The sequence below is a fragment of the Dicentrarchus labrax genome, unplaced genomic scaffold (assembly GCF_905237075.1).
Source record: "Dicentrarchus labrax unplaced genomic scaffold, dlabrax2021, whole genome shotgun sequence".
Lineage (NCBI taxonomy): Eukaryota > Metazoa > Chordata > Actinopteri > Moronidae > Dicentrarchus > Dicentrarchus labrax.
This window is the reverse complement of record NW_026136708.1, coordinates 9,291,938-9,354,020: the sequence shown is the minus strand read 5'-3', so window position 1 is coordinate 9,354,020 and position 62,083 is coordinate 9,291,938. Positions and strand designations below refer to the sequence as shown.

The window sequence follows — 62,083 nt, the reverse complement described above, 5'->3', positions numbered from 1 at the left end:
GGCCCGTGAGAATTGTATTACGGTATTACGTCATTGGATTATTAATATTACTGACATATTAATAAATAAGTAGTGAGTTGGTGCAGGTTGAGAAAAGGCTAGTTTTGAAAAGGATCTGAAAAGCAACTGGCCAATGTTTCCCTCTGAAATGTACTGCAGTGGAATAAAGTAGCATATAAAGTACAAGTATACTATTTTAATGAATGCACTGTTTCTTTCCACAGCTAAAAGCTACTAGACTATACAACTACATACGGTTGCATAGCTGAAACAACTGCTGTAAGTCATTTGTTTCTTGTGCAATAGATCATTTGAGAATGATCTATTTGAATACTTAAATGCTTTGATTGATTTTATGCTATTTTAAAATATTTTGTTGAAAGTTGAAAAGGGAGCATTGTTAAAGTTGTTGGTATGTCTTTTGCTGTAGTTTGTGCAATAAAATTTCTTCACATTCTGAGGCCTAATCAGTCATTGTGTGGGTGAATTATGGGTAAGTGGGGGCTATTAGGTGACTCCTGATTTTTGGAAATTGTATGGGAAGGCCACATCATAGGTCCTGGTACACCCTCAGATAACTCAGGTTTGGTCAGGCTTTGTTTTTTTTATCAGGGGTGGAGAAATGTTTACCACGGGCGTGGATGTGGCACTTCTGAATCATTGCCAATGTCCTTGTTAAAAAAGATTTATGTGTGATGGGGAAGGACTCTGAATGTTGTCAGAGGGTTGACACACCTCTTCAATATTGTGTACTGCAGATTTGCAAGATAGCAAATAGTAAAGTGCCTTTTTTCTAAGGATGACAAGTACGATCGTAATCACGCTGCAGCCACCCAGGGAACTGTACAGTGGATATTAAAACCCCAGAATCAAGATTGAATCCTGGTTGTGGAGGATGAGATTCTTTCCAGCATTTCCACTTGAGACAGCAAACACTCAGGTTTGTCTGGACAACAGGTGGTTTCTGGAAAGATCTGGAAAACTCTTCCTCAGCCTTTAAAATGATTTGCTTAATCATTTGCTTTGTCTTTGTTTGCAGAATATAAACAAAGCAATTACAGTGAAACTGAAATCAAACTGAAAATGAAGGTAACAAAATGAAATTGAAAGGAGAGAGAAATTGTTTTTGTTTTTTTAATTGCAACTAGTGTCATCAAAAGTCAAAAGGAATTTCAAAGTTCTAAAATCAGTTTAGGTACAATTGCCAGATTATGCACTGACATCAGCTAATTACAAAACTGTCAAATGCTATGTAATAAAGTCTGCAGCATACTGATGTAAGCTGGTGGTGTTATTACATTACAAGTCAAAGAAGTGTCAGACCTTGATGATGTAATAATCAGTAATGATCATGAATGGCTGTAATGTTATGTCATTTTTACATAACGCTTTTAGGATTTAATTTCATCACATTTTAAGTCTGTAACTCGAGCATTTTATTGCATTTGTTTGGATGTCCTATAAGCACAATCAGCTACAATATTTAATCTGGGGTGAGACGGATTCGTCTCAGCTCTCTTGGTATGAAACACACAAAATTCCTCACATTTTTCTGGGAAGGCTCCAGTATGACTGTGTGACTTTGTGTAGAGTGCAAAAAAATGAAAAAACCCAAACAAGACCACATCCAGTGGTCTACCACTTGAGAGAAACAGAGCTCTTCTCACAGACAAATGAATTTGAATATTTATTCCTGAATAAAGACACACTGCTTTCTTCCTGACATACATCACTATGTTTTCAACATTATACTCATCACACTTGGGCCCAAATGCAGTGAAACTTATTTTCTTTGGCCCTTTTCTATCATGGAGTCAGATGAGACTCCAGTGATGGAAAGAGGATCTGCTGTCCTCTAGTGGTCTCTCTAGTATCATGCATCATAGGCTGTCAGTGAAGGTATCACGCCCCTTCTACAACACTGGACAGGGCAGTTTATTTGAAAAGTACTATGAGGAAGTAGAAGGAAACTCATTCAAGTTTTACAGTTAAAAGCCAATATTATAAAAAATTAGCACACCATATATAGCAGTATGAGTCGGTGTGATAAATATTCAACATCAAACAACACATTTTATGAATATGAACACATTGAGGAGACAGCTTCTTTATAATAGAGATAATCTTCTTGTCACAGACAACTACTATTCTTTAAGTGAAGACAACATCTTTCCAGCTCATTTGCTTAAAGGCAGCTTTCAGTGAAGCTTATCAACCACTGAATGCAAACCTGTCTGTTGTGGTGCATTCAGGTAGTAGGATAGGCTCACAAAGTCACTAGATAGACTGCACCCTCCAGCTTTCGGTAGGTGTTTTAGGTTTTATAGCATTTTAGTAAGTGTTTAATGTATTTGTAAGTGTATTATGACTGAGTTAATATGCTCACAACACAGAGCCAGTTCATAGTTTGTGGGTACAGACATTCGGCACACTCACACACTCACATAATCTTTTGTGTATTTTACTGTTAAAACTCTTCTCTATTTCTATGATTATTTCCCTGGAGACTTACTCCTGATCTTGACCAAACCCTGACCCCTGTGTGATTAATAGCACCACACACACACACACACACACACACACACACACACAGACACACACGCACATCCAAAACATTCAATAAACAGATAGGGGCGTAGTGACGACAGAAGAACGAGTTTCAGAGTAAACTAACATTTTATTAGTCCTTCCCTTGTACTGTCAGTGGTAAGGTAGAGGCGCCACCCTTTCTAGCAGCGTGTCTTTGAATCTGTCTGCCTTCAGGTTGTTTCTCTTTAATAGTCTTTCTCTCTCTTCCTCTCCTCCTTAGCTGACACCTGATCCCCGCGTTTAGAGTTGCAACACACACAAAGAAGTGTAAGAGGAAGAGAGAGGGAGAGATAGAGAGGGAGGGAGCTGGTGGTTGATATTACATTAAACAAATAGGTGTGAAGTATTTGTTCAATGTCTTGGCATTTGTTCGACACGTGAAGATAGAGAGAGTGAGAGAAGTGGTGTCATACGAGGAAATACTCCTTCCAGTCAAGCTGTCCCAGCTGATTATCGACTGGCTGTCAGGTAAAATGCAGTTCGATGTTTGTGTGTTATCGGGTTTTTGGAGCATAGGTTAAAAGCTTGTGCATGTCTTCAGGCTGTGCTTGTGTTTGTGTATCTATGCATACTAGAGGCAGTAAGATATTTTCATGATTTATTTCTACAAAATATGTTCAGTTACAATAACAGGCACTGGCTTTTTTCCCCACAAGATTCTATTAAATTACACTTAGTTTGCTATTTGTGTTGTAATATGTTTATTATCAGTAAAATGAGCAATGAATATCTCCTGCATTGCAGACCACAAACAGTGGTTTACATTATGAACACTGTGGTATATGGTAAGAGTGTCAGTGTATTTCTGTTGTAGGTTACACGATTACCCAGATAGGTGTTTCCTGTCTGAAGTAATATAAACAATTAATATATATCTAGTATATGTACTGCTTCTGTATATTTAGACTTTACCACACTTTCAATATAAAGCTGAAGAAGAAGAAGAAGAATATACAACCTTCCTCCATGCACATACTTTACGCAAAATTATTTTGTTTATTCTAAATTAAAAAATAGGCTTCACTTAAGTGAACTGGTTACTGGCCATTGAGGGTGTGCTAATGTTTATGTACAGTAGAGTTTTCTAGGGCACTTTAATGAGTCAGCTGACTACTTATGGAGCACACGGGATGTTTTGGTTTTCACTTCAATAAGGAAGTTTGTAAATTTGTTAAATGATGAACTCCTCAACTGATGGCTGAAATTCATGGCACTGCACCTCCACAAACACATTATGAACACACTGTAAAAGCTTGAAGCCTTAAAATAGGAATATTACACCAAAGTCTCTAGGAGGTTGTATCATTATCGTCAGACTGATAATGAATTACTGTTTATACTCTAAGCGTGAATTACAGGTTTTAAACCCTTTTAACTTAACTTTGTCACAATCTCTGAAAGAGTGACACATGTTGACATTTTTAATTCAGCTCAGTTTGATTCAACTTTATTGTCATTATACTAGCACTAATAGGATAACCAAAAGGTGATACGCTGGTCTCTCAGGTGGGGCACAACCTACATGACAAACAACATATGCAGTAATGCAACATACCAGTGCAGGACAACAATAGACAATTGTATAGTTTTATTGTAGTGAGTTAGTATGTTAGTGTGTACAAGGTGGCTTTAAGTATAAATAGGAGCCAGTAAGGTGCAGTAAACCCAAAGTAAGTTTCAACGTGTGTGCAGTGCAGTAGTAGTCAGTGTACCAATCTAGAGTTATATAATATATTTATAAAAACTAACTTTTTGGCAACAATCAACATAAAACATTAAAAAATATATCACAAATCACACATGAAAAGCAGCTTTAAGTCACTTAATTAAAGCATGTACCTACTGAACGGACAGCTTTTAACATCAGGGTACAGGGTTGGCTGGGCCATAGCCTACTGTTTTCTCAAACCAGGGTACAGGGTTGAATGATTTTGCTGTTTCTTAAGTCAGGGTAGAAGGATGACTGGGCGATAGCTTCTTCAGATGAGGGCACAGAGTTGGCTGGACTGTGGATGGTCTAGTGGGCAATGTTATGCTGTCCAGATGGCTGTGTCAGGGTAATTCCCCTCAGAAGGGATCGCCACTAATCCTCCAGAGAATCTGTACCGGCTTGATCTCATGCCTGCATGGGAAACCGAACAGCTAGCTAGCTACTGTAGCTCCCTGGCTGTAGGACACTGTGTTTCTGCCAAGCCTGTTTAGATTATGGACACTAACACAATCTGTTGGTATACAGCGAGGACACTGCGAGCATATTCGATAACTCTGCTCTGTGAGCCTAGGCATTCAGCATAGGGCAGAGAGACAACTGCTGTGTGCACTGAGAGCTTTCTGTAGGCCAGAACAGGAGGCGAGGAGGTGCGGAGACATAGTAGAGAAGAGAAAAACAGACCTTACATCAGGCTGATTAGGTTTAGAGTCAAGACTTACGATTGTCTTAATCTCAGTGTGGGAACTATTTCTGCAATATGGGACCTTTGACAATCAGGTACACCTTTCTGACTTTCTTATCTTTTTTTTTGTGTCATTAGAGAACTAGAAAAGCATGGAGGAGCAGGTAATTGTCTTCAGTGTGCCGTATCAGTGTCTAAATGTTATATATATATTGGGAATGGATGTTAAATTAAGCTGCAGAACTACACTTACCGACTCACAGATGGCATCAGTGTTCTAGAGTTACCTAAACAAACACCACAGGTACAAAATAGTCAGTCTGTTAGCACTTGTTTAGCAGATTATACATTTATATGTATATTGGGTTGTCATAGGGCTTGCCAGCATGCTGTATTGTATTTTCATTATAATCCAAACTGACTGATAAAGGTCAGGTTGTTCTCCTCAGCAGGTTGCAAGCAGGTAGCGATTCAATTTAAGGGCTGGTGAGCCGAAAGAGTGGAAGGGACAGAGGGAGGTGACTTTAATGCAATTATCTCTTTATTATTTTTGTGATTAAATGTTTCCAGAGGGGGCGTGTTTCCTTTCACCATCCTACAATGTGGATATTATGTCAATAAAATTACTGTTTGCTAGGTACCAGACTGTTTGCTGTCATGCCAGAGAGGAGAGCTGCTGTGTGTTTTTCTCATGACTGGTCTGGATGCTGAGAGTGAATTAGCTGTGTCACTTATTGCCTCACTCTCATTCTCATCACACCGCAGGGATCACGCAAATGTAACTAACCAAACAAACAGCCAGTAATGTTATCAGTACTATCTATGTAATGTAACTGCATGAAGTGGTTTGATAATGCCTCATTACTCGATCTTGATTTTCAACTAAATGCAACTGTAGCAGATGCAGCTCATTAAATAAACATGTTGAAATGATGTGCAGTGTCTGATGTCCTGTTCCTCTGCTCTGCATTCGTCTGTGTTTGTGTGTGCTTGCTCTACCGGCCCGTCGTCCTCCCCTGCTGCATCCCTGCTGCTCTACTAATGGTGAGTCCACTGAAACACACCCTACCTGCCTCCTAGCTGCTAAACTGGGATTCAAATCAAGCTGCAATGTGTTGACTGACTGTCTTACAATGAAATGGTCCTTTCCTGTCGCCAGTTTTTGTCACAAAATGTTTTAATTAGTTAATATTATTAGTACTTCACTCATTCAACTTTATTTTATGGTTGTATTATTCTACTATACATTAATGTTGTTTTTATGTGGTTGTTTACTCCTCCACTTAGATGTAGATGTCAAATCTCCACACTGCCTTGCACTATTAGCCAATTACTTGAGCTTCCCTAATCTGGGTGTGGGTGTCGTTATATATGTAAGAGTCGTGTGTGTGTGCAGTGGCACTAGCCATGCCTTATGTTATGCATTGACTGGTTTTAATTTTGAATGAATCCTGGCCAAAAAATGTCCAATTTAAGCACACTGCTTTTTTTTTTAAAATATTGTAAAAACCACCAACGTGTAACTTTAAGAAAATCTCTCTTCGTGTCCGCTACTTTCTATACAAATGGTAACAATTCTGGACTTCATAAAAGACCCAATAAAAAAAAAACATTGAATTGCATCATCAACATATTGCAGTGACGCCAATCGTCCTCTAGAGGGAGCTACCACGTCACACTAACACTGCCACATCTGCATTGAACGACCCTCCGACGCGAACGGACAGCGCGGGCGACCAATCACATCTCGAGTTCTAATACAGTAACCTCTCTGAGCCAATGGGAGGCGGCGAAAAGATGTTTTTCACTGTATGGGGCGGGTCTTAAGGATGATGGACACGTCTACCTTGAGCCCCGGCCAGATTCTCGGTGTGGACCGTAGTGGAGATTTTTTTGGGAGACTGAGATAGTGGGACGTACGTTATTTTTTGGAGGAGAACAGAGTGAGCGGCCACGTTTGGAAAAGTTCCCCACACGCATCGTTGGAAATTACAAGAGGTAACGTTTAATTTTACCTCCTTTTAAATCACGTGATTTACACATTAGCGACCGCGGTTGGTTCAATGCTTTTCGGACATTTAGCGTATTTCTATTGCAGATTTAGTTGCGGTAAATAGCTATAGGTGCCCAACCTGCACCGCACACAGTCACTAGCAGCAGCTTTGTTGAAATAGTCAAGCAAAAACATCACGCTTCTTACTCAAAAACCCGTTATCTTGAATATGAAGTCATACCTTCGATGGCGCCTATCCTCTCCCACATTATCCCTGTTATCATCCACCTAAACTACTTTCATGCCCCCGGCTGTGTCGCGCGCGGACGGGTTTGATGTGGTTAGCATCAAAATAGGTTTCAAACGGTAAGAAATTAGCGTAGGGTGAAACCAACGTTAACTTCCACGCTTAAATAAAAGGATAAATAGAAGTAATTTTCTAAATGAATAGAGCCTGGCTACGTTACTGGTGGTTGGTAGTATTTCCTGGTGTGTAGGTGAACCGTGCCGCTCCGTTAACGGGGAGTTAACCGTTGGCGGTTGGCCCCTGTAATCATGCTAACGTTAGTCGTTTAAACACTGTTCAAACATCCGTCTCGGTTTCTGTGGGTAGGTTTCTTGTAGCTGCTTCCTCCCGCTAAGGTGGTTGTTTAAAAAGCATCAGTACGTTTTTATAAGTTGGATGTGTCTGTTCCCCGGTGTGTGGGGCAAGGTCTTCTTCCAGCAGTAGCAACACTACAACACGTTGTTTTACTGTTTCCAAAGGATTTGTTTCATATGGTTTCATGCCGGGAAAATGCAGTCCCGTTTGTTTGACTGTGGCTATGATATAAGTTAGTGGTGAAAGATGGGGCTGTGGCAACCGAGATGTGTGGAGCATCCACCCTAATCTAGGTGTTTGTGGGATAGCAATGTTATGTATCTTATTTAATTTGGTGATTATCAACTTATCAGAGCCAAAAACTGATCAAATAGCTTTTAGTCTGACTAACATCCAGATGAGATTCAATTAATAAACATATGTAATGGAGAAAGGGAAGCAATTCTTTACATTTTCAAGTTGTAATTAGCAAATGTTTTACTTGATAAGTGGTTCAAAAGATCAACTGAGCTGTTGTTTAATGTGATTGTGTAACTAGATGATGTTTGCCATACCATGCATGGCACATTTCTGCACTAAAGGATCAGTTTTAATGGCTTAAAAGTGGATTTTAAACTTAACCAAAACTAAAATTCAGATTTTTGTTTCAGTTTTGATGGGTCCAGCTTTGATGCATCATAGTTTCTGTTTAAATGTGTCTTACTTTCTCATCATACCCTGACTACTATTTGTCTGTGGACAGAACATACAGTACTTTACATATGTGTTTACATGCGTGTGTGTCATACATGGCTTGGCAGATGGCAAGGGTTCAGCTAGTTCACACACAGATAGGCAGGCAGGCAGGCAAACTGACAGACAGACTGGACTGAGTTTAGACTGTGCTGACGTGTAAAAAGTCAGTGGCAATTGGCCATCATATGCATTACACCAGGCTAATTCAATTTTGATGAATTAAATCAATGTCTGTATGGTGCCACAGTCAGACCTAATCCAGCTGACCACTTCTCAAGCTATTTCTGTTTTATCCTTTTGAATAAACATAGCTGGCTTTATCAATAACTATCTGATATATTCCTTTTTTGCAATTCATTGTTTGACGTGTGCTGCAACATTACCATGGCTGAGAATAACATTTCTCAGCCATGGTAATGTTAGTGAGTGAGGTTTAACGTGTGATTGTTAGTAGCCCTAATATTAGTCTACCTATACGTGTCTTTGTCTGTGTGTGTGGCCATATACTCATCACTTTCATCAGCACAACTCAGCTGTGGTTCCTACCACCTTCTTGTCTTTTGTCCTCTGAGAGAAGGGGAAGTAGGTTAGGTAGAAATGGAGGACATCAGGTCACGGACAATGTCACAGACAGTGGCGGTGTACAGTCCTTTTAGATTGAGGCAATATGTCTAATCATGGTTTATTCTGTGTCATTACAACAATTGGATTGTTTTCCATGAATGACGATACACAATAAAATACCTGAAAATGCCTGCTGAAGACCCCGGACCCTGTCTGATTTATTCTAATGTGACGATCTTAAAACTATATTACAGGGGATTTTTACCTGCAGTGCCACGTTAAATCCTCTATATCGTGGTCTTTGTTTTCCATGTTAACCCATTTCTATGTTTGTATGAATATGGAGGATAAGACTAAATGTTTTCTGCATAAAACCTAAACCTCTCCATGAACCGAGTGGAAACCCCATGGGATTGAACAAATTACATAACCATAACCACCAGAGCCATCATCCACCAGTCATAAAGCCCGCAAACTACATTAGCGAGAGAATGAGATTTACAGCTTTTGTTTCATTGTCTTTAAAAGGTTTTTTCTTTTTTTTTTAATGATTTGCTGGCATATATTAAACAAACACTTTTTAAGGTTTCTTTCCATATTTCCTTAGGTCTTTCCTTGGCATTTCAAATGTGTTCCCACTGATCAGTTTAAAGCGGAGAAAAATAATCCAATCCAGTACAACAACAGCACAGAACTCAGGAGCAAAAGATGGCCATAGTGTTAATTTAACACCTCTCTCTACATTGTCTTAGCAGCTATTGAATATCACATGCTTCACAAAGGTATTTGTTCATGCAGTGCTATTGTGTGTTATTGTATTGGGTTACAGGTGTTGAGGTTATGTAGTACAGCAGCACATGTAGGTGCACTTGCAGTAAAGCACTAGAAAACCCGTTTAAATTGAGGTTAAAGCTTTAACGATACATTACCATATAGAATAAAGAATATGCATAACGTAATACAACATAAACTTAGTGTAAGTAGAAAGGATTCTTGGTTTGGTAAGCTATAAGGGAAATCCAGCAATGAGCAAGCCTGTCACTCTGGTGTGCTTTTCCTGTCAGGCCCCTCTGTGTGTGTATAGTTTATCTATAATCATCGGGGCCATGTTCATTCTCAGACTCCCAGGATGTGTAGAACAGTGGCGGCTCTGTCAAACCCACTAATGAGAGAAGCCTTAATTGGTTGTTCTGGTGGGAGAATCTGCTCATTAAAGATAGCTGGAACTAACACAGGGTTAGCCAAAACGAGTGCATGATTTTTTTCCCCCTCTCAATATCGCTGTTGTCAGGCAAAAATATTTCATTCTCAGTCATATTTTAAAGTTTTTAGTGTTGTCACTGCTGCATTAGTTTAAAGGAAACACTATACACTCTACTCCATGTGTAGGTTTTCTCTCCTTCACCTTGTGAGGGGTAGAAAGGTAAGTAGGGGAGCCAAATATAGGTAACCCGGAAACTAGAGATGGAATGACAAAAGGAGAAAGTAAGGAATACAGAAACAAGCAGAGAGGAAGAGAGACTGAGTGAGAGCGACAGAGAGTGAGAGATATTGCTTAACCATTCGGAAAGGCTATGGGAACATCCCTGTGTGTGTGTGTGTGTGTGTGTGTGTGTGTGTGTGTGTTTTCATCCTGACCCCGTCGGTTCAACAGGAGCAGAACACGTCACATCAACTCAGGCGCTCGCATAGATAGCCCTACTGTCCCACATCAGAGTGGATGACTAGTACCGACTGTGTTTGTAAGAAAAGAAGCAGAGAAAACGTCATTCTCCCTCAAAGTGTCACAAATGTTTCTTTTACAATGATAACGGCTGAAAATCTAAATGCCAAGGTTTCTAGGTGGTTTCAGTGTAGATTAGCACCTTATATTGTCCTGCACCAGTCTGTCAGAGTGGTTTAATACCACAAGTCCAAATCACAATTAAACGCTTTTACCTCCTCTTTGATTGTAGTGACATAGGGACAGTCACAACAATTACTAAGGTGGACATATTCTACAGTACAGCAGTCAGCCGTGACCGGTGAGTATTAGCCTCTAGCTTTCAGAGCTGCTGGGCCAGCGGGCACCGCGGGACTCGCATTCACGCAGAGAAGATCAGAGAGGCATGGATGAATAGAAACTGTAATGCAATGTTCAGCTTATTACCGCAGAGACAGTGAGGGAAGGAGGGCGGGTGAGAGGGCGAGGTGGAGAGAGTGAAAATGGATAGAGATGTAGAGGACGTGTGTGATGGAGGGAACAAAAAGGGGGGGAGTTAAGGGTGAGTTAAATGCTTTAAACAATGTAAATAAAAAGAGTGTAGATAGAGTGTAGAATAATAAAGAACTGTCAGTGCAATAGTCTTTAAGTTAAGTGTTTGTGTTAGCTTAATTGCACTGGACCAACAAGCTTAATAGAGTTAAGTATAATAGAATTAGTAGATTTTTAGAGTCATATTTTGTTAAATGAGAGGGTCTATTAGAGGAGAATAGAAAATCCTTGTGTTGAAGGAGAACATTTTACACAAGAGAGGGCAAACTGCCCTCCCCAGCAAGTGTCCAGCTCTGAAAGAAGCGATAGAATAAAAACAGAGAGAGAGCGTGGGCCTGTGGCTTTGGCAGGGGGCCCAACATAGTTAAAAACAGATTAATCAGCATAGGGTCACATTCTCACAGAGAGGCTGAACAGAGCATGGCAGGATGGGGCAGAGCCTTCATCTTTAAAAAGGCAACATCTTAGGGAGCAACACGAGGAATTGTTGGCACGGAGGTTTATATCGACAGAAAATGGATGATGTGCTTTTAATACTGATATAGGATCTAAACATAGTTTCAAAGGTTCTCTATAAAATGACAGAGAATTGTGAAAAATGCCCATTATATGTTCCTTTAGCCCAACCTTAAAAATTTTATATATCTATTTGACAGACAGTCCAAAGCCCACGGATATTCAGATATAACAAGAACTGATTGATTGATTGATTGATTGATGGATGAGTTCATTCATCATTTAATTCATTTAACCATTCATTAATTTACTTGATTCATCATGTGTTGACCATTCATTCATTCGGGCTGTCAAAAAAAGAGTCCGGGAATGGCTTCAAGACAAGGGGGTTAGCACAGAGGAGGTGGGATACCAGGGCAGACTGATAAAGAGGAAGAGATGAGGGGAGGAGGAGGAAGTGAGAGGAGTGTCTGGGGCAAGAGCGAGGGCAGACCAGCTAAGTTGTTCTCAGTAGTAGCCATTGAGAAGCTCTGGAGTTTGTAAAACATTTTGGAGAGAGTGTAAAGAACCCAGTTTTGTGTGTGTGTGTGTGTGTGTGTGTGAGAAAGAGAAAGAGAGGGAGGGCGAGAAAGCAGCGTCAATAGACAGACTTTCCCACAGGTCAAAAATATACCAGGGCTAGGGGTGAGACGATGGATCGAAGGTCCAGTATCTAATAAAAAAACAAGTTGATATTGGGGCAGAAAATACTTTTTTCAGTTCCCTGCACTTTGATCCTAATAAAAAAATGTATCGCTTAAGGTTTTCAGTTTTCTTTATTCATTAAGTCACTGGCTGATTTACTTTTTGTTGTTTATTTCTAACTGATCAATAAATGCATAACTGCAAACCTGTTACCGATTGGTTTATTGCAATGGAAATTTACATACACACACGATGAACAAAATAATAACAAACTCAGGGACATTGTATATTTGAAGTAAAAAAGTAAAAAAACAATCTACAAAAGGAGGAATAAGATCAAAGGAACTATTCAAATATTTACAAGCTCAAATGAACTATTTACATATAAGCTATGGGAGCATCCTAATCCAGAGTGAGAGAGAAGGTCAAACAAACTATATACATATTTACAAACGTTAGGAACACCCTAATCCAGAGAGAAGGTCAAACATGCCCCACATCTACTGACTGCCTGCACATGGCGCAAGAGGAGAGGTAGAGACCCAGGCTCTGCAGCAGGAGAGAGGTGTACTGAGATTACTCCGAGCGGCATGCATTGGAATGTATTACAGAATAATAATATATTTGAATATGTTTCTCACCCTTTCCCTGATGGGCTGAATAAGGTGCTTTTTAAAAAAAAAAAAGCTAGTTGCTTTTTAGAAATAATATAGGGAATGGTAGTGAATGATAGGATCTGAAGTTGGCAACACTGGTGAATTTCAACACCTAAAAATGTAATATATATTGCATGTCGTATATAACCTAATAATTTAATTTGTAACGACAAAATGTCTTTACTGGGACAACGGGACATCTTTGCTCTTGAGTTCTGATTGATAGTCCTCAATTCTAGCTATACAATACAGGATTATTTCCCCGTTTAGCTTGGGCTATGGACAGCAAATCAGTCACTTAGAAAGAAACCCACCATGAGAATACCTATTAAGTTACAGAAGTTAGCTGAACAGCAGCTGGTGGGACCAGTGTTTGAAATTAAGTCAGTTTCTTAATTTTATGCGTTCAAACAGTTACAAATAAACAAGAAACAGTAACTCAACCAATGACTAAACAAATTATAAAAACTGATTTTGGCCAAACACTTGATTTAAGTTTTTTATTTAGATATACAACTAGCTGAACCTCCATGTCGGACCAGAGTGAGTCATTATTAAACTATATTTATATATAGTTTTTATATATATAGTTTAAAATAGAATTTGGTACAGTTGTTGAGGAAAACCGAGTCCTGAGTAGGACTTTGGCTGTCTATGTGCTTGTTCAGCAGGCCATGGTGTAGCCAATGTGTGGAGGGGAAAACTCAAAAAGACGTGTGTTTTTGTTCTGATCAGTGAGAGAACACAAATGTTCAGGGAGAGATACAAAAACATGATTGTACGGATGTTTTGCACTCTTGTCATATCCTGTTTTTATGTTGACAGGTTCCTAATGAGAGAGAGGCAGATACTGAGATGGTGTGCGGTTAAAAATGAGAATTGAAGATAAACATGGAGGGATGGGAGATTAACAGAGTGAAACAGGAGAAGGGTTTGAAGTTGCCCCCTTCCCTAAACTTCCTGTTTCCTGGTTATGGGTCAGAGGTCACTTGTCTGGGATTAACTGATACCAGGCACCTAAATAATCTGTCTGGTAATGCCATTGTCCTGATGCCTGAGAAGAGCCGGTTGCCACAATGTATTTTACATACTGACGTGTGAGTGTCTCTGGACCTCGGAGGCACCATGTCCTCACAGTAATTGAGAAAACAGGATGATGTTCTGAAAATGAGGACATCTCATGGTGTTCACAAGGGGAATGTCTAATTTTAGAGTTAGGGGTTAAGGTTAGTAGTTGAATGAATAGCAGGCCACTGTGAGTTTATGTGTGTGTCAGAGTGCTTTATAATACTTTCATTTATTGCATCATTGCAGAGCAAGTGCTACTGAGCCAGCTTGGTACATTATGCATTATATTTACTGATGCAGCTATAGGTTGTATAGATGCATGCTCACATATTCAAGCATATGAATATATATGCACAGCCTAAAGGTTGTTTCTACTTTAATCAGTTAGTAAAAAATGTGTGTCCTATTGGTGGTATTAGGCTGGATAATTGGTGATTATTGCGTTTTAAAAAGCGGGGCTGTCATTCAGTTTTTTAACAGTGTGCTAACAGATTTCGAAGCACTCGATCTCTTCTAATCGTCACTTGTTGGTCCAGACTTATCTTGCTCTGCGCTAGAGGCGTAGAAAGTCGTAGGCAGTTGTAATAATGAGCCTCAATGCCCATGAAGTCATCTGTTTTGCCAAAGCACCTGTTGTTACCACCCTCTATGGGATGAACGTCGCCATAGAAACGCCACACCCACTGCTGCTCTGGAGAGACTATGTCGAAGTGTGCTTTCACCACAGGTTTCACTGTCTCCCCTCCCAGCTAATGCTGCTTTCTTCCTCTCTTCTTTCCTGTCTTTTTCACTCCCTCTCTCTCACTCACACACACACACGCACACACGCCACACACACACACACACACACACACACACACACACACACACACACTGAATCTCCTCATGTGCACTCGTGTGACCCGCCCATACTTTCGCTCTTTGTGACACTCACACATTCACACAGACAGGACACTTGCGCCTGACTGCTTTAATCGCTGAATAGGGGAGTTTAGCAGCTAACAATAGTAGTTATGAGCTGACCCATTATTCTCACACACACACGGAAAGAGGGACTTAACGCTGGAAGATAGGGTTCATAAAATATATTTTGAGTTTATTCAGTGTTGGTTTTCTTACATCAACAGCAATCTTTAGTTCGTTTAATCAATAATGCAAAATGAAAATGAAGGAATATTGTCTCTACTTTGCAATAAAAGCATTAGCAAAAGCCAAAAGAACGAAGAAAAATGGCAGTAAGACATAGCCCTCCATACATGATCATTATATCAGTGCTTAGTGGTGAAGGACATGCTATTACAGTTGAACGAGGCAGAACCTTGAGTATCATCACTCTTTGTAAAGTGATGAATATTACTTATAGTGGCATAGAGCTAAATAGAGCATCCTGGTGTTGTCGAGGAGTAAAACCCACTGGTTTTACTGTTATATAAATGTGCAGTTGACAGTAGCAATTATGAGCTGACAGTAATGATACGGTAACAAAAGTAATGACATAGTATTGGTCATTTAAACATACCTTATGAGTTGACCATTCATTTGCTAAGCTGAAACCGAAGCCAGCAAAGATATGCCAGGGTGAAAACTGTCAGAGTGCATGTGTTCTTTGAGGGGCAGCGAGGTGTTGATATCAGGTGTAGCTGGGAGTAGAAAAGGCAGACAGAGAAGAAGATGAGGGGATGAATGGATAGACAGGCAGGCAGGCAGGCAGACAGACAGACAGACACACAAACATACACAGGGATTATCCTTTGTGTAATCCTCAGTTTGAGGGTCATAGTGCAGGGGACAGGCATGTTCTGAATTTTCACACCAGCAAGTCCGATGTGTGTGAATGTGTGCATGCATGTGTGTATCTATGTGTGATTAACAACACAAACTAGTGTGCTTATCAGTGATCCTGTGAGTGTGTTTTTTTCATATATTTTAGAATCCGTTTATGTGGTTGTGCATCTGTGTGTGCGTATCTGTGGCTTCGCTGTATCTGTGTGTGTATGCATGTGTCATAGAGTGACAGATGGGGCAGATCGTACAAGAGAACAGCACAGATTAGGATCCTACACTCTGTGCGGTGTATGTGTGTGGTTATTTCAAAACCAAAACTGGGGCTCAGTAACTGTCAGCTGTTGGGCTGTGGTGGGATAGAAAAGCTGTTGCATCAGTGTTCAGCAGTTTGGGATGTCCCATTGTAATCTGCTGGATTGGATTTTTAATTCATTAGTGTCTGCTGAATGATGGCCAATCGATTTCCAATGCTCAGTGTATTTGAACCCATTATACTCGGTGTGCACCAGCTGTCAGAAACAACATTGATAGCTCAATTGAAACAGTGTCCTAACAGACAACAATTGATCAAGTGACACAAACAAACAGCCTTTAATTATATTTACACTGATAGCAAGCAGTGTGGCTTACGGGATAAAATTGAGTCTGTGGCGAGCACAACTCAGAATATTTTCCTGTTTTAAGCCGTAGTGCCGTGGCTTTAGGTATGGCAGAGTTGGTCAGTCTGTTGGCATTAAATGTTATAAACATTCTGGCATGTTCAACCCTACTGACTTTGGTAATCTCCAACTTTTCATCTAGCACCTCTAGCAGACCAACAGTTATTCATGAATTTTCTCAATCTACTGGATGGACTGGCATAAACTTGTGTACAAACATTCATGGTTTCTTGGAACCGTTTGTGTGTTTTTAGTGAAATGTCACAACAACTATTGGATAGCTTGTCATCACGTTTGGTACACAGATTCATGTCCCACTCATGATGAACTTTAATAACGTTGGTGTTAAGTGGTAGTTAGCAAATGTCAGCATGCCAACACGCTTAACTAAGATGGTAACAAGTGACGATGCCTAAGTATTATTTGTCACAGAGTTGGCATGGTTGTAGACTCTATAGAAACACCTTATACTTAATAAAACGCCATAGGTAACAAAGAATGTGTGTTGTATATTGTTGCATAATAAAGTGTGTAATTGTCTAAAATTGTTTAGCTTCTAGAAGAAATAAGAATCTGATCACATTTAGCTGCCAGATATTGTGATTTATTATTGGGACTGTGGGCATGTAATTTGAGCAGTACAGCCATATTCATTCAAATTAAAGCTGTGTGTGTGTGTGTGTGTGTGTGTGTGTGTGTGTGTGTGTGTGTGTGTGTGTGTGGGGTGGGGGGGTGTATGGGTGTATGAGGGTAGAAACCAGCTGGTTCTGACAGCTAATACACCGGTCCGCACTGCACGGCAACCATGTGCACACACACATGTGTGGATAAGATTTATAATGTTGTGATATAAAAACACCTGTTACTACTTCCACACACGGGCTGGTTAGCCTGGTTCCAGACCTCTGATTCACTGCCCATAACTCACATCTTATCGAGTGATTCAGAAGTTTGTGTTGCTCTAATCAATGGCTGTTTCCTCATTTGGAAACACAAGCTAATCAGGGAAACACAGAAATTACATCTACTGTAACTGCGCCAGAGCCAGAATCTAAACATGTTAGATGTCTTTGCTGTTCTCTGCCCATTGGCTTTGTGAATGTTTTTTATTGCCTTGATGGAAGATGAAGTGACAGAGGCACGGCTTGGTTTGATGGCTGTGTATTTTGAAATTCACAGAGACAATGAAATAGCTCGACACAACATGGAGCAAGTTAACTGCTTCTAGCTGCAGCTAGCAGAGTGTCTGGGTTAACAGAAAATGACACAGAGCGGATGGATACAAGCGTCATAAGTATCATTTATAGGGCTGCTGTAAGCCAAGCACCTTTCTTCAGTGGGTGTGGTGCATCAGTAAGGATGAGAAGGAGGGAGGGAAAGTAGCTCTTGCAGGTCCTGTAGGTCTGGCATGTAATATCTGCAGTAAATCTGGTGTGGTTTGAAATGGGTTTATGCACAGTAATAATCTCTATTGTCACTTCTACGCTCGTCCACTAATCTGTATTTTTTGCTGTGGTAATCTCTTGTCTCCATGGGGATTTATGTTTGTAGTCCATGAATGTCGTTGCCATAGAAACAAGTTCCTCCCCTCTCTGCCCCCATTCTGCCCCTCAGAGTAGGGGTGGGTGGGAATGTATGTTTTTTTTTTTGTGAGAGTTGTCACATCTGCTTTATCAGATAGTAAAAAAAAGTGAAAACCAATAAAGCCAGAAAGGTAACTCTGTCTTCTCTCTCTATTTCTGGACTTTAACACTCAATCCTCTGTCTGTCTCTCATAAACTTCTATCTCTCGGGCCACAGGCCAGGTCAGGAAGTTGTTGTTGCTATGACGACAACGCCTAAATCCCAGACGGACAGCAATGGAGTTTAAGTTGGGGACCTGTAGTGTTTGTATTTGAGTGACGTTTGCAGCTGCAATATGGTGTTTGTGACTGTGTGAAGGGTAAAAACAGCAACCCTTTAAATGAGGAAATGAGGATATGGTCTCATTTGGGGAATCTGGTCAGTAAGTGTTTCTAAAAGTTAGCAATACCCCCAGGGATTTTTAGCCAGAGTAGAAAAATCTGGTGGGCGGAGCACCTTCCCTGATGTTATTGTCTGAGAGGTTTCTGTTTATGTATTCAGTAATGCTGTTTTTCCCTATAATGTAATGTATACATGCAAAATATTGCAGGCAAAAAATGTGAAGTAATGGCTCTATGTTGTTGACATTCCCTGAGGTATTGTGAATTGTCCATGCTACTTTCCATTAGTAATCTGGCACAGTAGGCATACACAGTTGTGGTCTCTCTCTTCATTTCTCCTTCATCTATCATCTTTCACCTCTCTGCATCTCTCTCTTGCTCTCTTTTTATACACTCTTCTTTACCACCACCCCACCCCCCACCCACCCTGTTCTCTCTCTTTTTCTGCCCTTGTTTCTCCCAGCGATAGTCTCAAGGGAAGCAGGCGCGGAGCTCTGAGGAAGAGGAGAGGATGGAGGAGAGAAAATGGCAATGACAGTTTTGTAGGGCAGGCTTTTGCTAAGAGGTGGGGAACGCAAGTGAAGGAAAGAGACAAACGGAAAGTTATAGGCAAAAAGAAAGTGAGAATAAAGAGAAGGGTAACGGTGAGAAGAAGTAAAGAGAAGAGACATAAGGAAAGGAGTTACAGGGAAAAAGAGAGCAACAGAAGCAACACTAGGTAAGGCCATTAGTTGTGTCCATCAGTTCATTTAACAGTTCATTCATTTAAAAAGCAGAAAATGACACGAGGTGTTGGAAGGATGGATTTAGTGTCTTGTGTAGTACAGCAGTAAATCCTGAAGGAGCTATTTAATGAGGTAAAGTTTAAAGGGTCTGTTCAGTGTCAGTCCTTGTATAAGTACATTTTTCATCTTTGCTGTGACAGTCATGTGCAAACAACTGTTCATTGAATGCTGGAAATTGTGTCAAGAAAACATCAACATCATATTCTAATCTGACTGAGTAAAGCAAATAATAGGATGAAAAATACTAAAACTAAAATAAATACTGATAAGCTGCTTGACAGCATGTAACCTGCTAATATTTAAGCTCTTAGATATCAATAAGATAAAGAACTAAGTTGAGATATGCTAGTGAGTGTTTCAGAAAACAACATCCCTCTCAAGTACATACACAAACAAAGAAATGCCTCGTCTAATTCAACTGGAAATAGTAGCTGTGTGTCTGAGTTTATGTTTATCTTGACTCTGCAGGCTTTTCTCTTGCCTATTTGGACAACTGGGTTACTTGAACGCTGCTAATTGGCTGTGAAATAGCGAGATAAAACGTCCCAACAGCATGCACAGCACTCGCCTCTAGACAAATTCTGCAGATACTTTCTTGATGAAACAAAAAAAACAAAAACACATAACAACTGACAATAGACAATAGTTAAACCCATGTCATTCAGGAGATAGATGTAGCCCTGTTGTATACAAGAATACTGCACTGTGATGACGACCAGCTTCCCGACACTGACTTACTTTAGATGATGTACCGATGCTTTTACTGCCATAAACCATTTACTGTATGTATATGCTTATATATATGTATGGTGTGTGTGTGTGTGTGTGTGTGTGTGTGTGTGTATACACACATATGAAGAGAGGGTGTAATAATGCCACTGCTATTGTTTATATGGACTGTGGGAAGAGGAGAGAAAGAGGAGGGGTTTGGAGAAAGATAATGTGAGTGGGCGATTGGAGGGGATTGAAAGGGGGCCCAGAAGAAAGGATTGAGAGAGGAGAGAGATGAGTGCAGAGATTTAGTGAAAAAGAGAAAGAGGCACCCTGGGCTGAAGAGCAGAAGGGAAAGATAGAAAGTGGTAGAGAGCGAGGAGAGGACGAGTTAGAAAGTTGTGAGAGAGGTAGAACAAGGTTCTCGGTGTTAAGCAGTTGTAGAGAGAGAGGCTGGTTTAAAGCAGGCCTAAGTGGCCGTGACGAACATCTTGCAAAAAAGCTGCACTCTGATGCCAACTCACACAAACACACACATAAATACACTCCTAGCTAGTCCATTGAGGAACACCGTGTCTTAGAGGGAACAGCAGTAAGGTAGCAACAGACCTGTTTTGATCACTCTAGGGTTGGAAGAATGAAGGAGCAAATTGGGCAAATCCATTGCGTCATACACAGGGCAAAAATATTTCAGAAATCCCCCTTTTTGGACATTTAAAACCCTACGTAATAGTCTCGTCATGCTTGCATGGTACACAGCTATGCTTTGGTCAGTGCCAGGGTGTTTCAGCATGGATTAATTCAGCAGAGACTTGCTGTGCATGCTGTTGCTTTACAGTGTACACTGATCATACCCTGCTTCAGCTGTCACAGGTCCGTTTACTATTGGTGGCCATGCCTGTTTTTTTCAATGAGGAACTAAAATAGCTTTCCCCTTTTTTTTCTTTGAAAACGTTTTGATTTGTTGACTTAAACTGAAAGATATGTGAATAATGAAAATGACATTAATATGCTGATATTTAGCAGGTACGTTTACCATGTTCATCTTCTTAGATGTAGTTCCAGCATGTCAACATTTGTGCAAAACACAAAGTGCAGCTGATCATTAGATTTTAGGGCCGTCACTTCTTCCCAAAATCATGTTTTTTTTCAAACGACACGCGAATCGTTTGAATGCCTTCGATCAAGCGATCTCTAAACACATTGTACAAATGTATGACACCACTCAGGCAAACATAACAGAACAACTATACTATAGGATAAGCTTTTGCTCTTACTACACCAATGGGCCACATATCCGCATATCCTTGCATATAAATCTTGCTCTCTTAGGTGATGGCATTTTCATGAGATTATGGTGAGGGTCCATCCAATAGTTGTCGAGACATTTCCCTCATAAACTATAAGTATTACCAAAGTCATTCATCCACTAGCTAACATGAATGTCTGTACGACATGTAATGGCAATCAATCCAGTAGTTGTTGATATGTGTCAGTTTGAACTGAAGGGGCGGACTGAATCAACATCTGGCCAACAGACCGACGCTGCCACACCTACAGCCACACTGACAGCATGGCTAAACATGACGTCACTATAGTACTTGATTTAAAAGATTTGCACCTTTAATAGGCTTCAGTGGGCTGGAGGCAGAGTGCTGTTTGTTGTGTAATGTCACTGGGATTCCCTCTTTATGAGATATCAGTTGTATTTGACTTGTTTCTCCTTATCTGCAGAAGCACGGTGTTATTTGGCCTCTCTGACATTTGCACACACCTACACACACACACACACACACACCTCTCTCCATCATCTCCCCTCCTCCCCTCTCTACCTCATTAGCCAATCATGCGTAAGGAGACCTGTTCTATTTTTACTCCCGCCCCCTCCCTACACACCACTGCTGCACTGTTAACAACTGTGTGTGTGTGTGTGTGTGTCCTCTCCTCTCCTCTCCTCTCCTCTCCTCTCCTCTCCTATTGAAGGTGGCAGGGCAGAAAAGAGAAAGTCAGAGAACTGGTAAGATGGTCAGAAAGTAAAATGGAGGCGACGTAATGAATAATAGAATCAGCGAGAGACCCAGAGAGACACAATGTGAGGGAAAACAGGCTGAAAAAGATTCAGAACAATTGAAAGGACAGAGAATGACAATGACTTCATAGTGTGTGAATCATGTTTAACCTTCAGCCTGAAGCTGCTAGTGTACAAAATGCTCAAACACACAACCACCAGACCAAAACAGACTGTGCGGGCAGGTAGACACCCTCAGTGGGTTGGTTTGGACATTTTGACCTCAACTTCCCCTCAAGACCAATGTCATGGTCATCTAGTGTTATCAACAAATTAGTGTCATGCTGAATAACTATGTCTGTTGCTGTGATGGGTTGTGTGCGGACAGTGCTGCCAAAGATATTTGGGTTGAAGAGTGTGTTGACCGCAGCTGCAGGGTAAAACCAATGAGTCAGATATTAGGACTTGAGTAATTCCCCCTGTTTCACTCTCTCTGTGTGTGTGTGTGTGTCTGTGTGTGTGTGTGTCTGTGTGTGTGTCTGTGTGCATGCATCAATGTGTGCAACTTCTTGTAACCAGCTGTTGACTGTTGAGCTGTTTACCCAGATGAAACTCATTGTGTGGCATAATGACATCCTAAAATCTTGTTTAAAACGTGTTTTTGTGTACTTGTGTAAAAGAGGTGTGGAGCACTCCAATCCAACAGCTAATGTTTTGAACAGCTCTGAGCTAAGGGCCATATTCAGCTGACTTATATAAGCCTAATATATTTAATTTTGGTATTGTATTCCCTACATGATGTTACTAAAGTACCTAATAGCTTTATATTTCCAGAGATATTTTGTCTACCATTCTGTCTTCTCTGGCATTGTAAAGGGAAACATAGATCCCTCTCAAAGAGCATACCATGGGACCATGTGGCTCATTTATTAAAGATACTCCAGAATCCAAGTTGCGTACGATGAAAAATTTATATTTGTGCCAAATTCAGTGGAGCAGTCTGATTTTACTCCAGCTCTCTGTGATATAACAGCAGCCAAAACAAAATGAATTCCATCATTTTTGTAGTGGTTTTGGCATATTCTTTCAAGATAATGATCCAGTGAAACAAACCCTAAATAAAATCTGTGTATCATATTCATAATAAAAATACTTATTTGGAATAATTTTGTCACCATGTGATACTTCGAAATCGAAATCAAATCTAATGCTCTTCCATTGCTCTCCCTTCTCGTTCTGCAGGTTGACGGGTCATCATGACGACAGAGGTGGGCTCTGAGACAGAGGTGAAGGAGAAAGCCGAGGAGTCAGCCGCTCAGCCGGACCAATCAGAGAAGGCCAGGGAAGAAACCCAGGAAGTAGCGAACGCTGAGGGAGAGGAGAAGGAGAAAGAGAAGGAGAAAGAGGGGAAAGAGGGAAAAGGAATATCTCGATACCTGCCAACATGGCTTAAGAAGCAGAAGTCTCTCCAGGTAAAATTCGTATTATAATTATATTGTAATGGCTGATTAAAAAACACTGGTTAAATTATTAAGCAGCAATTATTTAATGTACCAATCATAACGTTTTTAATGTCTGTTTTTTTTCCCCCTGACCCATGAAGACCTCCCCAACCAAGGAGGTCTCATCCACAGAGGAAGCCGTTAACAAGGTGACACAGGAAGAAGAGGGGCCTGCCCCAGAAGTGAACGGTCACGCAGAGGAAGTGGAAGAGAAAGAGGCAGTGAAGTCTGAGCAAGTGAAGGAAAAAGAAGCAGAATCTCATTCCAACGCCAGCGCAGACACTGAGGTATCAGTCACACCTGGCCCAATTTCTCCCCACACCCCATCAGTGCACATGCTGGAAGATAAAGTAGACAGGGGTTCTCCCGTTAGTCTGAATGCAACTTAACATTTTCGGAATTTACCTTTTTAATGCGCCGTCTTGCTGAGTCGTTTGATTGATTGATAGATAGATAGATAGATAGATAGATAGATAGATAGATAGATAGATAGATAGATAGATAGATAGATAGATAGGTGAACCAACAACCAGCTAGCCGGCTAGCTTAGCTTAGCATAAAGATTGGAAGCAGGGGTAAATGACTAACCAACAAAAAGTTATTGTTTTTTTGTTTTTTTAAGGAGGTTTAGTGCACAGTCACTTCCTGGATTGTTATTGTCACAGTGAGGTTGTCAAGCAGTCAGCAAGAGAGTCAAGGAAGTTACTGCTCCCAGCCAAGAAATAGTCCGGTACACGTGGATATACTATCAACCTTCTCATCTAATTATCTGCAAGAAAGGAAAACTTCCTAAAATCTTGAACTATTCCTTTAAAGGCCAGTGAATGTATACTGCAGTAGACTGGATCATCTATAAGTACTGCTCTTCAGAGGACATGCCTTTGTTGTTTCCTCAGATTAAACAACAGCAGTTGCATGCTGTACATAAGTATACACGGAATGGTTGGACCGTTTTAGATTATTGTCAATGCAGTGTAACATTATTGCTTGATGTCACAAGCAGATTAACTCGGTAACCACATAGGTGAAAGCAGCACCAAGCCTATTTCCTTACAGTAAACTGGTATTTTGCCTAAACAAATGTCCCTCTTTTGCCTCAGCCAAGAGAGAAAGAAACACATTTGCGCATGCACACACGCACGCACGCACGCACGCACGCACACACACACACACACGCACGCACGCACACACACACACACACACACACACAAAGCCATTCTTCCTCATACACATGCACACACATAAACTGTTCCATCCAGTGATCACATTAAGGCACCGAGGCCCACCCAGTGACATCAACATTTCAGTAATCAGGCCAAAAGAAACGCCTGCAGTTTCTAAGAGCAGATTCAGACTAGAGGGGGAATTACGAAAGGAGAGTGATAGAGAGAAGCCAGTGTTCCCTCTTACTTAGTTTGGGCAAACAGTCGGATTTTAGGTGATTTCCTTCATACTGACCACTTCTGACTTTTTTAAGAAGATTGTAAGTTTTTGCATGACGACCACAGTGTGTGTGTGCGCGTGTAGCTGAAGTTTGACACAAGTTTTCTCCTTTTTTTTTTTCTTTGCAAACTCCATCAGCCTGCCAAGGAAGAGAAGGTGGAAGAGAGTGCTGAGAAAAGTCCTGAGGTGACAACAGAGGGAGAAGGAGCAGAGGAGCAGAAGAAGGAGCAGGAAGGAGAGGTGGAAGGTGTAGAGGAGGGAGGAGGAGGAGAAGGCCAGACCTCAATTTTCCAGTCTCCTCTTCGCTTGGTTAGGAAGACCAAGATGAAGCTGGTGGTGTGTCACGTGAACCTCCTGGACGGGACTGACTTCAGCTGTGAGGTGGAGGTAAGACAAAAAAACAACAACTCAGTGATCAGACGCACACGCAATGTAGAGTGTGAGCATGGGTGTGGGGGAGAAAAGAAGTTGGGGAGGGTAAATATCTGTGAATATCTGCAGTTTTTAAATTAGATCATTAAAATGTACTCCCTCAAAGGTCTTGGGTGCAGCTCATGGGTGCATTTCCACAACATTTATTTTATAAATGAATTTTGTTGACACCTTAATCTTCCAGCGTTCTGTCATGCAGCTGCAAATAGTTAAAGCAGCCTTCCCACTTTCCTTTACATCTGTTCAGACAAAAAAAAGAAGGGAATTGAGGTTAGGTCTGTTCTGATCTCATGTGATCAAACCAATGTGCCATGGCTGAAGCATACTAAATTGCAGAATGCGAAAGAACATCGAGAATGTTTGTAGCGATAATGTTTTCATCGGTGGAAGATAAAATAGTCCCTTTAACTAGCTACCGACAGACAGAACCGACACAGCGTCCGTCAAACGTTCCTTTGCTGGTCAAGAAGGCCACACGTGAGTGCCAGTGTGTCAATGATGTAATCACTAATAGGATCAGATCTAGTGTGTGTGTGTGTGTGTGTGTGTGTGTGTGTGTGTGTGTGTGTGTGTGTGTGTGTGTGTGTGTGTGTGTGTGTGTGTGTGTGTGTGTGTCTCTGTGTCTCTGTGTCTGTGTCTCTGTACGTATGAGCGTGAGGGTGTTTTAACTTTTTGACTCAAAGTGCAGTTATGGCAGAAGCACCCGCTCACAGTGTCTGGGCGTGGTTTAGGGGATAAATGCAGAGCAAAGCAGAGCGCACTACAGGGGCTTGTCTGGTGACCAGAACACACACACACACACACACACACACACACACACACACACACACAGAAACCTGGCAGATTATGGGGGTCTCACCAGATTAGTTTTCTGCATCTGTTACTCCCTAACAAGCACGTGCAGACCCCTCTACACCACACACTCAAACATACTTGTACACACACTCACAACATCTCGTGTTCTTCGTGCTGGGGTAACAATTTATCAGCAATAGTGATTTAATCTATAGTAGCACGTAAGTGAGTTTTTATTTGGTACTTAATTCAGTGTGAGAGAAGAATAAATAATTTTACCAGAAATGTTACTGTTGCTTATCATCCAATGCTCCTTTTAACATGTGTGTTTTTCTCATTATTACCACAGCTCATGGTAAAAAACACATGTTTCCCAAGCAGTGTGCACTTTTTTAGCAGTACCCCTCCTCACATTCCCACACTCACTCACATTCACTGGGAAGCTGCCTAGAATAGCCACCGTGCAGGTCCACTGGAGCTGTTTACAGTTAAGTGCCAGGTTCAAAGGCCCCTCAACAGAGCAGTGAGCCTTTCTCATGTCTAGATTTTTCCCATTTGGCGTTGGGATTTCAACTGGCAACTTTACCACAGTGAGCCCTTCTCCCTTATCTACAGTATGCCAACGCCCAACAGCGTGCCTGTGAGTGTCTACGGTCGTTTGAACAGTAGCTGCTTTGTCGCAAACAGAAAACGCTGATACTGCAACTAACTGCTATTGTCCTGAAGTACACACACACACACACTCTCTCTCACACACACACACACACTCTTACACACATATCCATCCATCTCTCCCTCCACACACTAGCATGGTTAGATCGCGAGAGGGAGAGATGCACAATGCATTCCAGAGATTAAATTTTCTGTTTTGCCCAGCAGGCCTCCAACACACACAATACCACACACACACACACACACACACACACACACACACACACACACACACACCAGTTTCTACTCTAACTCTGTGTTCATTCTTCTATCATCCTTCTGTCCTATTTATTAACTGATTGCATCACAATTATTCCAGTGTAATAACTTAATTCATATTTTATTAGTTGTAGTTTGTTGAAATGATTCTTGGTCCAGACCTTTCTTGACTCCCTTTAAATGCTGTGTTTCAAAGGGGAGTCTTAGTGTCACATGTTGACTTAATGCTGTTTCTAAGAATTTCATTAGTATTGGTTTCAGCAGGATTTTAGTGTCACACGGTTTAAGTACCGTTTCATAGAATTTCATTAGGTTTCAGACATGAGTCAAGTAGCATTTGCAGATATTAGGCACAGTTGCTTTGGGTTTGATGCATAGAGCGGTGCATTTACTGCCACTTGTTGAAAAAACAAGATACAGACTAGTGCTTACATGATCATTATATGGTTTCATTCTTCCCCATGATTATGTTTATATGTAATTATAGCAGGTACTTGGTGATGTAGGGATTCAAGGTAATTCAACGTTACAGTTGTTTATGTTGCTATTACAAGCTGTAAAATGGGAACGTATTTTCCATGATCAACTGATAACTTGGCAATATGTAAATTGGCCTCTCACATCATCATTGTCTGTCTCATAACGAGTGTGTGACAGACGTCCAGACATTTGTTGATAAAATTAAGGAATCTGTAACTTCCTGCAGCCATCAGACTTTTTTTCTTAGGTAGTGCCTTGCTTGGAGGCACAGACACAGAACCCCCGTTAAGGTCACATTCTCACATTCTTTGGGGCGTTCAGAATGCAACTACACTGTGAGTTTCTGTATGCGGCCCATGTGCTTGACCAAGTATAGGAAAATACCGCAGATGTTTTCAGCTGTCCCAGGACAAGAAGAAAAATGCACTCTTTCATCCTCTTTCCTTCCACTTTCACCACGCTCCCTGCCCTGTCTGTGAGTCTGTCTGCAAAATGCCACTGTCATTTGGTATGTTAGGCTAGACTGTGCTGCCTAACTGAGAAGAAATGAATATTATTTATGTCATTCTTTCTCATCTTTTTCTCTTTTCCACCCTCTCTCTGTCTGACCTTCTGTCTGTCTAAAGGGCACCGTTGTGTGTTTGTGTGCATGGATGTGTGCTAAATGTCATTGTCATAGTTGAGTGTGGAGGTTTTTATGGATAAGCCTCCCATCGGGCCTATGAAGGAATGTGTTGCCCAGAGACAGATGGAGAAATTGAGAAAGGAAGCAAGCGAATAATGGAACAGATGTAGATTAAACAGAGACGCATTGATAGAGGTTTGAACAGGGACTTTATTAGTGTCTCACTAGACCATACAAAATTACTTAATAAATTATTTTCACAGGGTACACTTATTCTTGTGATCATATTTCTCAAGCTTTAAAATTACATTTGAAACTTGACAACTAGAAACATTATTTAGTAACTTTAAGTATTGGTTTTCCATCACAATGTGCAAACTTTAATCTTTGTGTTTGAATCTCTCTCTCTCTCTCTCTCTCTCTCTCTCTCTCTCTCTCTCTCTCTCTCTCTCTCTCTCTCTCTGCAGAAACGTGCTAAGGGTCAGTACTTATTCTTCAAGGTGTGTGAGCACCTCAATCTACTGGAGAAAGACTACTTTGGTCTGACGTACACAGACAGCCATGAACAAACGGTATGTATCCATGCACACGCATACACAGGATGTATTGTATGCCAAATAAGTCAGCAATGTTCACATATAGAAACTCCAGACATGGATGTCTGTACAGTTTCTTGTGACACTGTTTCCTGATAGAGGTTAACTTTCTTCCTGCTCTGTTTCTCGGTGCCTCTCTCTTGCTCACTCCAGTGTTGGTTGGATCCCACGAAGGAAATCAAGAGACAGATACGCAGTAAGTTTTATTTTTTCAAATCACACTCCTGCTGCCTTCCATCCATCTCTAGCTCTCTAGCCCTCAGCCTCCAGGATGTTTCACATAATACAGGGGCCCCAACTTCTCAGTCACAAGGCACTGAATTAAATATAAATATTAAATTAATAAAAGAGTTCAAGTATCCCCAAGGGAAAAGCATCACAGTTAAGTCAACAAAGCCAGAGACACTTGAAACCAAACGACAGCCGTCTTGCCAGAGCTGGCAGTGTGGAAGAGGTTACCAAAGTGTGATCGTTCTGCTTCATTATTCATCGATCTCTTTATTACCTGTTGTTAATTTATAAATGCGGTGCGAGGCGTGTCATCTCATCTTTTGTTGATAGACAGCTATCAAGCGTGTGGTGCAACCAAGCATAGTTGAGGCTTATTTTTGAATGCACACATGTAACAATTAAAAAGGTATCCTCCTGACATCATTACAGATTACAATGGCAGACAGGATCATGTTAGAATTTAGATCAGTCAGGTTGCTGCTTTTCCAGTTTGTCATGCCAATTGTTGAATATTTGATTTGAGGATTTTTTTTTTTAATGATTAGTTTGTGTGTTTTTGAAGAATATGCCAATAATTCTAGCTTTTTTTCCCCCCTGCTTATTTCTTGCTTCTCCTTTCTTACAATACAATCCGAACAGGCTTTAACACTAAAAACTTAAAGTCACACTTTTAAGAGGATGCCCTAGTAAAAACATATCATTTTGACTCATAAAATGTTATTTTAAAATTAGTACATGAGGTAGTTTCGTCTGGGTGTATTCAGACTGTGTGTGGTTTCGTGTGTATGTGTAAGCAGCCCAGAGTGTGTGGTGAACATGCATGCCTGTGTTTTTGTGGCAGTGAGTGTGCCTGTGGTTCGTGGATGAGTGGTATGCAACTGGCCGCATGTGTTCATTTGTGTACATTTTTCTGTGTGTGCGAATGTTTGCAGTGAGAGAAAGATCATGTGTGTTGCCTATTTCTGCCAGACACACAAATGACAGGTTTGACACTATTCTGCTCTAAACTACCATCAGTGTACGCTCGGCCGTCACAAGCCTGCGTCACTACATACTGGGCTGGGACCTAAACATTTGTCATTGAATGTTTTTTATGGGTCCTTCAATTATTTTGGAAAGATCAAAGCTGCTGCATGTGCTGTGCTTTTAAAGCCTTGCTAGACCACCCTGTGATCTAAAATAGAGCTGTTGCAATCATCATCTGTAAGAAGACGACTGCAGCGGTGTGGGTATTGAGGTTCTGTCTATGCTTTTAGGGACTCCTGTCGGGGCTTGAAATTCAGTTATTTCCTCAGTGTCCCACAACTGTCCCCAAATGGACGCGCTTTTTTCTTTCTATGTGGTAAATGTAGTTTAATAACTTTGGTTCAGTAACACACTTAATTGACTCAGTCTGGTCCGCCATGGAAGTTTTTTCCTGTCCTTATAGCTGAATAAAAAAATTAAATCACCCTAGGTGTTTGGCCACAATCAGTCTTCATTAGTCACTGGTTGAGTTACTTGTTTATTTCTAACTGTTTGATTAATAAATGCATTACTGCAAACTGCAATGTAAATGTAAAAGGCAATGGAAATTTACATACAGGCTTTTTATTTATACATAATTATTATTTAGCCAAATAATCACATACTCACCACAGGTACATCGCATATTTGAAGTAAAAAACATCTAAAAAGAATCTACAAAGGGAGGGAGAAGATCAAACGGACTATTTAAATATTTACAAGCTCAAACAATCTATTTACATATAAGCTACAGGAACACCCTAATCCAGAGATCTCGGCAGGAAGAGTGAGACAGAAGGTCAAATGTGCGCCACACGCCACACCTACTGACTGCCTTAACACGGCGCAAGAGGACACATAGAGACCCCGGTGAACTCACATTTTTCAAATTTAAACACCTAATAATTAAAAATATATATATATTCAATGACACATAAACATAGTAATTTCATTTGTAAGGTTGCATTTCTTAACTGTCCCAGAATTGTCCCAGACTATCTTTGTGTCCCAGGTGCTATATTTATTGTCCCTGGGACATCGGGACATCCTTCATTTCGTGCGCTGATTCCTACTTGGAGTACAGCTTACTATGGTCTCATCATGGTTTGCAGATGGGGTCAGATCATGTAAAAATAAGATTAATCTGATTAAAATAAAATAAATGATCAGCCACATAAAAGGATGGTGAAGAAAAACATGTAGGTTAGTTGATGGAAAGTTGGGAAAATGTTAAATGTTGTGACAGCACAGCTAAAATAGTAGGAAAATAAGGAGAATTTAATCAACTAAGCTTTAAGAGCCAATAAAAATAAAAATTGAAACCAAATATCTTTGCTGTCTGCAGTCAGATCCACCATAAAAAAATAATACAGAAGTTAGCTCCTTCTCAGATTTCACTTTGACAGATAATGAGAACAGCATTTCATCTCACTCTTAAAGTAGGGCTTATTGTCACTGAAAGCCGAGTAGGAAGGCTGAGAGTCTGAATTTAGTCCAGTCAGTAGACTTCTTCAGTGCGTGTGGCTGCTGTTAATGTTTAACTGCAGCACGCATGTTCTCTAAATAATCAAACTAACTTTTACAGTGCTGGGTGTCTCACCGTGCTGATACTGTCAGTCCACTGTTGTAGAACATTTGTAGCCAGTTCAGTTTAGCTTAGTTTAAATAGGTTTAATAGTTTAAACCTATTTAGCCTATACTAAAGTAATAGGATTATAAGGGTAAATATTTGATCATTTATGGTAAAATTCCTACATTCCTCCAAGTCAAACATTTAATTGAACATATGTTTTTTTTAATATTCTATAGAAAGATATGCTTTAAAGGAATAAGTCACCCACAAAAGGCTGGGTGGGAAAGATCTGTGGATGAGATGAAGGTGTGGAAGAAGCCAGGGGGAAAGGTCAAAAGAAAGTGCTAATATGAAGGGAGTGGAGGAGAAGTAAGGAATTGTTGCCAGGAAGAGTGTAGTGGATCTACTGCAGGGAGGAGAGGGATAGGATGTATGTGTATACCAGTAACAGTATGTGTATATTCTATGCGTCATGTGGCAGATTGATGGCTGGCACGCGGTTGTGTAGAAAGATGAACTGGTCACCAGAGACTCCCAAAGCACTTAGTGCCGCCAACAATATATAAAAACTCTCACTCTCACTCCCAGACACATCAACACACTTCCATACTCACACAGCAACACACACACTCAGGTTAGGAAACAGGACTATCTGCACTCAAGATTCCTGTGGAAAGAATAAGAAAAACCACTAAATCAGCATAAAATGGAAAACTGATATTTCACCTTGTTTTCACCTCATGCGTTGCATCTTTTTGAGTTAGTCGCAGTGAGAGCACCATTGTTGAGTTTCCTCGTGTCATTTCAGTGTCCACTATTCTTCCAGCTCCTTTGGGATGCAGCTGTGAAGGCTCTACGTCTGCACGTGTGTGTGAGGTCCTGTTGCTGCGTGTGCACGTGCGCATGTGTGTATACATAGATGTGTGTCTGACCTTGGTGGAGGAAATGGTCTCGGTGTGATGTCAGCTTTTCCCGGATGGAATTTTCCAGATGATGTGATCTCCATCTTTATTTGAGTGTGTGTGTGTGAGTGTGTGTGTTTGTGTGTGTGTGTGAGTGTGTGTGTGTGTGTGTGTGTGTGTGTGTGTGTGTGTGCATGCATGAGTATGTGTGTGTGTTGTTGGGTGGAGCCAAGCAATACAGAATGGGTGTAGATGGAGACAGTGGTAGGCATGGTGATATGGGCTCCTGAGGGAATGAGAGAAGGAAATTGGAGCCAAATGATGATTGATATGAAATGAGTGCTGTCCAAAAGGAAACCATATTATGACACAACGATATTTGAGAAGATATTTTGGCGATTTAGCTGGTGATAACATTCCTCATGATGATGCTGAACATTACAGTTTGCTATTTGTTGAAGCCAGAATGACGTTATGCCATACCATGTCTGCTGCTGCTGTATTTGTGTTGTGCGTGCGTCCGTAATGTACCAGGCTTAGCAGAATCTAAAAGCTGTTCTGCATTAAGCAGATGGGTGACATGGGAATAGGGATGGGTGGAATTGCATAGAAATACAGGCAACTCTCAATCAATCAGTTCTTCTGGTTCAAATATATGCATATCGCCCTGTACTTATTATACATATGTAATGTTATTGTGCTGTAAATCTCTTTCTCCAGGTAACAACTGGCAGTTTGCATTCAATGTCAAGTTCTACCCTCCAGACCCCTCACTGCTCACTGAAGACATTACCAGGTACACACACACACACACACACACACACACAAACACACACACACACACACATACACGCATACACATACAGATGTACCATGTAAGAGATGTACCAATGTTTACTTAAACCTGCATTAATACTGGACTTACATTCACCTGATGAATATAAGTCCAGTATTGACTCTTTCTTGTTGCTTTTTTTGGTCTTCTCTAAGACTCTCTCTCCCTGAGGAAAAACATCTGTCTTTTTAGATGCTAAATGCTCCACTATGTTCATTTCCTAGTTGCCAGTATTGTTTGCTGCGTGGTGCTTGGCAGGTATTGTCAGTTTATCAGAGTTTTTTTTTGCTAAAAAACAACTGACAACTGCTGCTGGAAACGGGGTTGATAAAATCAGTGAGAGTGAAACATTAATGTTGGAGGCTTTAAAACCAAATTAATGAGGTGAAAGAGGCTAAAAGGCTCTGTAGAACTGTGGGAAATATATAGATTCACATGTCTAAGGAGTAACAAAGAAACGGACACAAGTTGGGTTTGTGCATATTGTTAAGTCATTTGTATCTGTACATATGCGCACACACACACACACACACACACACACACAGGCATGGTCCAAGCACACAGCATTTAGGTTGGAGTGTATGTCTAATGGAGCGAACAACTTCTCTGATGGTTGTACTGAAGCTAAAGGCTAATCGAGGACACAAACACACACACACACACTCATTAACACGCATACACCCACTTAGACCAGTACCAACAACTGACCTGCATTGAGTGGCGACAGGAACTGCTATTTCTTCTCCAACACTATAGGTGTCTAAATTTAGCCTGTATATCTTTTGTTAACTTTCAATAGACACATTAAATGCAGTTTAATTTCTTCATCTTATCCTGGGTCAATATATTTTACCAATGACGAGAAGCTCTTTAACTGGATGACTGGAGTTTAATTCTCCATGTCAGCAACTGTCCCACTAAAGTGACTTTGAATGACATTTTTCAGTTGTCAGGATGATACATTTCCCAGCACCCTGAGGTGTCCGAATTAGTCATCCACACAGAAGCTCTATTCACATAATGAATCCTTCCAACGTTCACTGCAGAGGACAGTGTACACTGTCTTAAATCCGCACAACCACTGGGCAGTGGATGCACAAGTTATGCAACTGAGTCTGGGTATGTCATGGTGAGGATTAGACATAAGGTTATCCCAGCAAACCAGTGTACCAGCATACTAAGGAAATTATAGAACAAACACAGCATCAACAAAGACATTTAATCCACACCAGCTGACCCTGTGCTTGTGCCTCACAGGAGGAGAGGCAATTTGGCTTCTGGGATCGCTTTATTATTATCATGAACAATGGAGCCAGTTCCAATTAAAAGAAAGGCTTAGAACAAGTTTTGTTTTTTTAACCCTAAAACCCAGCCTGTTGCCCTTTTATCTCTCCTGTAGGTACCTGTTGTGTCTGCAGCTTCGTGAAGATGTGGCTTCTGGACGACTGCCCTGCTCATTTGTTACTCACGCTCTGCTGGGGTCATACACACTGCAGGTAGAATACACTATGTGTAGATATGTCCCTAATGCCCGTGCTTGTGTGGTGTGCAGGTTTCCAGATGTGGCCCGCTTATGTGTCTCTGTTTATGTATCAGTATATATGCTGGGCTGCATCCTTCTGCTTTACAGGCAGAATTTGGCGACTATGAACCCGACCAGCCTCGGCCTCATGACTACATTAGTCAGCGGACCTTTGCGCCGAATCAGAACAAAGAGATGGAGGAGAAGATTCTTGAACTCCACAAGTCTCACAGGTCAGAGAGAAGAAGGCCATGTAGTCTAAAGTAGTCAGGGACAAATATGTATGTCTTTTTCTTGCCATTAAAAGCTGTCGATATGCTTGCTTACAGTATGTGTGTAACTATGTGTTTAGGGGAATGACACCAGCACAAGCCGACACCCAGTTTCTAGAAAATGCCAAGAAACTGTCCATGTATGGGGTGGACCTGCACCATGCTAAGGTATGAATAAATGAATGAATCCTCTCTGTTTCCCCTTTTCTCCTCTCCTCCCCATTGTTGTTGACATCAGGTGATTAGCACAGCTTCTTTGATGTGGGAAGAGTGTGTCTGTGTGTCTGCATGTTTGTGTCACTGTATCTGTTTGTGTGTGTGTGTGTGTGTGTGTGTGTGTGTGTGTGTGTGTGTGTGTGTGTGTGTGTGTGTGTGTGTGTGTGTGTGTCAGCTGTACAAACACTCAGGGAGGCCATTGCCATGGGAACAGCCTGTCTCTCTCACTGGGATAGCAGGTCATCAGCAGACTGCGTGCATTTTTCCATGTGTGTCTGAGTATGTTTGTGTGTCTTTGTGCAAGCCGGGGAGGAAGAATGAGGGAAATATGCATGAAAGGGAGAAAGAGGGAGTCTGAAAATAGAAAGAGAGGATGTGCAGTTGGGATACATAGAGGACAAAGACATAACAAACAGACATTAGGTTAGAGTGAGATGGGGACAGATCCTTGAAAGAGAGAAAGAGGAGAGACCCCTTTAAGGGCACGCTCTACTTGTTTGCAACACAGAGCGAGAGAAGCAGGGGAAAGATGAGAGCAGCAGAGAGAGCGTTTCAAAATGTTGAAAATCTTTTTATGGCATACCAAAGTTGTGGGAATTCAAGGGGCAGATCTATTTCTGTCCTGTGCCATTAAAGTTTCAGGACCCCAAGGCCCAAAAAGGAATCTTTTTCAAATACATACAATATGTCAAATGATCAGAATCCTTTTAAACAGACACAAAGGCACTTTTTTATGTTTAATAAAAATAAAATTTGACAAATTTTAACAACTTTAAATTGTTGAAATTTAAATTACCTGATTATCAATTTCAAAAAAGACATTTCATAATAAAATGTATATTTCACCCACAAAGATTGGTCAAATGCAAGGGTTTTATAGGGCAATATTGGTTTTACTGGTGTATTTGTTATTACCAGCAGAGACAGGCCACACCTATTCATCATCATCATTTTGGGACACAACAGTGTTTGATTACCAGGATTAATAGACCATCTTGACATGTCGGAGTAAGAAAACAGGTGTAAATAATAAAATATGATAATATTAAAGATGGCTGAATTCCTTTTAGAGGCTTCAGTTTCAGGTTCCTGGTCTTGTTCATGCTTGCTCACTGTCACACACTGAACAGTTGACATAATTCTGGATTCACCATTAAGCACTGGCATTTAACAATACTTTAGGGAGAAATCCATCCATCCCACCACTGGGTTAGGAGCAAAGCAGTCATACAATGTAGAAAATTGTCATTATAAGATAAGATAAACTTTTTTGACCCTACATAGGGAAATTGAAGTGTCACTGCAGCAGAAGCACAAGAACAGATACACAGTGAAGATAAGTAGCTTTAAAAAACAAAATGAGGCATAAAAAGTCTCCCTAAATACTCTATACTCTACAAAAATAGTAGTTTTAGGGCGTGTTGAGAGAAAAATAGAAGTAAGGATACGCAGAACAAAAATTGTATACAAAAATAAAAACAAAAGTTTCTCTAAAGAGAATTGAATCGGGTGTTGGGTAAAGTGTCTTGTGTCTGGAGATAGCAGAGTTACAAGCAAGAAATACATTTGCACTTTTAGCAGCAAAAACAGAGTTACTGTGTCAAAGTATCTGGAATACCAAGACAGTACTGCATAATGTAACAGTTGTCGTGTCATTAACTTGCACTGGTCTGCTGAGAATTAAATTTGAGCTTGAAAAGTCAATACTAGACAACTATAGACAAAACAGTAGGTGCATTGAAAATGCAAATTGCAAAAATATAGTCAACCTGCACTGTTGCAAAATAGTTGCCATCTTTCATTCTGTGTTCAGTTGTCTGGCATTACTTTCATAATTGAGACACACTCTTCCAGAGTTGTCTTCTTGCTGCAGACACTGAAGTTTCGTTGTTTACTTACAGAAACCACTTAAAGCAAATGGGAAATTGTTTTCCCACAGCATCCATTTTGCGCACTACATCCAAGCCAAAGTGCTAAAGTGTATCTCTACTAGGAGCACAGAGATCGATGACCAGCTGATAGTAGAGCAAGGCCATGTTTGTGTGTCCTAGTAAAACTGTCCGTTATCAATATATTGCATCTTCCATTAGTCCAACCGATTTTTCCTGTTAATTTGCTACTGTGATCAATACCCTCCCTCACCATTACCAGATGGCCTTGGACTTAAAAGCTTTGTGTGAGTTAGTCTGTCGGCTAACCATGTTAGAGTTGGACTGAGTGTTTTTTTTAACGGTTTGTTGTTTACCTTTAGCAGACTACTTAATGATCTGATTTAGACAAACAGGTAGCATATACAGATGTTTCACAGAGATTAATTCAAGATTTTCCTAATAAAATGTGTTTTGTACACATTTGAATTTGACTGTTTTAGGATTCTGAGGGCGTGGACATCATGCTAGGTGTGTGTGCCAATGGACTCCTGGTTTACAAAGACAGGCTCCGGATAAATCGTTTTGCTTGGCCCAAAATACTCAAGATTTCATACAAAAGGAACAACTTCTACATTAAGATCCGACCAGGAGAGGTATGTACCCCCACACATGCACACACACAGGCTATAAAAGAGATTTAAGAGAGATTTACTTTGTCCTATGCAAAAGAAAAAACTAATAAAATTATTCTTTATAGTGTTAACATAACAGAGTACTCATCATAACATACTGTTTTAGATCTTTCTTCTGTTGTGGTCAAAACGTCTTAATTTCTTCTTGCTTTTGTGTATCTTTGATAGACGGAGCAGTTTGAGAGCACGGTGGGATTCAAACTCCAGAATCATAGATCTGCCAAAAGACTGTGGAAAGTCTGTGTGGAGAATCACAGTTTCTTCAGGTAGAAATGCACAAATTCAAATACACACTATGAAGCACATTTACTGTGTGTGCACGTGGATTTCAGAGGTTATCCAGTCTGGAGTTTAGGGGAATCGAAACAGCTTGTTGGATAACGTTCAATGAAAAAATTTGTGCTTTATCAGTCTCAACAAAAAGCTGGCTATCTGTCCAGACAATAAGTCGAGAGAGTGTATCTTGTGGTTGTTTAACCAGTCTGATGCCCGGGGCAATGCATACACACACACAGACATGCACACGCACACATAAACGAAGATGAACCAGGTGCCCATCATTTTTCCTTTTGTAGTGTGTGCTGTGGGTGCATGTTTGTATGTCTGTGTGTGTGTGTGTGTGTGTGTAAGAGAATAAGAGAGAATAAGCTTTAATATCCTGTTGAGGGAAGAGTTGCTTGCAAACATTTTTGCCCCCTTTGCACATGCACATATAGTTGTGACTGTTAAATTTTATTACAAAGTAAATCCCTCTGAATAAGGTTTCAAATTCATGCTCCCCAATTTTCCCCATTCTTTCCCTCCCTCCCGGTATCTCTTTTCTCTAGGTTAAACGCACCAGAACCTCCCACCAAGGCCCGCTTCTTGACTCTGGGCTCTAAGTTCCGTTACAGCGGGCGAACCCAGGCCCAGACCCGTGTGGCCAGCTCCCTCATAGACCGACCTGCACCCAACTTTGAACGCACCTCGTCCAAACGTATCAGCCGCAGTCTGGATGGAGGTAACGCACTGACAAAGGAACACAGAAAGATGACGGTCCAGCTTCTCTCTAAACAATATTTAATGAATGGACAGATGAAAAAGGGGTGGAAGGACTGATTGGCAGATGGAAGTGGGGTCATGGATTGATGGTTTGCCTGTGGTTGTGTTTGTGTTTCTGTGTGTGTAAAAAAGCTAGTGCCTGACCAGATACAGGAAATAGCTGGAGCATATGTTTCCTGTCACACAGTGAGAGACAGAGGAGGAGAAAGAAAGAGATGGAAAGATGTGTAAAAATGTGTATCTAAAAGCAAAAACAGCCCTCACAATGAAAGAAATACAGCCTGTAGATACAGTATATAGTCACTCTCATATCAGTCAAACAAAATGGAAAACTGAAGCACAGATCACCAAATTCTCATGTTCTTTCATTACAGGCAGCACAAAATTCTGAAATTACTGAGCTGTCATCACCTTTAATCATTTAACTTAATAACTAATATCTTCTTAAATTCTACATAACCAGTCAGCCATTTTTACATCAAATACATATTGTCTCTGGCAGACAGTACACACCGTTTTCTTGTGGTTTTCCGGATCCCACCTCATGCAGCTGTGCACTGTTTGGCATGTGTCAGGTTATTCTACCATCTTACATTGTCCCCTGCTGGACACATTATTCCACTGCAAGCCAGCATCCTTTTTAACTTATTGCAGACTTATATCTCAAATTAAGTCTTTTTTTTTTTTTTTTTTTACTATACTACACTTTTTCTTTATTACAAGACCAAAACATAGTGTGTGAGAAGTTGAAATGACAATAATAGCTACAACATTTATGTCCTGCCTAAAGTAGTTATAAATAACTGTAAATTATTGGAATCAATTTAGTTTGCCCTTGTATGGGAGTGAATTAAGAGTCAGCTCTGATCCTCATGTATAGTGATAGATAGATACAGAGTGTTTTATGTCCATGGAAAAAAACAGTGATCTTGAACTGAAGTACATACAGTAGTTGTCAGGGGAAGACTTTTATTGTGTTTTTTTGTGTTTCTTTCTCCTCAGCACCGGTGATCAGCATAACTGAGGCCGGCAGGGACACAGCTGAGAACGGACGTGAGCTCCACTCTGACTCTAAGGTGAGTCTATTTTGTCTTTGTTTGGAACTGTTTATATGTTTGTGTATCATAGAGAAAGATATTATGTACATGGGTGATGGCAAAAAAGTTTTTTCTAGCTGTGACATTTTTCGTGTGCATAGTATCTATAAGCTGTATCTAAGGTGATCTAAGTATGTATAAGCTTAATTTTGCATTCATGAGTCCTTAGTGTGTGTAGTATTCAATATTTTATTCATGATAACAACATGCATTTTTCCTGGGTTGGTGTACTAATATTATAAGGAGGAACCATGCAGCAGTATTACTGTGGACTAGTCCAGGACCACTAGGCAGTGACGGAGCAAGAATTGAAAACTTATATATATATAGTCATAAGCTTTATATCCTACTATGGTACCACGCATAGTACTGGGGCTTTTCAGAGGGTCACAGTGCTTTTGTCTGGATACTACCAAGACTTAAAATCACCTGTAGGTGTGGTTATGCTAATGCTATTTCTGTTGTCATAGGATCATTTAGACACTTAACTTTGCTTCCTCTAGGACCAGGAGGAAGCCACACTTTTGCACCCTTTAAGCTGTGAATATGTGTGTGAGTGAGAGAGGTACACAGACCAACAAGACTGACAGAGAAACAGTTAACATTTACTGCACCAGCTGGCCTTTAGAGCAGCTAACATTGGTAGCCAGGCAGGTGTACACGGTTCAACATCTCCTGACAAGCCTCTGCTGAGTGTCCTGTACCGTAGCAAGGATCTATGCCCACTGGTGGAACTGCACCCTGGGCCAGTCTGTGCTTGTTACTGGAGTGTGTATATAGAGAGTTTTGCTGTATGTTATGCATGCATCCCTTTCCCAACACCCTCCTCTCCTCACTTGTCCCCTTCCCAACTGTCGCTCACACCCCAGCACTGTGGAACTGACCCCCGTCTTAGCCTTCATTTAGTAGTGACCCCTGTTGACACTGTTTCTGCACACAGCGGTACTCTGCACAACCCTGCTATGTTCACTTTTAACCTATCTTTGGTGTGTTGTTCACTGACTAATGTTATGTCTCTTTCCCTCTCTCTTTTCTCCTTTACACGCTCCCCTCTTTTTTTGCTTTTATCACTCCCCTCTTGCATGTTCTCATTAATGTGATCATTTCATAAAAATGAAATGCACATTGTGTCGGTTGTTTTGGTTTTATGTTTAATTTATTTCTTCACTGCTTGCTCCCACACTTTGTGGATGTGTGCACGCGGGTCTCTCCTTTCTTTTCCCACACACTCCATCTCTCGCTGTCAACTTTTTTGTTTTCTCCTTTTTCTTTTGGTGTCCTTATTTTCCTCCCTTTGTCCCCTCTTCCCCTGCTTGTATGTTTGTGTGTACTCTCCTGAAACCCACCTCCATTAGTCAATCTTCATGTTTCCTCTCTCCTTCTCCTCATCATCTTCACTCTCCTCCATCCCCCCTTCCCTCGATTCTATCTCTGAGCTCGACCACGGCCTGTCAGACATTTCCGAAGACGACGACCTTATCGACAACACAGCCGCCCCACACACCACATGGACCCTCCACTCAAACGCCTCCTCTCCTTACTCTGATCAGCACCTGGTCGATCTTGAACACCTCGCGCAAAACCCCCTGGCCTCTTACCCAGTCACAAGCTCCCAAACATACAGTTCAGAGCTTTTGGGAGTTGAGGAGGGCTATCAGGCTAAAACCAGAGCGACAGATGGAATACCAAAATGGTGGAGCTGGTTCTCTCTAAGGGGTGTGGTTAAATGTGTCTCTTTCATCCTGTGTTTTCTCTCCCTATTGGGGAAGAATGGAAACAGGTGTCTGCCCATAAAGCTGTTTTCAGGATTAACAAAGAAACTGAGCTTTTTCACTCCCACTGTGTCCAAGCTTACTGGAGAGTCAGTGGGGAAATTAAAGATTTTCCCTGTCAGCGCCCCCAAATGTGTCACTTCCAATACGACGTCCAGATTACATCAAATTCTTCCTACTTTGGCATTAAGATGGAATCGTTTTGTGGCATTTATTACGAGCTATCTGCCTAATAAATGTATTAGTTTGGTACCTGCTGTTCTTTGCCACCCAACAAGGCTACATTTGCCCTCCATTCTCTCTCTTACCTGTCCTGCTATTGTCTCTCCCTTTTCCTCCCTCCCCCCTCTCTCTTCTCTGCCCTCTTATTTCTTTTTTGTCCAACCTTCCTTTCTCCCAACTCTCTCCTCCTTATCTCGCTCTAACCTAACCCCAGCTGTACATCGCTACCTTCTAAATCCCTCCCCACTGTTCCTGCCCTGCCTGTTAGTTGTTTTCCTATTGGTTGTGATGCTGACAGCGAGCCAGTCCTTGGTCTTGGCACTGATTTTAGCCACACCCCTTGGCCTGACCCTGTGCTACCTCGAGAATGTGGTTTCTAGTCAACGGAAGTTGGCAGTTTCGCCAATGTTTGTCACAGAAACGCCACAAGATCAGTCTGAGGATCAGTTAAGCTCTGGTTTTAACAAGCAGGCTTCTCCTCTCACACCGACACTCACACCCCCACGCGTCAGGCACCACACTCACACGAACGCTACCTGGATGCAAGAGATGTGCGACCCTGCTGCATAAATGCACACAACACACCCTACAAAACCCCTTCCACTCCTTCTCATGACCACTGTGTTTGAATGTGTGAACCGTATGTCTGTACATTCACCCCTGACCTCCACCACCTCCTTTCCCTAATATTTTCTTTTTTCTTACCATCCCTGCACCCTGTATTGTTTATAATAATGAGCAAATATAAGTATAAGTAAGATTAAACAAAGTATTTAAACCCAGAGTTGGTAAGTGATTAAAAAATGTTAAAATAGAGAAAATTATTGTTAATATAGAGAAAAGATAGCTATTTTAAGAGATTCAAATATTGTACAGTGACTGTTAGGGAAGGAGAGAGTTGCAGGATTTAACTTACAGTACAATGGCAAAATACAGTAACATTTAGTTATGTGCAGAACACATTTTGAGAGCTCTTTGAATTCTTAAAATTGTTAGTTGTCATGCTCAAAAAGGATTTACCTCCATGCTCTGTTTAACACTCATCAAATAAAGTGACAGAATGATATACATTCATAATATGTAAGACGAATAAGCACTTAAGAAATAATCACATTTTGTTTTTAGTTGTTGCATTTTGCCTTTGTAGTGCGGAGAAAGGTTGGCACTGAAAGATGAGTTGTAGATTAGCTGTTGAAACTGTTCATACAGATAAATAACCAGGATTGATGAAGTAACCCCTTCAACCCTATACCACTTAAAGCGCATTTGTTTGGGTATAATTGCTAATGAATGTTAAGAGTAAACAGTGTTACACTTACCCTGATCCCTGAGCCTAAGGACTGTCTCCTCAACCCCTGTCCCTTATTTTCTTTGTTTTAAGTCAAAGCAGTGGCCATTTAGCATTTTCTTGGATAAATGAAAGCTGTGGATTCAGATGGACATATGACATATTCTGCTCATTGCCAGAGCCCATAAGTCTACAGCAGTAAAAGCTGGCCTCTATTTATGTCCTAAAAACCTACACAGGAACCATAGTAGTTATTTTATTTGTTGTAAATACAGTAAATCTGACTTAGCTTTGGACACATTTTAAACACAGTGTTACAGATTTGTAAGTAAATGTATGTGTATCATATAAGTTAGGACGAGAGTAGGCAGTAGCACCTGCTGTTTCCCTTTATTGACCATCTGAAACTCCTTTCATATTACTACTCCTGTGGGTTTGGTGCAAAAGGTCACATGACCAGCAGTACTCCCTGACATCAAGGTTGCTGGGGAAGAACGTAGCTTTTCCCATCATCCATTTCACATTTTTCTTTCTTCGTGCCGTACCCTCCTCATTTTTGTCATGACTGCCACCGCTATGACTACGACACTGAAGGTTAAGGAGGCGGACTTAAGCCCTGGTGATGCGGAAGCCACGCCCACCCAGGTCTGTAGGGCCTGTCTTTACCCAGCATGCTTTGCAAATTCTTGGGCGAATAATGTAGGAGTAATAAATCATATTACTTTGCTAAGAACTAGTGTGAAGATGGTTTTGGATATTGGATGGAAATGGTTTTAGGGTGCAGTGGAGCAGTAAACCTAACCTGTCCTTACCTTTTCTCCCTAACTTTACCCAATCAGCAGTCTCTCGGAGCCAGTGAGCTTGCCCCCTCTCAGGTTCATACATTGTTATTGGTTATTTGATTTGTGTATTTGGTCTGTTAATCAATTGCCCGTGTTGGCTGGTTTGTTGGTTTGGTTCACTCTTTTAGGGTGAAGATGCCCTAGCATGATGATACAGAGTCAGTTTTTGAATTTCTCAGCTACTACAGATCCAATCTGGAATTTGTACGAACAGAACAATCTGAATATTTACATTATAAACAATTTATGGTATTTACTTATAAATTTGTCTCCGATTATACCCTTTCTTTCCAGATTGGGCCTGTGTGTAAAAACTGATCCTGAATGGGCACTTTCACCTCTAATCGTCACTTTTGGTTGCTCTGCTGTGGTTTATGGTTTCACAGTTTCAGTTTGGTTTCTGGTTCATATCTGTGGTTCATTATTTCTGGGTTTCGCTGGGTTTGTTGGTTTGTGTAAGCGTCTGCTGGTGTTGTGATGTTTTGAATGCTTTGAATTTTGTATGTGTTAACATGGGTACGAGTGCTAGCATCAGTACATTCAATGAGAAATACCAGAATGTTTTTAATCTGTGCTTGTACCCATCTTCCAGCCTTCATCACAGTTTGAGACATTATGGCCGTGTCACCACATGCCTGTGTTTTATTTTATTTTATTTTATTTATTTGATTATGATTTATTTCATAAGATGGTTATTATAATTTTTTTTGTAGAGTTAAAATAAAGTACTTTTTTTTAAGCTCTTTTTTAAAATTAATTTTCTCTATTTAATTTTTTGCTGTATGTCTGCCTTACAGAGTCCAATGAGAGTGCATGGGGACAATATTTATGTGAGGCACAGTAATTTAATGTTGGAGGTTGGTACTGGCGTCGTCTGATGGCTGAAAATAAGAACTACATGTTTCTGTATACTCTTGACGCCATCAGAACTACAACTTCCTCTGTACCGTACTGTACAAGACTGCTGCCCTCTCGCACTCTCAGGCTCTGTGTGCATGCCTGTGTGTGTTTATGTGTGTGGATGTTTTCAGTTTCCAGTTTTTCCTTAGTAACTATAGTATGATTGAAAATGTTTTGGTATTAAATGGTTTCAGTGCTAATTGTCCCAATTCACATGGCAGCCATTTTGAACACATGGGCTAGGAAGCTTGACTGAGAACATTGTCATAAATGTTAATTAAAGCTGTACTTACCTTTTATATCAACAGTTAATCAAATGAGCATGGACAATTTTAAAGTTGCTCGCAGTCAGTTATTAACTGATTACACTGTTCTACAGAGTGTTCTAGCCTCTTTCAGCAGATTGTTTTGGTTTGGTTGCAACTTTACTTTTTTATTCAATTTTTTTATGTCTCGTCAGCCTAAATTCCAGCTTTTCAGCACCTAAGCTTTGATAAACGCCCTGTCCGCTTCCTGTCCAGCACCAAACTGCAGACAGGATGCAAAGGTGGCAACTAGCAGAGAGGAGCATTTAGATAAAAATCCAGGTATTTCCCTCAGAAAAAAATAGAACAAAAAAACACATTAATAAGAAGGTCTGCTACCCTTATAGTTGCTCAGCAGCAACTCTAGGAATGACAGACTCCTTTAACTGAGCAGATAAGGAACGTTAACTGGAGGTTACACATATACACAGTGTTTCCCAGATCAAATCCAAAGTGAGTGTACCAGAATGGATGTAAGATGTTTTCAGTGCTGGATCTATGAAATGCAAAATATTTATTTGATGTGTATCTTGCTGCACAGCAGTACAGTAGAGACTTTCTCTTCCAGGAAATTTCCCAGGCTGAGTGTTCACAATGGCTGCTTTGTGAATAGGGTCAGTGGTGTGTGAACGTGACTTTTACGCATGCTCTGTGCATGTTGACTGCTGATTTGTGACCTTTTTTATGTTGTTACGTTTCCAATCCTTGATTTATCAAAGTTTGATTATTGCCAGGCAGCTGCGTTTAACCTGACTAATCCTGTCTCCCTAACACACACAAGGAGCTTTCTTCCTGTTTTCTGGTGATTGGCTGCCAGCGTCAAGTGATGCGTGGTTTGATAACATACTAAAACACATCTTTTTTTATGCAACGTGGGACTGATAGTGATGCATTGCCAGCTATTACCTGTAGCATTACAGTAGTCTACATAGCGTAATTGTAACAAAGATAGGTGGAGTTGAAATGGAAAGACAGACTGATAAAATGGGAAAGAAAAGGACAGAAAGTGTGATCACCACTATCAGCTCCATGTTCTGCAGTCTGCACTGCTGTTCCTGGCCTGGTTTAAGGAAAACTCCTCAACAAAATGGAAAGGCCATATTTCACTGCAGCCTGCTTAAAAACACAAAAATACTCTCACTCTCTCTCTGTCTCTCTTATATACACACACACACACACACACACACGCTCGGACCAAATGCCAAATTTGAGATTCCAGACCTTTTGAATGAGGCTCCAGTGAGACATGGCATCCATCTTGTCTTCTTCCTGATTGACAGACTAATGTTCCTATGACCTGCTGAACAGAATTTTTCCCCTGCCTCCCCACCCATTTCTCCTTTTATCCTCCCACCTTCCCTCTCACCTTCCCTTCCTTCCTTCTCTTTTCCTTATTCTTTTTCCCATTACATTTCTGTATCTCTTATCCCTCCTCTTAACCTCTCTTTTATCAATCCTTCATTTTTCTTCCTCCTACCCTTTTCTTTTTCTTTCTTCTACCATGTTTCTACCTTCTTGCCATTTCCACCTCCACATTTTTACCCCACCCCTCTTGTCCCTACCACCCATCATCCCTTATCTATCCATACTTATCTCATTTACTTTCAACCCCACCCTCCCCCTTCTTCCCTTCCTCTCCTCTCCCCTCCACTCCCTCAATAGGACCATGATAAGACCCAAGAAGAAGTTCTGAAACATCAAGCTAGCATTAGCCAGCTAAAACGCTCCTTTATGGAGGCGCCACCTCCCTCTCCTCCTCAGCCCAACCAGTGGGAGAAACGTCTCACCTCCTCTCCCGCTACAACGATACGTATTCAACAGCAACAAGTGGTACGTCTGTCTGGATGTTTCTGTGTCAGCAACTTGAAAAAAGAAGGTTGAATTACGGGGCATTTTACCTACAAACGTTGTTCTGGGGAAATGCCCTCTTTGCAGATAGTTGCAGTGCTTAAAAACTGTTTTATACAATTTGCTGCAGAAACAACAATGTGTTTGTAGTAGCAAGTCATCACGTGTGTGCACCTGATTTAAACTCAAACTCCTCTCTTACTCTTACGTGGGCACTTTCATGTGATGCTTTTGCCATGGTGGGGTTTTAGCTCCCTCATCATTTGATGGACTGTATGGGGTTGTCTGTGTTTCTCTGCTCCAATTCTTAATCCCCTTTCAGCTGGACTCACATCACATTTTACATCATGTACAGTTTTCTGCAGCAGAAGGGTTTTATTTGGTCTATGATGCAGTATTTTGCTGGTTTCTGATCTCCTAAACAAATCTGTTTCATTATGTTCTGGTTAATATAATCATTACAGGAGGTGGAGATGCAAATAAGGACTGTTCTTCATTTAATTTGTGTCAACGCTGTGTTTTGTTCTTTGAGGGAATTATTTTCTCTAAGTCTTCTCTCAACTGTTCCCATCTTTTCTCTTCTTCTCTGTATTCTGGGTTCTCTTTGTGTCTGTGTGTTGCTGTAGAGCCTTGAAGAGGAGATAGCTTCTGTACTTTTCAGTAGACACTCTGCCACTGGCTTTTGTTCGGCTGCTACGTTTGCCTGCAGTATTCCTGAACCAACACTAGATGCTGTTATAACCACATGCTCCTCTACTTCCACTGCTGTCTGCAGTCCTGCTGTACCGCATGGGCTCCTTATTTCCCCAACTGCTACTCTCTCTGCAACTGAGGTGCTGCTACTACTACTGATTTAGGTGTCAGTTCACTTTCAATTCCAATTTGCATTTGCAGACTTATTGAATAACCAGTGCTGTTACCCAATAAATACAGAATACAGAGAACTTTCTGTAGAGACTTTGTCCCTCTATAAGTTGGTCAACTTGAAAGTAAACTGACATTTATTTTTATGTTACCTTTCATTAACCAGATAAGTCAATTGAGAACCAATTCTCATTTACAATGATGACCTGGGCAAGAGGTCATCTTTAATTAACAGAGCATTACATCCTGCAATGCCTCACTTAATTAAAGATGCTTGCCAGATGTGTTTATAACCTACACTGAAGCGATGCGAGCTGTCCATAATGCCTGCTGTGGAAGCTGGATGAATGGCAGTAATTGTTGTTTTGTATCAGGGAGCATTCATCCTGAATGATGGCAATGGTAAATCTAATCTAAAAACAACTAACAGCTGTGAATGCCACAGATATCATCTGTTTGTTTTGTGATGGTAAACGTGTGTGTGGATTTGAATGCAAATGTAACGGTCTGCCCTTTAAAAAGCAGCAAGTATTAAAGCAGCAGTTTGCATCACAGTTAAAACAACCAAGGAAAGCCATAATGTGTTGACTTTGTTACATAAGCTTTTAAGTCTGGACGTTAGGCTAAATTCATTATGCTATGCTATGTTTTATGTGGTCAACAATTCAAAGAAACTGCTGACTTTAATACCATGCTTCTTTTATCTTTTTATTTCAAAAGACAATGATATGGTATTTTCTTGAATCCATCTTCCATGGAATTTTTTCATCTTCTATTCTTCTTTCAACTCTTTCATCCCATCTCTGTTACTGCCTGCTGCAGTTAACTGGATGCTGAATGAAAATGATTGTGCATGAAAGACAGTCCACCAGGGAGAAAAAAAAAACAAGTAACAAATTCAACCCTTTCCCTTGTGCCGTGGTAACAAGCATCACAATAACACTACGGTGTCATTAAGTGCAAATAATCATGATGTCACTGCTGGTGTGTGATTGATGATTGTCATGGTAACTTCTCTGTTACGCAGGTGAATGAGCCCCAGACAGAAGCAGCCACCGATGATAACGCGATCTCTGATACCAAAGAACCTGCAAAGGTGGTCCTAACATCCTTCTGTTAATCCATCCAGATCTTCAATTCATGACGCTTTTCATTCAGTGTTTCCTTCATCTCTCCAGCTTCCTGTGCTTTACAGGCCTCTGTTCTTTGACTATTCATTTGTCTGTCTTCCTAGTTGTTCCACTTAAATACATCATTGTGCCTCTCAGCTGAACATCTTCATCTTTGTATTCCAGATTTGTGTCATGTATTAATTTATTTTCATTTAAGGTAGTGATTTATTTATTTATGTTCAATGATCATGTTATGCTTTTTTTTTTTTGTCCCCATGCGTTTGTTGTGTATGTGTGTGCACCTCATCGTGTGTGTCTGTGCACTATGTGTACATGCGTGTGTGTGTATGTGCGTGTGTATATAGACAACCGAAGTTGAAATTGAAGAAACCGTTGTCGTCCAAGAGGTTTCCAAAGCACCCAAACCTGGACTTGTCACAGTTACAATCAGCTCCCCTGTAGAGCAGGAAACAAGGGAGCAGGAAGTGAAAGTCGAAGAGAAAGTAGAGGTGGCAGAGGAAGCAAAAGCAGCAAAGCAAGAGAGCATCTCATCTGAGAGTGAGAGTGAAGAAGAAGCGGAGTACCATCCAAATGTCTCCATATCCATCTCTCACACACAAATACCAGAAGAGAAAGAAGAAGATGAAGAGAAGGAAAAGAAAGAGGATAAGACGGTGGAGCATGACGCGCCTGCTACAGAAGCTCCTTCTCTTCCAGCTGAAATCAGCCAACCCATAGAGGCAACCATTCAAGAGGGAGAGGAGTCTAGGAAAGTGGATGCAGGGGCAGACAAGAAGAACGCAGAGGAGCAGAATGATGGCGAAAGGGAGACGGAGGAAAGCACCGATGATCCGATGATAACACCCGATGAAGCTCCTAATGGTTTCACCCTGCCTGAGGAAAGCGTGACTGGGATGGCTCCCCCTGAAGAGGAAGAGCCTAAAATGAACGGAGAGGCCTCTTTGGTTGAAGCAGAACCACGGCCGCAGGTTATTTGTTGCTCTGAGGTAAAGTCTTCACTGGGCCGACTGCGGAGCTTCCCTGGGCTTTGATCCTTCCCGCCAACTGTAGAAACACCCACTTTTTTCCTTCCTGCTTACCACAGTGCCGGTTTCCTTCCTGCTTGCGTGAATAATAAAGCCCCATGTACATCCTCACACTCATCTTTCTCCTGTGAACACTCTTTTCAAGCTTAAAATGAAAGCTAAACCTAAAATGAGTCCTTCAGTGATACAATTCACCATCACAGTGTTTTGGTGTTGGTGTCAAATTACCATCCACATATATAATTCACTTCAGTCTTTATTTTGATTTTTCACCATATTCATATATGTTAATGTATGTGCTATATGCAATCATACTTCATACCATTATCAGTATGCCTAGTTCACTCCTGCCCCACATAGCGTGGTGTGTTGCTGTTACTACCTCCTACTCTGTATTGTAGTGTTGTGAAGTAAATAGGGCCTAAGTGGAAAATGCATGATGCTTTTAGGTGTATATTTGTTTTTTTGCTCTGCATGCCATATTTCACCTTTTGGTGTGTGAGTTTGTGTGTCCTCCATGTGTTTGGCAGTGATGCTTCTCTCTCTGTTAGCATTCAGTTGGCGTGTCCTGGTCACTATGGTAACAGCATTTTGGAAATCATCATTGCCAACCACTTTGGAAATGCCAGCCTCTCATCTGAATGTCATCTTTGCATGCTGTTTACATATCATCTGCCATTTTGTTCACGTGTCATTTGAGCATTGCTTGTTTTATTGGCTTGTGTGTTATGCATGTTTTCGTGCTGTGTCGTACTTTGAGTTGCACGTTGACACCAAAGTGGTTTCCGTAGCTGTGTCGCTGTCGTAGCTGTTGCTTGTACGTTGCTGAAAGTAGTCGTTGTGATGTTTTGTGTTTTGTTGACTCGCATGAGTTTGGAAGATCTTTGATTTTTTGCTGTACATATTGTGTTTATACATCTTCAACTGCTGCTATGTGTACCACTGTGTGTGCAACAACTGCATCACTTCTCTTTCAGTACAACACATTCTTATGTTATTGCCATTAATTTAATAATAATTAAGCACATGTTCACATTTATATTTTATACACATTTTTTACACATTAAAATATTAACTGTGAGGTGTTTTTCCAAAGCTAGTGCATAGATACCAACATGTTTCTTTATTTTTCCCCTAACTATTTCTGTATTAATGTATTAACCCTCTTTTCCTTCCCCTCACTTCTCTCTCTCCTCCCTCCCCAGCCACCTGTGGTAAAGACAGAAATGGTGACTATATCAGACACGTTTGCAGCCCAGAAAACTGAGATAGCCACAAAAGAAGTTCCCATCGTACATACGGAAACCAAGACCATCACATACGAAGCCGCACAGGTGCACACAAACACAGGGAGCTTTTTTTTTTTTTTTTTTGTCCAGCATTCAAATTGTATTTGTGTGAAACTATTAGATTGTAGCATTGTTGTTGTTGTTGTTAGGTTGTTAGTGTTAAAGTCTGTTCGAAAGCACATTCCAAGAAGCTCCCTTTCTAGCAACAGTGCATGCTGCCGCGATTCATTCCTTCTCCCTCAGGGAAATCATGTTATTAAAAGAACTAAGTTGGTGACAAGAGTTTATTTAGAACATCAACCAGCCAGCGGGGATATTCTCGTGGTAATGTACAGCTAATTTGATTTCTGTTTGTCTCCTCTGTTATCAGTTGGATGGTAATGGTGATGGCGAACCTGGAGTGTTGATGACTGCTCAGACAATCACCTCTGAATCTCTGTGTACTACTACAACCACACACATTACCAAGGTACAGACACCCACAAACACACACACATCCTCTTCTTGTTGTAATGTAATGTAACTACCATACACATTGATGTATACAGTCTGTGCACACAGAAACGCATTTCTTTTTTTTTTATATTTGTACTAGTATCACACATTTTATTGTTTATGTACTGTATTGGGTTGCCAGTATTAGTTCTTTGTACTAGAACCCTGGTGGGGCCTTGATCATTTAATGAACCCATTATAACAGGCATCAAAGCATTGTTGTTGTATATCTCTTTTGTAGACGTTAAAAGGTGGCCTATCGGAGACGAGGATTGAGAAACGCATCGTCATTACTGGCGACTGTGACATCGACCACGATGAGGTCAGTTTTCCATGGCTTATCCCTTCGCCTTATGTGTCTCAGTAGCTTGTCGGACGAGTTGCTCTGTTCTGGGTTGTTTCAATCTATTATTTTGCAGACATGTAATGCAGTTGCACAAGTCAGAATGTTCCACCTTTCTACATTTTGTATTTTTAATTGAAAAACCCTGCTTGGGAAATCGCAAAATCTTCAGCCCCTGCTTACTTTCATTTAGGTTTTTTTTTCTGGTTCTTTAAACTTAAGGGAACAAATAGACGTCTGGTGACATGTCTGTCATGCTGCTCGCAGTCTGAATGCACAATTTCTTCTGTTAATCACTTATTAGAGATGCCCACATGCTATTAGTCCCACTCAGATCCCTACAGATCTGCTACATCTGTCTCTTCACTTACTCATCCATACATCTAGAGAATGGTGTCTTAACCTGTTTTTGTTTTCGCTATGCTGTGTCTGATTTTGTTGCTCGTCTTGGTTAGCTTAATTTTACGTCTTTGTCTTTGATTGTCACATTTCCATAGAAAATCAAATTTCTACTTTTTGATGCCCTGGATGTGATGGATATAACATGCTACACTGAGGATATCACATCTGAGTTAGGGCAGTCCAACTGTACTTGGACAATGCCACTGACCTTTTTTTGTTGTTTGTTCTGTAAACAAGCATATTGGATTTTAAATTTGAGAAAGTAAACCCAAGGTTAAAGTGCATATTTGAAGGATCTTTACTTCCTGATGATTTCCAGAAGGCCAGAAGAAAGGTCCAGTCAACTTTGATCCCCTAAAATTGGCAAACTTTTAGTCTCCCAGTCCCCCAATTTTAGGGGATCAAGATAACTGGACCTTTCTGCCAGGCCTCTTTGCAACCATCATCATGTATGCATTGTCTTAAAACTGGGAGAGTAGATATAAAACACTCTAAAAACAATATTAAAAACTTTCATTGTCCATATACATGAAGACTGATCTGTAAAATTTGATTTATAGACCCTGGTCTATAATTGTTTGAAGACCTGATCTGGTCTGGATCTTTATGCACAATCCCTCGTCCATTGGTTTGTTTAAGTTGACCGTCTTGTTCAATTCGCTGGATTTACACTAGAGCAAAAGATTTGTGTCACATTGAGTTGGAAATCCACTTGATGTGTCTGCTCCATCTGAAGCCATTTTACTTCAACCACTTTATCCCCCAGTTAACCCAAAGAAGTAAAATAGCATATTGATTGTAAATCCAGCATTGTTGTCATTTTCTTTATGCTTCTTATTTGATTTTTCATTTAACTCCACCATTTCCCCCCTCCCCCTTCCTCTCCTTCCTCCACCTCCCCCACTGCCTGCTGTGCTCGGTGCTGCCACTGTGTGGTTGCCCCTCTGTACTGCAGGCTCTGGCCCAGGCCATTAAGGAGGCCAAAGAGCAACATCCTGACATGTCTGTTACCAGAGTGGTGGTTCATAAAGAAACTGAACTGGCTGAGGAGGAGGATTGACTGAACTCAGGTAATAATAATAATAGTAACGCTTTATTATTATTATTATTCATGGTGAAAGTGCTTTATTGACAGTGGGGGTGCATAGAGTGGTCATTATTTACAACAACAAAAAAGAAAATCAATGAAATAAAAACTTCCACATGTGAAGGTGATAAACCCATCAGCCATCATCAAGGAATATTAGGAAGGTAGGCAGTGACTGATGGAGGTCTGTGTGTGGAGTACAAAGGAAATATTTCGAGTAGGTAACAAATGTTGAGTGCCAGTCATCACACCAACCCAGGCTGATTGCCTTCACCTCTATGTCCCCAGAGCTGAAGGGCCCATCGTGACTGTTTTCTCTTTTGACGTTGAACGACCTCCATCACCCTACGACGACCAACCTAGACTGACTGAAGAGGAGGAGAAGGAGGAGAAATGGAGCTGAAAAACAGGAGGGGAAAGGGTAGACGAATGGAGAGAAGTTGCCAATCTCTTCCCAGTCGGCCTCTCTCACATGTCTGTGGTGCATCTAAATCCCTCACTCCAAAACCATGAAAAAGAAAAATAATATCCTCACTCTTTTCTGAGGGAACAAAAAAGAACCACTTTGTTAGCTTAACAATTGTAGCGTGTTTTTATTTTTAATAGTACTTTTTTTTTTTCTTTAACTGTTTGTTTTACAAAAAGAGACAAGATAGTATCTGTCATGCATTGCAAAAATAAAAGCTGTAGGGATGCACTGAAAACCAATCCTGATGAGATACAATGCTAAAAAAGGATTATTGTATCATTCTACTGATTATTTCACCAGTAAAAGTGACCTTCAGTTACACTGAAAAGTCAAAGCAAATACTGCTTCTCTTCATACGTAAAAAGATACGGTCGATTTCTCATACAGAAGGTTTCTCTTAAGTGACTAAAATGACACTGAAATGTTGTACTTGGAATTGGTATCTGCAGTAGAAAAGCGGTATTGGTGCATTCCTAAAACAACAAAAAAAAGAAGTAATTTATTAAATTACAGCTCCCTCCCTCAGTTCATTATGATTTAAATGGAGAGTAACATATAACACAGTAATTTCAACATTTTTACAGTAACAAGCAGCACTGCAGGAAACCGGGAGACACTTCTGACCTTCACAGTCGGATGAATGGTGGAGCCAGCTGTGTCACATTATCACATTTTGTTACTAATGATTACAGAAAACAGGGAGCTGTAACTTAAAATATTGCAGTAAGAAAGCAATCAACCAGGTTTATGAATTTTTATGATTCTGTCTTTTTTTTCTCTGTAAGTATAGTTAATATTCATCCACATTCCTTGTGTGTGACTAGCGGCTGAGTGAGTTTCATGTTCAGTTCAATTCACTTTTTACTCTAAGAAGAGAAGGCATTTTACTATTTACAGTAGGTGGGGATGAAAGGAATCTTAATGGGGTCAGTGACATTAATTAAGCTCCAGAAGCCAAATGATGCAGGTGGAATTAATTCCTTGTGATATATTTGTAGCTTTTACTGTATTTTGAGTTTTTACTACATGGAAATTGAACTGAAAATGAACTGACTTTAAAGTTGATGTATACAACTTTCTGTACAGTAAAAATGAAGGTTATTAGATGGGAGCAGTAATGCGGCTTTTCATTAGCTAAACGCTCTCCCTGGGCCCGCCCACTGTATGACACTAGCCATTCCTATTGGGCCACAGGGAAGCAAGGGAGCAGACTTTTTGATTGGGAGAGAAGACCAGTAAACTGAATGATAATTGGGAGACAGAGGTGGCGCTCTGCGGTGCCAACTAACAACTTTGGAGTGAAAAAGGTTTTGAACATTGATGCTTGTTGGCCTTAATATACGGCATGGGCAAGTTTCACTCCTTTAATTTTACATCCTGCAGTCAGTTAAAGACGTTTTAATATTCTGAGGACAATGCTATTGAAAAAAGAGTTGTGTTACAACCAGCACAGGTACCAGAATAAGGACATACAGTCGGAAACAGCTTGAAACCAGAATTCAGATTAATGGAATTTCTTCCAGTTTGCTAACTCTGCATCAGCCTGTGTGTCGTCGTAGTTCAGCTTCGTTTCATTTCCAGACTAGATGATACAGACGAAACCTGCTAGATATGACGAGATCTGGGATTAAATTCAGCATGTCTTCACACAGTTTTATCTTGGAAGAGTATTTTGAGCGAGTCTAGATAGAAGGCTACTGTGTTGATTGGTTTGAGAGTGTGTAGATAACAGATAATCTCGGCTCATACAGTACGTCTAGAGAAGGTTGTCTCTGGTCTTATGCTGGCTGTGTTGCAACTGTTTCAACGCCACCAAATATTCTTCGGCATTACCACACAAAAAACATAAAACTCTGAATCTGACAGTACACTACAAACCGACATTGAAACAGTTACAACATAACGGTAAAATGCAGCTTAAAGGGAAGTGTATCCGAGGGTTTGAAGTGCTCTTGAAACCCCTAAAGGACATAATGTTTTATTCATTTTCTGTGTTTACCCAAATGTTCAGCAGAACTCCACAAAAATGTGACTGTGTGTAAATATCGGTGGCATTAGATGGATTAGATCAAGGTGTTTGGTCTAATGCATTTAGTTGACACAGAAAACAAAACAAAAAACACCTATTACTGGAAATTCAACTGATTGTAAGCAAAGAAGTGCCACAGATGAATATAAAAACATTCCACCTGTACCTGCCTAGATTAGTCTGATCCCTCCAGTATGACTGAAGTCAACAGAATGATTTATAGAAGGAGCGATGATGACTGTCTAGGCTTTTTTTTATTGGGAAACACTGGTCTGACCTCTACTATGCAGATAAATTACATTCCAGATGAGGGGGAAGCTTTAACCTCTAACCCTCTTGCAAAGAGACAAAGCAGGACAAAAAAAAAAAAGCATTTAAAAAATACAAACCGTGCACGACTAGGCAGCTTTGGAGGCTTTCGCTGTTCCAAAAAAACGTAATACAATCTTTTAAAAAGCATCGGTTATATCACAACAGCTATATTTGTAGATTTGCTCAGAATTTGTTGTCTTTTCTCTGTGATCTAGTTGTTGAAAGGCAGGATTTATTGTGTGCCCTGTTGCATATTTTAATATTGTCACAGTGTTTTTTGACATTGATGGATCACCACTACAAATCAAAATTTCTGCCACCATTTTCTTTTTTTGTACTTGTATCCCCCAGGTGTAACCTCTTCCCGGGGGCTCTGGGCTCTGTTTTAACCAATCACAGGAGCTTTGGGGGGACTGCAAGGTCTGGTTTTCCAAAAAAAAATATTTATTTGAGTTTACTCAATCACAAATTATATGTCTTGCCATCAGCAACTTTTAAGAAAATAACCCCAGCACAAACAGAGTTGGATTGTTGTTCTGTGGTTACCACGACAACTCCATAATGTACTCATAGCAACTGATGATGATTCTACGCCAGCGGAGTTTAAAACTGTCAGGGATCTCAACATGGCAACATTATGGAGGGCAGCAGTACACAGAAAAAGCAACAAATTAAATAAAAATACTGCCATTAGATTCAATCTAATTCATACAGTAACATCTCTTTCTATATGAGGCTGATGAGATTATAATTGGACTACATGCGTTACAGTTGTATCTCAGGCTTTGTACCACACTTGGGACATATTTGGAATTAATACCAGCACAATTTTGTATTTTAATGTTTAAAAATTCACTTGCAACAGAACTTTGTAAACAGCTTTTGGAAAACCAGCCACAGCTGCCTCATCGTTCCCTCCACCAATGATCACCAGTAGGGTTTTTCTATCTAGCAGCTTAATTGTCTTGTGTCTCCCCACACGCAGCCACTCCTCCCCTGTGTAACACTGTTTAAATAAAGGATTGTTATACTCTGAAATCTGTTTGTTGTTGTCATTTATTCATTCACTGTTTTAAGCTTCAGTCTCTTGTACCTTCTGGCATGAAATGTAAACTATTGTACAATTACTAGCAGATAGGAAATGAATAACAATATGAGGATGAGTAATAAATTAAATACAGCTCTAAAAGATGCTTTTAGCTTCATAATATCAGTCTCTTATTTCCACATATCTTCTATGACAATGAGTATCTTTAAAGGCTTCTACATTCATCTTCTTAAAGCACCTTCATTAGATCCCTCCCAGGGCCTTGCTGGTGTTTCCATTATGTCCCATTGCTCTGTAAAGATACTCATGCTGAGTGGAAACCATCAGTAAGTGTCCATATGAACAGGTTTAAAGTGTCGGTCCTGCCAGGTTGTGAGTGCTACCCAACGCTTCTTCTCCTCTGATGTGTACTTCTGTGTATGTGCCTGTAGATGGCGCGTCCGTCTCGTGGAAACCCCGACAGATCAGCGTCAACTGGATGAAAGCAGAAAGTAAACACAGAGCAATGTTTAAAACGTAGCGCAGATGATGGTATTCTGTCTTTGGTATGTTGCACTTTTACCAACTAACTCAAACTTTTTTAGTGACTGATGAGGAATGATTTCGGTGGCCATTGTCACAATATATAAGCAGCCATATGTCTATAATTGGTTTTAATTAGCTACCTAGGTAAGCCCTTCATTAAACATGAACGATTCCGTTGCGCATGCGCACTCGGCTCGGTCGTGATCGCTACAGGTGAGACAGGTAACAAAATATCTTTAGTTTAACTTTTTTTTTTTTTTAATGTAGCTTAAAGTAAATTACAGGAATGTTTCCTCTGTTTGAAAGCGACCACAGAAGCTCAACCTAGCTACTTTAAATATGCTAAAGCACTGATAGCAGACTCCCACTTTGCTAACACTTAACAGTAAGCTAGCTCATTTAATGCAACTACTTGAAACATTATTCAGTATAATAATTCATATTTAGTTTCTAGTCAGTTGTTTTTAACTTTGTATAGCTTACTGATATGATGCTGGTCACTTCCTGTTGTTGTTTATTGTTTATTAGAAACCTGACTGGCTTTAATGGTTTATAAGCTGTAGATTTGGCCCTGTGGTTTGGTGAAGGCTGGATGTCTCCTGGGGAAGAAGCAGCTAGGAGGACCACCACATTACTGAGTGAGTTTATACTGAAAGTGCTGTACCGCACTGTGGTAGTGAACAGTGACCTACTTCAAATACAACTCTAGCATCTGCCTAGTGGTTTAATCACTAGAGGACAGATGCAGACAGAAGAAGTAAAACACTGAACTAAAAATGAAAAGTTTATTTAATTTGAGTACCAGTGACAAACAGTAAACGGCAGGTGTGAAATTGTTGTAATTGATTATAATTGGCCTCAGAATAAACAGCAGATAACACACACACACACACACACACACACACACACACACACATACACAAACAAACTAGCTTTTCTACAGTACTTTGATTCAAGAAGAAGTAAATCAGGTCACCAAGAATAGTTTATTTTTGCAAAGTGCTAACAATGTATGTGGGAACTCAAATGAACTAGTGTCCATGTTCGTTCATGGTAATGAGTCAACACGCTACCCAACAGTGTGGCTTATTGGTGTGTTTCTAATAGTGTGTGGACAACAATGGAGGTCTGTGATAGAAAGGAATGAGATACGCAGACAGTACTTGTTAGTCGGATCAGTTTATCGTTTGTTTCAGTATTTTAACGAGATTCCTAGACAGAATCAAAGATATCTAATATCACCAGACTAACAGTCTTTTAAGTTTGTATTTAAATTGCCAGCAATCTAAGTTGTAGTCACCAGGAACACACCCACCCTTTATTAAGATGGCTGCACACAACAGACATGAGGCCAATCTGGGTACTGAAATTGGTCAGGCTAATCTTCACTTCACACCAGCGAGAGTGGGAGCAGATGATGAAAGGCGACCCGTGATCTTTGCTGGATGTGTCTGTGTGTGTGTGTGTGTGTGTGTGTGTGTGTGTGTGTGTGTGTGTGTTTGTGTGTGTGTGTCTGTATTTTATGTCAAAGCAAAGCACAAAGGGGTCAGGTTCACCTATCAAAACAACACTTGTTACCAGAGCACACACACAGAGATAAAAAAAAAATGTTTCCATGCTTTGAGGACATTAAAACCTGCTGTTGTCTTCTCTAACACACACTTACGCACTCTACGACATAAACACACACAGACACAAACCAGGACGGTGTAACTAATCGTCTCAATGATCGTTATCTTCACAGCCAAGTTTTGATTCGTCCTGAAAATGTCTCTTTGCAATGTTTTTTTTTCTTTTCTTGAACCTATTTTAGATCTTTTTCATTATTTAGAGTAGCTTAGCTTCAGGGCCCCCAGACATTTATTCTATTTGAGCGGCAGGAGCTGTCAGGTCTTGTTCAAAGGACAATTTGAATATAAGACTCCTACTGTGTTTGCAGATACAATGGTTGCACTTCATGTTTTATTTTGTTGTGGAATTTGTGGAAGTATGAAATGAGAATATTTTATTGACATTGGATAAAAAGTGTGTAACTATAGAGACGAGCAGTAAAATCTCCTTCGAGTGCATTTTTATGCAGCAATCCTTATGTGGTGATGATTGTATGTATTTATAGTATGTGTGACGTGTGAAGAGAGGCATCTCCCTTCAGTAACCCTCTAGTTACACAGCACCACAGTAAATATAACATAACACAAGGTCTGGACATGGGCTCTTCATGAAAAGTTAATAACATGCCTACCCTGTCTGAGTTTCCAGCTGAGGTAGATAATCAGTTGCAGCAGCAGCAGACAGACGGACAGGAACAGCAGTAGGCCGAACAACCAAAGAGGAACAAAGCTGTCTGTGTCTGTGTCTGTCTGTGTGATGGTCTGTCGAAGGAGCAGAGCCAGATCTGCCCATGGGCCGCTCAGCACCTCCATGCTGCTCCTGCTTGGGGGGGCAAATAGAGAGGAGAGGAAAGACCTGACTGAGACATGATCGGATAACTACAAAGGACAAGACAAAACAAATAGGCACCAAGATTAAAACAGGGCTAAAAATGATTGAAAACTTCTATGTGACACTTCTTTTAATAGCACATAAGATACTGTATTTTAAAGTGAGGGACGTCCTACCTACATGTTGAGCTACAGTAGTTAAAAAGGTCAGTAGGGTGGGAGTAAGTCCTTTTAAGTTACCTCAGTAAAGTAAACTACAAAGAATTTATAATAATATACTGTAGGAAGAGCTTACTAAGTATAACACATAACACATCTTTTTTTTAAATGTGGTATTTTAAGGAATGCATTTTAATAAATTTGATGTTATTATGTGGTTTTCCATGTATGAAACATATTGTGATGTTGATTTTTATCTTGATATTCACTTCAACCCAATCATCCAGCCCTGTTTCAAACAGCAAGTCAAATTTTGAGGACACAGTGCTGTTATAGTGGTTGTTGTAGTGTTTGTTAATGGTAAAGTCATAGCTTAGCCTGTGAGATTCATACACATGTATGAATACAAAGAAATAAATAATAAAATAAAAAATGTCTTCATACAAGCCACCAAAGTAAAAAAATATTATAAAAAGAGTATATGCAGAGAAATAATAATATAGAAAACACAAAAAGAATCACACTGCTAAAGGTTCCCACAACAGTTACCGGGAAACTGTATTTATTAACACGTGCAGCATCATATCATTAGTATATTATTATAAGATCTACTTACAGTTTTCAGGTTCCACACAACGGCAGGTTTGAATTGCTGTAGGTGGAAGTGAGTTGCAGATGGCTGCCAGATATTATCAGTGAGCTAATACATCCATGTCCTGACAGTTGTCCTTAATGATGTAAAGTTGTCTCCAGTAGCCAGGATTTGAGGGGAGGTCAAAGGTGACGTTTTGGCAATGGCAGTCACATAATTTAAAGAGTTAGAAGTTCGATTTTAAAATTCAGACAGTGTCACATCAGGTTTCACTGCAGAGCTTAGGGACATAATCCACAGAATAGTTCCACAGGGAGAAAAAGCTGGTCTAGAGGTAAAAGTTGTGACGTTGTTGTTGTCTCTTCTTTTATATCTGTGTATATCTGTCTCTCTAGGTTTTCTTTTTATCCCCGTCTCTCCCTATCTCTCTCTCTCTCTCTCTCTCTCTCTCTCTCGTTGATAGGAATACCACCTCAGTTGTTGTTGACGGTGTGAACTTTGTTCTGTTCCAGCAGTTGAACCTTGTGATTGCTAAGAAGATTAGCTATACTGGCCAGGCCTATGTGTATGTGAGTATGTGTGTGTGAGATACAGTACAATATGGAGTGTAGTGTTTCTACGTGTCCTCAGAATATGAAAATGGGGAAAAAACAGATACTTTTTCATGTTTTTGCGTGTGTGTTTCTGTGTCTCTATGTGTATGCATTGGTGCCTGGAGTAATGTTTTG

General features: G+C 40.5%; 1 protein-coding gene and 1 long non-coding RNA gene across 17 annotated transcripts; one reads left to right on the top strand and one right to left on the bottom strand.

Moving 5' to 3' along the window:
• Positions 1 to 6,819: 6,819 nt before the first annotated feature.
• On the top strand, positions 6,820 to 57,628 carry epb41l2 (erythrocyte membrane protein band 4.1 like 2). Of its 15 annotated transcripts, none has more exons than XM_051410114.1 (26): positions 6,820 to 6,980; positions 23,148 to 23,377; positions 23,509 to 23,694; positions 24,989 to 25,237; positions 28,580 to 28,684; positions 28,862 to 28,904; positions 33,140 to 33,215; positions 34,654 to 34,750; positions 34,885 to 35,009; positions 35,129 to 35,216; positions 37,636 to 37,788; positions 37,996 to 38,093; positions 38,655 to 38,827; positions 39,871 to 39,944; positions 43,842 to 43,892; positions 44,090 to 44,122; positions 44,887 to 44,946; positions 46,957 to 47,124; positions 47,769 to 47,975; positions 49,034 to 49,102; positions 49,484 to 50,125; positions 51,370 to 51,498; positions 51,824 to 51,922; positions 52,190 to 52,270; positions 53,649 to 53,763; positions 54,069 to 57,628. In XM_051410114.1, the coding sequence occupies exons 2-25, from the start codon at positions 23,162 to 23,164 to the stop codon at positions 53,751 to 53,753; spliced, it is 3,327 nt and encodes a 1,108-aa protein (XP_051266074.1). In that variant the 5' UTR covers positions 6,820 to 6,980; positions 23,148 to 23,161; the 3' UTR covers positions 53,754 to 53,763; positions 54,069 to 57,628. The 15 variants fall into 15 exon arrangements, with proteins under 15 accessions (XP_051266074.1, XP_051266071.1, XP_051266076.1 ...); XM_051410111.1 differs by having other exon boundaries at positions 44,087 to 44,122; XM_051410113.1 differs by lacking the exon at positions 6,820 to 6,980 and adding an exon at positions 18,883 to 19,119 and having other exon boundaries at positions 44,087 to 44,122.
• On the bottom strand, positions 57,629 to 61,800 carry LOC127368866 (uncharacterized). 2 transcript variants are annotated; one of them, XR_007885891.1, is made up of 3 exons: positions 61,380 to 61,800; positions 60,406 to 60,596; positions 57,629 to 58,112 (listed from the first exon to the last, which is right to left on the bottom strand). It is a non-coding gene; the product is annotated as an uncharacterized LOC127368866 (long non-coding RNA). The 2 variants fall into 2 exon arrangements; XR_007885890.1 differs by having other exon boundaries at positions 60,406 to 60,593; positions 61,380 to 61,798.
• Positions 61,801 to 62,083: the final 283 nt, after the last annotated feature.

Coding starts and splice junctions, on each gene's coding strand:
- epb41l2 (XM_051410111.1), top strand. CDS start 23,162: ATGACGACAGAGGTGGGCTCTGAGACAGAGGTGAAGGAGAAAGCCGAG. Junction 28,905..33,139: donor AATCAAGAGACAGATACGCA/GTAAGTTTTATT, acceptor CTCTTTCTCCAG/GTAACAACTGGCAGTTTGCA. Junction 38,094..38,654: donor GAGAATCACAGTTTCTTCAG/GTAGAAATGCAC, acceptor TCTTTTCTCTAG/GTTAAACGCACCAGAACCTC.